The sequence below is a fragment of the Labeo rohita genome, unplaced genomic scaffold (genome assembly GCF_022985175.1).
Source record: "Labeo rohita strain BAU-BD-2019 unplaced genomic scaffold, IGBB_LRoh.1.0 scaffold_66, whole genome shotgun sequence".
Taxonomy (NCBI): domain Eukaryota; kingdom Metazoa; phylum Chordata; class Actinopteri; order Cypriniformes; family Cyprinidae; genus Labeo; species Labeo rohita.
This window is the reverse complement of record NW_026129590.1, coordinates 3,762-75,506: the sequence shown is the minus strand read 5'-3', so window position 1 is coordinate 75,506 and position 71,745 is coordinate 3,762. Positions and strand designations below refer to the sequence as shown.

The 71,745-nt window shown below is 39.5% G+C and overlaps 4 protein-coding genes and 1 non-coding gene across 7 annotated transcripts in view; 3 read left to right on the top strand and 2 right to left on the bottom strand.

Annotated features, from left to right (window-relative positions):
* kpnb1 (karyopherin (importin) beta 1) overlaps positions 1–12,888 on the top strand; it is a 21,137-nt gene extending 8,249 nt beyond the window's left edge. The window contains exons 13-22 of the mRNA XM_051104261.1: positions 642–789; positions 1,041–1,112; positions 1,243–1,387; positions 4,407–4,489; positions 4,920–5,027; positions 6,072–6,215; positions 8,930–9,035; positions 9,136–9,250; positions 10,111–10,272; positions 11,615–12,888. Coding sequence (XP_050960218.1) covers positions 642–789; positions 1,041–1,112; positions 1,243–1,387; positions 4,407–4,489; positions 4,920–5,027; positions 6,072–6,215; positions 8,930–9,035; positions 9,136–9,250; positions 10,111–10,272; position 11,615 — 1,084 coding nt within the window. The 3' untranslated portion in view covers positions 11,616–12,888. The remainder of the gene's footprint in view (positions 1–641; positions 790–1,040; positions 1,113–1,242; positions 1,388–4,406; positions 4,490–4,919; positions 5,028–6,071; positions 6,216–8,929; positions 9,036–9,135; positions 9,251–10,110; positions 10,273–11,614) is intronic.
* LOC127161519 (small nucleolar RNA SNORA79) lies at positions 4,519–4,660 on the top strand. Its single transcript, XR_007827069.1, has one exon. It is a non-coding gene; the product is annotated as a small nucleolar RNA SNORA79 (small nucleolar RNA).
* Positions 12,889–21,050: 8,162 nt separating the features above from the next.
* On the bottom strand, positions 21,051–23,992 carry csf3b (colony stimulating factor 3 (granulocyte) b). The gene is made up of 5 exons (XM_051104220.1): positions 23,137–23,992; positions 22,781–22,929; positions 22,500–22,598; positions 21,600–21,740; positions 21,051–21,477 (listed from the first exon to the last, which is right to left on the bottom strand). Exons 1-5 carry the CDS (start codon positions 23,150–23,152, stop codon positions 21,298–21,300), a joined length of 585 nt encoding a protein of 194 aa, XP_050960177.1. The 5' UTR covers positions 23,153–23,992; the 3' UTR covers positions 21,051–21,297.
* Positions 23,993–28,389: 4,397 nt separating this feature from the next.
* On the bottom strand, positions 28,390–39,892 carry psmd3 (proteasome 26S subunit, non-ATPase 3). The gene is made up of 12 exons (XM_051104244.1): positions 39,085–39,892; positions 37,423–37,613; positions 36,570–36,707; positions 35,994–36,130; positions 34,271–34,461; positions 32,794–32,897; positions 32,604–32,718; positions 31,377–31,496; positions 29,473–29,576; positions 29,225–29,380; positions 28,835–28,885; positions 28,390–28,750 (listed from the first exon to the last, which is right to left on the bottom strand). Exons 1-12 carry the CDS (start codon positions 39,218–39,220, stop codon positions 28,673–28,675), a joined length of 1,521 nt encoding a protein of 506 aa, XP_050960201.1. The 5' UTR covers positions 39,221–39,892; the 3' UTR covers positions 28,390–28,672.
* Positions 39,893–40,040: 148 nt separating this feature from the next.
* On the top strand, positions 40,041–67,775 carry ankle1 (ankyrin repeat and LEM domain containing 1). 3 transcript variants are annotated; one of them, XM_051104242.1, is made up of 9 exons: positions 40,041–40,108; positions 40,704–40,980; positions 46,541–46,693; positions 49,761–49,866; positions 50,005–50,125; positions 50,277–52,352; positions 53,834–54,002; positions 54,093–54,255; positions 66,026–67,775. In XM_051104242.1, exons 2-9 carry the CDS (start codon positions 40,919–40,921, stop codon positions 66,431–66,433), a joined length of 3,258 nt encoding a protein of 1,085 aa, XP_050960199.1. In that variant the 5' UTR covers positions 40,041–40,108; positions 40,704–40,918; the 3' UTR covers positions 66,434–67,775. The 3 variants fall into 3 exon arrangements, with proteins under 3 accessions (XP_050960199.1, XP_050960200.1, XP_050960198.1); XM_051104243.1 differs by lacking the exon at positions 40,041–40,108 and having other exon boundaries at positions 40,388–40,980; positions 66,026–66,158; positions 66,270–67,775; XM_051104241.1 differs by lacking the exon at positions 40,041–40,108 and having other exon boundaries at positions 40,388–40,980.
* Positions 67,776–71,745: the final 3,970 nt, after the last annotated feature.

The window sequence follows — 71,745 nt, the reverse complement described above, 5'->3', positions numbered from 1 at the left end:
AACGCACCAGCTCATTAATAAAGACTGAGACCTCAAATGCAAAGCCAGTAGAAGGCAATCTTGCAGCCTTTAGCCAAAAAAGCGTCACAGCTCTTTTTTTTTTTTTTTTTTTTTTTTTGCATGTCAATCGAGGAGAGTTTTCACTATGCTAAATAAGCAGCTTTTTAGAGGAAACGGCTTATTTAATACATCGACAGCCTATCGGCTAACCTTCAACATTTTTTTTTCACTGAACAATACTTTTGGATTTAACTATTTTTAGTTTGCCATGAAAAATGCCCTTTTTAACAGAAGTCAGACTTTTTGCAACAGGTGGGATTCATTTTGAAGCACTTCTCATTCCTTCCTATGGTATCTGTAAACCGTGATTGAGTGTTGCAGAATTCAGTAATGCGATTTGATTATTAAGGCACACATGATCCAAGTTGACTGTTACGCCTTCTCCAGTAGTAAGTAATGTAGACCCTTTCATCTCTCAATACTAAGACAGACTCTGTCAAATGTGTGTGCAGGAAGAGAGCGGCATCAGACGCACAGTACTGGTGTACTCACGTAGCGAGTGTGAGGATGTGAGCTGATTCTGATGCCCCTCCTGTAAATGAGCTCCAGTGCAGTGATTTCCATCTTTTATTTGCTCTTAGGCCAGACGGGCATCAGAATAACCTGCGGAGCGCGGCGTACGAGGCTCTGATGGAGATCGTGAAGAACAGTGCGAAGGACTGTTACCCAGCGGTGCAGAAGACCACGCTGGTCATCATGGAGCGACTGCAGCAGGTCCTGCAGATGGAGGTGAGACGACGACACGCGCCGCTTCACAATGGGATCGACGACACGTTTCAACAGCTGATTCGCCAGCGATCTGTTACCACATTGAAGAGCATCAAAGCCACATTTATTGTTACACATTTATTATTCATAACTGACAATGTCGAAAGCATCATTGATTCATATGAAAAGTATCAAAGCTTATTGCAATTATCTAATAACGTTCAGTGGAGTTATAACCCAGCCCCATGATGCTTGTTTTGTCTCTTTTCCAGTCTCACATCCAGAGCACGTCAGACAGGATCCAGTTCAATGACCTGCAGTCTCTGCTGTGCGCCACCCTGCAGGTCAGACCTCTCGCAGCTCTCCTGGCCTGAGTCTGCCGCTGCTGCTTGTGTGTGTGTGTGTGTTTGTGTGTGTGTGTGTGTGTGTGTGTGTTTGTGTGTTTGTTCTCATCTATGTCTTGTCCTTCACCAGAACGTGTTGAGGAAGGTGCAGCATCAGGACGCGCTGCAGATCTCAGATGTGGTGATGGCGTCTCTGCTGCGCATGTTTCAGAGCACCGCCGGCTCTGGAGGCGTTCAGGAGGACGCGCTCATGGCCGTCAGCACTTTGGTGGAAGGTGAGGGGCATTTCGTCCACAGTACTAGCATGGCGCCGTACTCTTGCTATGAATGTGCATTAATATTACATTATATACATATAGGGCTGGGTGATATAACGATAACCATCGCGATATAAATTTCCTTGATAAACGATAAAGGGTTCAATATGAAGCGCGTCACTTGGACCAAATCATAGTTAAAACCGTGGCGCAACGCAAACTTACTAGAGCAGACGTGTTTACTAGCTGATGAGCCTCGATCACTAAACGGTGCCAGTGTGAAGCGCTTGAATTCAGCGAAGAACACAAATGACTCTGTTTGAGGCCAGATGAAATGGCGTGACAAACATGAGAAACACTGCGCAACAGTACAGTCAGATGGCTTTTTAATCTACACATCACCATCATTTACCATAGATTTACTGTAGGAGCACTAACTGTGCAGTAGTATTGTCAGAAATGTTGGTATTTGTCTCAAAACTCAAACATGGAGTAATAATTACATTTCACCATATAAAAATGAGGTTGCTGCAATTATTACAGATATTACTGATTTTGATGATAAACATAAATCTACATTTGCATCATAACTCAAGCTACTATCAGATGTGTGCTTCTAAGAGACAAAGTGTTTTATGATTATTAGTGTAAGTAAGTGTAAGTATTATTATCAGCCAACAATATTAAAACAATATTACTCATTAACACATGCAAGATTTTTTTTTTTTATTCTATTAAGATTTATTTAATGAAAAAATGACTGGATAACGTGTAAAGAATTCAAAAAGTGTTTGTCATGTTCTGACCAGAAAGAATAGTTTAACGACACAATTCAAGTCAAGTCATCTTTATTTATACAGCAATACAGAATTGTGATAAAGCAGCTGTACAGTATTAAATGGGAAATAGTGCATCAATAATGCAAAAGGGCAACAGTAAACACTCAATTTTCAGTTAAAGGCAGTTCATCAATGGATTCAGTGGCGTCATCATCTAGCTCAGTTCAGTTCAAATAGTATACGATATCGTTTGAGAAATAAGTGTCCCCAGCTAAGCAAGCCAGAGGCGACAGCGGCAAGGAACCAAAACTCCCATCAGTGACAAATGGAGAAAAAAAAACCTTGGGAGAAACCAGGCTCAGTCGGGGGGGCAGTTCTCCTCTGGCCAGACACAGAGGACTCATCTGGTTCCCGTGGTCTTGTGCCGACGGCCGTCTAGCTGACGAGGTCTTCACTGGGGATCCGTCTCTGGGGCTCATCTAGTCGATGTGGTCTCCGCTGACATTCAGGGCTGTAGAGGTCGTCTCTAGGTGCTGATCCTCCGTCTGGGCTGGGTACGGACTGGATCTGGTGGTTAAGGTGACCTCGGAATAAGAAAGAAACAGACTAATATTAGCGTAGATGCCATTCTTCTGACGATGCACCGAGTACATCGGGTGTTATGGGAAGTGTTCCCGGTTCCGGTTGACCTAATTAGTGCAGCCTAACAATCCTTTAATGGATTTGAATTATAGGAATATGTTGATGTGTTATGTGTAAGCCAAGTTAAAGAGATGGGTCTTTAGATTTAAACTGACAGAGTGTGTGTGCGTCCCAAACAGTGTTAGGTAGATTGTTCCAGAGTTTGGGCGCTAAATAAGAAAATGATCTGCCGGCTGCGGTTGATTTTGATATTCTCGGTATTATCAAATTGCCAGAGTTTTGAGAACGCAGCGGACGTGAGGGACTATAATGCGATAAGAGCTCGCTCAGGTACTGAGGAGCTAAACCATTCAGGGCTTTATAAGTAATTAGCAAGATTTTAAAATCTATACGATGTTTAATAGGGAGCCAGTGCAGTGTAGACAGAACCGGGCTAATATGGTTATACTTTCTGGTTCTAGTAAGAACTCTAGCTGCTGCATTTTGGACCAGCTGGAGTTTGTTTATTAAGCGAGCAGAACAACCACCCAATAAAGCATTACATCAGCATTTGACATTGAGAGCATAGGTCGTAATTTAGATATTTTTGAGATGGAAAAATGCAGTTTTGCAAATGCTACAGATGTGGTTTTCGAAGGAAAGACTGTTATCAAACAGCACACCTAGGTTCCTAACTGATGACAAAGAATTGACAAAACAGACCCTTTCAAAGTTTACAAAGTATTAGACAGTGTTTTAGGTTATTACACGCTGAGGTTTTAGGTCCAATAATTAACACCTCTGTATTTTCAGAATTTAGCAGTAAGAAATTACTTGTCATCCAATTTTTTTTTTAAACTGAACTACACAATCCGTTAGTTTTTCAAATTGGTATGTTTCGCCGGGCCGCGAAGAAATATAGAGCTGAGTATCGTCAGCGTAACAGTGAAAGTTAACACCGTGTTTCCTGATGATATCACCCAAGGGTAACATGTAAAGCGTAAAAAGTAACGGCCCTAGTACTGAGCCTTGAGGTACTCCATACTGCACTTGTGTTCGATATGATACCTCTTCATTTACTGCCACGAATTGATAGCGGTCAGATAAGTACGATTTGAACCATGCCAATGCACTACCACTAATGCCAACATAATTTTCAAGTCTGTTCAAGAGAACGTTGTGGTCAACAGTATCAAACGCAGCACTAAGATCCAGTAGCAATTAACAGCCTGGTTTTACAACTTTCACATTGTAGCAAAAATCTGTCTTTAAACTTGAAAGAAATAACTGATATGAAAATAAAACAATTATCATGATAATTTTTTGGCCATATCACCCAGCCTTGTATACATATATTATTGTTTTATATTATGTTAGTAAACAGTTATCACAATGGTATTATCAAACAGGAATAGTTAGTATTTATATAGAGAGAGTGAGAAAAACACACTCCTGAAAGTGTTTGTAATGTGTAAAATCCAGCTGGAAATGTTTAATGTCAGACTGCTGACCTCTCACCTAACATGCTTGTGTTACAAGGAAGTGCATCCATACAATAGATTCCAGTATTGTATATCGTGAGTGAATAAAATCTGAACAAATAAAATCATCTTTTCCCCTCGTTCTTTCCTTTCCAGTTTTGGGCAGTGATTTCTTGAAATACATGGATGCCTTCAAGCCTTTCCTGGTTATCGGACTGAAGAATTACGCTGAATATCAGGTAATGCTGGGCTTGGAGCTGGCGTTTGTTGATGATTGTTCCTCCTGCTGCTCTGAGCTCAGGCAGCTCAGGATTTTACATCATCATAGAGAATCAGAGTCTGTTTCACCCGGGGTGTGCCGACCCATCGGTCGCCTGTGGCCACACCGGATATTGCGGGACTCGACAGCTCAAACTCGCCAGAAGAGCAGTGACGGCATGTTTTTTTTTTTTTTTAGATTAGTTGCACAACCATACTAAAATATATTTCCATGCTAAAATAATCTAATTGCTATAATGTAGTGTAACCTTGAACTTATTAAAACTGGAGAGTAATTACACAGTAGTGAATTACAGTACAGTAGGGTGTGTTCAAATTTCATGACCAGTTATAAGTTCTGCTTTCAGAACTTGAAATGAGTGTTGAGCGTGTGCCGTGTCGTCCGTGCAGGTGTGTCTGGCTGCGGTGGGGCTGGTGTGTGATCTGTGTCGAGCTCTGATGGCCAACATCCTGCCTTACTGTGACGAAATCATGCAGCTGCTGCTGGAAAACCTGGGTGTAAGTAACGGCATCATTAGTTCGTAACGATCAGCCTAATCGCTTGCGTGAGGTCAGAGCGAGACCAAAACAACAGAAATGAGTTCAATAAGAACGGCGTATTTACAATATTCACAATGAACTTAAACTAGCGGAGCGTAGGCTGTTAAGTCTGGAGTCACTTTGTACCGCACCCTGAAACCCGTCCCTAAGAATCCCGTGACTTGTCAGTCCACCGGTGCATATACAGTCCAGCTAAAGCGTTAGTCCGGTGCAGTGCGCCGTGGTTTTCTGGGGAGGCGAGTCTGCTAAGATGCTCAGCGGTCCATCGAGTGGGTGATCAGCACTTGGTGTACCCTGTTTGAATCACATTCTACCTCCTGATACTGGTAGCTTCCTGTTTTCTGTCATGTATTTGGTCACATGGCATATAGACCATGCATCGTCACCGTCCTATCAGTCATCTCTCTTTACTCTGTGTTAAGTGGAATTTGATGTACTGTAATGTAACAGGCTACTGCTAGCAAGCAGCTAATCGCGTCCCTTTAGTGGCTCCGTACCCCCCACTGATCTCATCATCCATCACGAGGTTTCACCGTAGACATCATCTGGTGTCAATCTGGTAGACGTCACCCAACCGTAAACAGGGTCAGATGGCACTGCGTGTTATCGGGGTTAAAAGAATGAGGCAATGCAACAAAGATTAATTTAGAGTAGTGTGTTTACAACAAACGCGTTGGACCTCGTTCGTGAAACCTCAGTAAATGTATGTAAATTCAGAGAAATTTCTGTGTAAAACAGACATTCCTGGAAACACTCTGGATTCACAAACATGTCGTAAACCTCACATTACATGCTGTAACCAGCAATATTCTCCATTTGTTGTTCAGTCAGACGGCAAACCAACTTTTAAAATATAATGATAGTGCATCAAATTCAGTGGCATCAGTTTGCTGAAAAGAACACAACGTTTAGATGTGGTAGGGAGCGGGTGTGTACACCTATACTGCAGACATATTCTGTATGATTTATTTTTTTTAAACTGTTTTGAATGTGTCTTTGCAGAACGAGAATGTGCACAGGTCTGTGAAACCCCAGATCCTGTCTGTGTTTGGTGATATTGCTCTTGCCATTGGCGGTGAATTCAAGAAGTACCTGGACATTGTGCTGGACACTCTGCAGCAGGCCTCGCAGGCACAGGTGGACAAGGTAAGAGGCGCATCCCTAGACAGCCCTCGTCCCTTTACACCACAAGTCATAAATTGTCAGCGCGCAGCAGATTGAGTCAGTTCAGTCTGTGGATGAATCTTTCTGACTGCACCTCCTTGAGTCCTGTAGAGACTCCTGTAGAGGGTGCCTCTCGTGTTCAGTGGGTGTAATAAAGCATTTGAGAATTTCGTTTGCGGTTAGGGTTATTGTAGGGGCCAATCTGTGTCACCGATTACATAATTGCATTCATTCTTGTAACGCTTAAAAAAAAAAAAAAAACCTCCCTCAATTAAGGTGACTGTGAATGTTTTCTGTCTGTTTCAGTTTCTGGTTTAGTAAATGTTCTTATGGTGTAAAAATCTGAAGTATGTCATTAACCAAGGGTTTTCAAACCTCATCTAATACTCCTGATTCAAATCATCATCTCACTAGGAGAGACTGCAAGACCTGAATTGGGTGTCTGATAAGAAAGACGTACAAAATGTGCGGGGCAGGGGTGACTCCAGGACAGGTTTGAAAACCCCTGTCATAAACTACTGGTGCGTGATGATCACATTTGAACTACAGTTACTATAGTGCGTCTCTAAAAATGCCTCCTTTTTTTTTTTTTTTTTCTTATTCATGATTATAACAGTCATATCTGTTAAGAAGACGTGGATTAAAGCACTCTGTGCGTATAGATTGACGAACAAACGGGGAATGTCTGTACAGGATTGCTCGGCCCACGATGATTCCGCTTTAAATTGCTCATTTTTGCGCATACAGTGATAATCGATGCACGCTTGGCTCTAAACATATGACTTAACAATACAGACTGTATAATGACAGCTGACGACAGACAATTGAGTTTATACCGATTCAGTCCGAGTCACTAAATAGCGAGTATATTCTGATACGGAGTCCTTATCAGTTTTTCTAGTAAAACAGTTCTGTCACGCTCTGCATGTCTTTCAATGTTTCTGCTCATGTTCAGATGAGCTCTTCACGTGAGCAGCGATCTCTTTACGGCTCCAGATCTGATTGTTGCAGTGTGTTGTCCTTTCACACAAACTGAGATTTGTCAAAAGAGGACCCTCTATTGAATGTGTACAACACAGGCTTCAGCGGACATCGTTTAATCCACTGGGCTCGTACGGATTACCGTCACAGCGGCCGGGGCTGCGCTCGAGCGTCGACATTTTGTAGTCTAGTGATGTTACTACGTTTCCATTAGGGGTATCTGTATTTGTATTTGTTGAGGGGGGGAAAAGTATTTGTATTTGTATTTGCATTCGAGTAAAATTCAAAATAGGCGTAAAAATCCTTTTTTTTTTTTTTTTTTTTTTTTGCGTTACACTTCTACACACTTTTTTTGGCTGGTGGAGGACCAAGAGATCTCAGCAGCAGCCACACTCTTTTCTATTTGGTTGCCCAAATCCATGTGAGGAGTTTCAACTAAGTTAATGGGTGACGGGAAGCTATGCTAAGGTGAACTGGGGAGTCGCTCTCTAAACGAGGGCTATTAAAATTGCTTTTGAATGCGCGCGCGCGTTTTACTTTCGGTTTCGTTTTAACGATGGCGCGAAACTCTCGGCGGTGCTGAGCGTGCATTCCACAATACAAGACATTAATTTAACAAAACTATTCAAAAGTGGTGGGACACAAACGGGATTTTGAAAAGTGTGTCCCCAGTGGAAATTACGCCCCTGCGTGAGTGGAGTTATCATTTGATGTGAGTGTATGCCAGAATGTGCGCTGTAGCACAAAATATAGTATATTTCTTCAAAAGCAGATTGTGGAGACATTTTTATTGTCCACAATCAAAAATCGTCATATCACACACCCCTAATTGCAATGTAGTTTGTGCAAATCCGGAACAGAGGTTGGTTAAGAGAGAGAGAAAAAACGGCCGGTTCCGAGTTTCAGCGGAGCAGTGTCAGTGACACGGGAGTGATTGACGACTAATATCTAAAATCTGTTAAGAATGTACAGATCGAGTTTCATTAGTTATGTAATGTTGGAGAAAACGGCGAAACTGTCACTGTATCAGCTCACAGCGGTCTGGGCAGTAGTTCGGCTAGCGAAAGTTTTGTAAAGAAATAAAAACAAGTCGCACCGCAACGATTTCTCGCACTCGCACAAATGCTTCCAAATATATTTTGAGGTCGCGCAGATTAAATTTTGGGAGCATATGCCCTGCCCCCAACCCCTCCGACTCCTGAATGTCACTCACTCACTCGCTCATGCGGGCGTGCACTGCGGTCTCATGAGGAAACGCAGCTTTTTGATATAAAGTTTTTCTTGTTCCCGAATACAAATATTTTTTTTTAAGTATTTGTTCGAAATAAGTATTTGTAAAAACACGCTATTTGTGCCTTTCCGAATACCGTATTCGGGTTCGGCTCCACCCCTAGTTTCCATTTTATGACGTTGAAATTGCAGTTATGAGAATTGAATCTCAGGTGCTCTGAAATCCTAGAATTAAGTTTGCCTGAACTACTTATTATTATTATTATTATTATTATTATTATTATTATTATTATTATTATTATCATTATTATTATTATTATTATTATTATTATTATTATTATCATTATCATTATTATCATTATCATTATCATTATCATTATCATTATTATCATTATCATTATCATTATCATTATTATTATCATTATCATTATTATTATTATTATTATTTTGTTTTATTTTATTTCTCTTAAACTGCTGTTTTACAGACGGACTACGATATGGTGGACTATCTGAACGAGCTGAGAGAGGGCTGTCTGGAGGCGTACACTGGGATCATCCAGGGCTTGAAAGGAGACCAGGAGAATGTGCACCGTAAGTTCACTTGACCTCCATCTCATAACTGTCACATGATGACGCTTAAATGGATTCGTGTTAAAACCGTGTGTTTCCCCCTTGTGCCCGATCTGTGCAGCCGATGTAATGCTGGTACAGCCTCGTGTTGAGTTTATCTTGTCTTTCATTCACCACATTGCTGAGGATGAAGACCGATCCGACGGAGTTGTTGCCAATGCCGTCGGCCTCATAGGGTAAGAACGTCTCGTTTGATGAATCGTTTCGACATTAATAAGCCTCAGGGCTCAACGATAAAGATGTTTTTCTGCTGGCGCAGTTGAGGAAGAAAATTGTCACTTGCCCTGCCAGAAACAACTTTGTTGTTTTTAACCAATGTAACCACCGTGTTTTATATGCCGACGCAGCTTCACGGTTCTCGATTCCAGTTTTGATACCACAGCAGAAACTACTAACCTAGCCAATATAAAGTTCACAGGTTAAAACCTTGTAAGATACAAGTGATTTATTTAAACAGTGTTTGAAGTTTTTCAGGCAGGGCTCATAGTACATTATTCCTGTAGGATTTCTTTCCTCAATACTGAAATAATTAGGTTAGTGACAGTCCAACCTGCCATGTGTGTATGTTTTTGTGACTCATCAGGACACAAATTCGTAAAATGACATGGGTATTACAAGGAGAGGGTGAAATATGAGGACATTCTGATTGTCCCTGTAATTCAAAAGGCTTATAAATCATACAGCATGAGTTTTTCTGAGAAAGTAAAAGCCCCGTGAGGGTTAGGTTTAGGTGTAGGGCGATAGAAAATATGGTTTATAAAAACAATAGAAGTCTGTGGAAAGTCCCCACAATTCACAAAAACAAACCTGTGTATTTGTGTCTCTACAAGCCTGGACCTGTTCTGATCGTTTGTTGCTAACCTTATTCTGGGTGTTATGTGCAGAACTGTTGGGTTAGACTTGTTACCCCTGATTAAACCAATGCATTTCAGCTTGTTCACTGGTCTCACATATGTCCTCTGTTGCTCTGGCACATAATTAAGTAGACCTTTTTGTTTTTTTTTTTGTGTGTTTCTGTTTTTTTTCCTGCTTACAGTGACCTGTGTACAACTTTTGGCAAAGATGTGATGAAGCTGGTGGAGGTTCGACCTCAGATCAACGATCTGCTGTCTGAAGGCCGGAGGTCTAAGACCAGCAAGACCAAGACTTTAGCTACATGGGCCACAAAGGAGCTCCGCAAGCTGAAGAGCCAAGCTTGGTATGTGACTGCACCTCACTGAAACCTCACCACACCTGTCCAGAGCACGCAGGCGCCACGTTTGACCAAAAAAAAAAAAAAAAAAAAACCATTACGGCCTGTTCACATCAGCACAAAAAGTCAGTCCAACTTCTGCCTGTCCCTCGTCTGTTCAGATGGCAGACGGGTTTAATGAAAATGCAGTTTGACTGTCTGACAGTAGGTGGAGCTCACGGAAAGGAGAAATACAGCAGTATAATATGCTATTGCTGGTATTTTCTCATTATTGCCTTTTATGCTCATTTTTGCTGTTGGCATGTAACCCAAAGCATGACTCTTATTTAGGGACGAACGATATCTGATATTTGGCATTTTTCAAAAATCTGCATCGGCCAATAAGTTGTTCTGTTCTGCTGATATGTTCGAGACGGCCTAATATGAATAGAAGTGTCTAATAATGAGATGGAACTGTTGAACGAAGCAATTAAATGCTTTCTCATTTACCGTCAGTGTTCAACAAATACGCATTTATATCATTTAAACAAATGTCTAAACATTTAATTCCACTGACCTTGCAAACGAGAGGTCATTGCACACTGAAATATTCAAATGTGTTTTTTGTATTTGTCATTCTTTCCTATCAAAATGCTTGCTACAGATTAAAAAAACGCAGATGATCGAACCTGATCCAAACTTTTTTGTGACGGACGAAAGCGTGTAAACCCGATTGACAAAATGTGAGGTCGTATTTATTTTTTAACTTGCTGAAATTTCGGTGTGTAATGATCTTTAGTCGAATCTAGTTATGAGACGTTGTGAAGTGTGCATTTGTATCCTGCGTGATCGCGTGCGCTCTGCGTAAACGTAGATCCGTGCGAATTGAATATTTATATATTTTTAAATATTTCTTGTAATAGGATTACAGAATCAGGAATTTGTCATGTAAAGTACAAGTATGTTTATAGTACACATTTATTTTTAATATAATTCATTTTCAAATTATTCCAAACTTCTCAAGCGGTGAAAACAGGGTTTTTTTTGTTTTGTTTTGTTTTATTTTAAATGGAGCAGTGTTGACACATTAGCTGCTGTTCATTCGCATGATCTAGCCATAAATGTTTTTCGCCATGAAAATGGCCACAGAGGTGGTGTGAAATGTAAACAAACAGAAACCGTTTGTTATCGTTCTGAACGTTAGTCCTGGTGTGAACAGGCCTTTATTGCTTCTAAAAGTAGTTAGTTTTCGTGACGTTCATCTAACATTTCACCCTAACTGAAGGCCCTCAAACGTCTGCCGGAAACTGCGGTTTTGCTCTGTGTTTTGAGCTGTGATCTCTATTGTTTCCTTCTGGTTTGTTTTCAGATTACCGGCTGTGGAAATTCCACCAAGAATAATGGAAATCAAACCCACTGAGGTTTCTTCTGTCTTTTACACATAGACGTCAAAGCAGAAGTGACGTGTGCGCTGAGATGAGTGTCTGAGAATGTGAGCGAGTGAGAAAGAGTGAGAGAGACATCACACCACCTTCAGAGTTCAATTCCAGCAGCTGCCAGCAGAAAAACTCAGCGGCCCACGACCTTCACCTTACCAAGCCCTCTTCTCCATGTGTCTCTGACCCCACTAATAAACCATTCGAGACGATCCACGTTCTCTACGCACCTGCGTTTGAAAAGCTAGCGCGTCGCGTTAGCGCGAGTTTGCCGACGCGCCTGCATTTAGCTAAAGGAAGGACCGTTGTGCGTCTGCAGCGAAGACATCTTTGGGCATCTTTGAAAGGTGTCACGACTGCAGGTGGTTCCCCGTTACGCAATCATTTGTCAGAAGATACAAAACGAGAAGGAAGCGGTGCTGCTGGAGATTCTAATGGCGTGACTGGAGTGTGAGTGTGTGAATGAACGGAGGGGGTCGCTGTTTCCACATCCCCTCTTACTATTTCAACCAATAATAAATAAACATGATAAATATCTTGTTTGCAAATTCAGTGAGATGCACTTATGTAAACATAGGAGAGCGGCAAGTAGTCAGGGATGGGCGGCACTCGGGTGAACTGGCGACGAGCGTTCATCCTGCTTTTCTCAAAGTCGATTGCTGCGGTATTTTTTTTTATTTTTATTTTTCCCCCCCCCTTTTTTTTTTTTTTTTTTTTTTAAAGAAAAAATCTGAAAATAAATGGTTCTGTTGTTAGTGTGTTAGTACGGATGGTGCAGATACGCAGAGCTTTCGCCTGCCCTAGGGAAGACTTTTGCTGGTGCAGGTTCTAGCAGAGCAATCCATGTTCAAGGGGTACAGGAATTAGACACTTCCACTTCCTCCTCTATTCTCCTTCATTTGTTTTGCAGGAAATTGAGTGCCAAATCCATGCGGATACCAATGGACTTGAGCTTAATACGTGTTAACATGTAGAAGATGCAAAATAAACATGTCAACAATGTCACAATCTGATTTGCATTGATGTGCTTTGGTTGTAATTTTTTTTTTTTTTTTTTCTTCTTCTTTTTTTTCCTTGCGGCACTTAATTGGAGTCATTCACCAAGCTTTTAAAAAAGAATGGACAGAATCAGACGTTTGTATGAGGTTATATTTTTCCATTGATATGAAAATAAAATAAAATTGAACCTTTCCGGTTGTACATCTGATACGTTTCCGTCGATTCTGTTCGGGCGGCCCGGTCGTAACGACCGCCTTTATTTCCCAACTTCAGCGGATCAAACGGCCCTCTGACGGCGTCGGGGGTTTCCTTGCTGGATGTCTCTTCCCCTGTTTCCACATGTATGTGGGTCATGTTGATGTTCAACATTGTTCTGAAATGATCTTCGTTGAGTTTAACAGACTTGGCTAATAAGGGCATAAGGGGACGCTTTCCAAAAGTAAGTCGATGCTGCAAGAGCTGTTTGCCTGCATCTGAAGAATCTGCCTTTACTGGAAACATTGTGATTTATAAAATCGGTGTGATGATTCGAAGGTGTTTTTACAGAGTAGTAAGACAAAGGCAAACGGTTTTCGCATGACTGGTATTAAATAAAAGAACCTGATGTGAAACGCTGGTGCCGTGTACTTGTTGATGGACGTCACCTTTGCAGTGTTCACACAATGCACATTGTGAACTCGCTAGCCACTTGATGCTTTAGAAGTCGTTTTAAAGTCAATAAATGAGCGACTTAAAAGTTTGGTGTTTCATGCTGATGTTTTTCTGCCTCCTTCATTGTCTGCTGGGTGTTTATATGAAATGTGGAACCGAGGTCTTGATGAGCACCTTAAACGGGGAAAAGATTTGTGGAACCTTGTTGTCATTTGTTTTAAAAAAAAAAAAAAAAAAACGTTAGAATTTATAGCTGTGTAACCGTATGTAGAAAGACACTGAGGATAATTCAGGCAAGTTGATGGAGCTATGGTGATAAACCCTGGAGTTGCTTAAACTATGAGGCTGTAAATGCGATCAAATTCAACTGTGGAAAGCTGTTCGCAACCTGATTTTACCAAGTACGACATGTTCCTGGATCAACATCTTTGCTGACCCTTGAACAACATTGTGATTGTGAAGTTTAGGCCAGTGTCATTCATCTATCGTTTGCTCTGATTTTAAGGATTACTCATGGGTAAGGTTAGGTTTAGGTGTAGGGATGTGGTCAAGATCAAATTTTTGGATTGAAATGTCACAAAATATGTTGACCCAGGAACACTTCTAACTTCTAGCAAAATCAGGAAGTGCGTCAGACTCCACTGCTGCACAGAAAGCTGCGCTCTGAGTTTTTAGGAAGTTGTGGTATGAACAAGAAAGGCTCTGAACTCACTTCATGCTGAAAAAAAGAACCAGGTTCTCTTTTAAGTCCACTATAGCGTGAACACCAAAAGGAATGGGGTCACTTTTACCTGAAGGACTCGACTGAATCAAACACTTCAGCTGGACGCTTCTGTTTAGCTGGATCTTGTATTTGATGTTGTAAATCATGTAATTGAGTACTTATGGGTTGGACGGCTCTGTGGGCTACTAATTCTTTTAACTCTCAAAAATAGAATGTTCACACAAACGTAACAAGGGTCAAAATCATACAATCAAGGCGGGTCCCTTTTTGGGCACCAATTGGGCGCAACTTGCACAAAGTTAAGGGTCCCAAAATCAGACCCGTACATCCTGACAAATGGAAACGGAACACATCCGAGTGCAGGTTTGCATTTTAGCAAAACCTAGTAAAATATTCCTGTCTGAAATGTAGGGTTAGGTTAACTAAAGCCAGTTACATGACGGCTTCCTGCGTGTAGGATCGCAACCTCCACTCCGTGCCCGCTGAGGTGTTCAGGTCGTGGAACAAGGCATCTTCAGCCCTAGCGTCTCCATCTACTCGAACATTATGGGGCTGAGTGAGCGGGTGGAACGGTCTCTTGCCAGTTATCTGTCCCCCGACTTGGCCTCGTACCTGAAGGCCCAGAGGCTTCCCACTAAGCCACGTAAAGCTACAACAGAACAGGTGTACCAGGCCGATCTGCTTAAGGACCTGGATGAAGGCAGGGAGGTCTGGCTACGGTCATTCTCACAAAGAGCTCCTCCGCTAAAAAGGCCTGATGCTGCGAGGACAGACCCCTCTGGGATGGAGAGGTACACACCACCTTACCGTACGGTGCCCGCTCTTCCTCTGTGTCTTCAGGGGCCAGTTTAAAAAGTTTCATCTTGATTTGGAAATACCATGTTTTACTATCAGGATCAAGTAAGCCATCTTACTTTTGTGCTGTTTTTATGAAGCATCACCCTGATCCAGATATTTCAGATTTCCTCATCTGGATTACTACTGCTCTAAATGGGATCACATATCACAATTTTGGCAACTAGCTATGTAAAAAAAACAACAGTATGGTCAGTGTGGGGTCACAGAAGTGTTTTAACTTGAAGAGACAATAAAACAATACAAACATCACCTGCCTTTTATATTTCATTTCAGCATTCAGACCACAACGACTAAATTCAAACAAATATACATTATACAAAAATACATTGTAACATGCATTTTAAAGTATAAAGAGGCTAAATGTCCAATAGTTAAGAGAATAAAGAATGTTCAGAGCTCTTCATTTGTAGAGAGGCCAACTTTTAGGGGTCGGATCTCAAGTCTGACTTTGGTTTGCTGTAGTTGAGTAAGTCTGATTTGTTTCTCTGCCAGATTAATCTGTACTCCTGGCTCTACCAGTGAGGATCCACTTGCTTCCTCACTAACAGGGCTGAGGTCCAGAATAAACGCTGCTTCTGCATTAGAAAAACGGCCACTTTCCTCTACAAACACGGACTCACCGTTCCCTACAACAGTGGTTCTCAACTCCAGTCCCCGGGGCCCACTGCTCTGCACATTTTGTATGTTTCTGAATCTGACACACTCAGTTCAGTTCATGGATCTTTTGCCGAACGAGCTGATGGTCTGAATCAGCTGCGTTAAATGAGGGAGACGTGCCACATGTGCAGAGCGGCGGCCCCGGGGACTGGAGTTGGGAACCACTGCCCTACAACGCTTTGAATCCCACGCAAAGATGGTGAATTTCTAGTACCTCGTCAAGAACCACATCTGTGTAATCATCTCTCCTAAAAGGCTTGTTGCCTGGTGGTCCTCTTTTGGCATTCACATTTTGGGAGATTTTATCCCAAATCTCTTTTTTCTTTTCCTGCTAATGAGGCATAATGATGGCTAACACCCTCCAGCAATGCATGAGTTTCTGCAACTGTGAAATGAGGTGCTTTTGAGTCTACCAAGTTGCTGGTAACAATATAGGAGTGGACAAATCAACTGTCGGTGATGTGGTGAAGTCTGTGCCAACTGCATTAGTCAGTCTGCTCAATCAGTTTGTATTTTTTTTCGAAACATGCCCAATGCTATTGGGTTTATCGACTCACGAGCACATACAAGCACCTCATGAGAGGGAGCGGGAGTATGTCAGTCGGAAGGGAAGGCACAGCATCAACATTCAACTTGTGGGGGCGACGCATCACAAACTGCGATGCGAGGTGGCCTGAGTCTGTCCGTGATGCACGTGTCCTGTGGGAAAAGGGCTCTATACAGAGAGCTCCAAACCAACAGACCAGATGGCATAATATTAGGAGACGGTGTCTATCCGCTCCTACCATGGCCGATGACCCCTGTCCTTGTAGCAAACACACCTGAGCAAGCATGCTCAAAACAAGATGTGCAATAGAGCGCCTAAATGCAGTTCTCAACCCTGGTGAAAAAAACAGCATATGCTGGTTAGGTAGGTTTTGATGCTGGTTTAAGCTGGTCCTTAGCTGGTCAAGGACCAGCATAAACCAGCATCAGAACATACCTAACCGGCATATGCAGTTTTTTTCAACAGGGAAGAGGCGCTTTGCAGGCCTTAACTACTTGTGAGTAGAACATAATACTTGCCTGTATTGTACTACACAACATTGCTACAAGTTAATGATAATAATCATCCTTAGCCTGCTGAATTGTTAAAAACTACTTTTGACTTGGTTGATCTCTGATCTGATGACTGTGTGACTGTAATTAATATTCAGTGACAAATGACACTTAAAATAAATATCGTGTTTGTTGTTGTTGTTTTGTTTTTTACTGTCGACAGCTGTTTGGAGGACTTTAATTGATTAAAAGGTGTACTTGGTAGCCCAATTTATACTTCAAATACTTTAAAATATTATTATAATGGTTAAAATAATCAAAATATATAAATATGTATATATATTACATGATAGGAATGATGTATTTTTGACTCATTTTAAAGTTTTATTACATTTTTGTTCCTGAAATCCACCCTGGGATCAGAATAATCCATTTTTTATTTTTTTTATCAAAAGTATCCCAATCTCACCAAAGAGTTTTGAACAACACAAACTGAGGATTTAATTCAGGCAAAAACTAAGATTGTATTTTGAGATCTAATCTGAATTCAGAAGCCTTCTTTTCTTTTGAACGACCCCTTTTCAAGATTTGATGCAATCCGATGTTAAATCCATGATCAGATTTCTTTTGAACAACTGGCCCCAGGGGGCCGCTCTGTTAACCCTGCTTTTGTTCTGACCAACGGAAAAAATAGCCTTGCCGTTTTTAATCAGAACCGATTCATTTTTAATCCCTTTCAGTCATACATGACATGAATATATAACTGCTTGACGAAACGTTTAAAAATAGCTCTAGAAATGTTATATTTAAGGCAATTAAACACGTGTATGCTCAAGAAATAATTCAGAAAAGAAAAAGAAACCTCAGACTTTATGCAACAAAAAGGAAACATTGCTGTGACATTTATTAGCAAAATCAACACAGCAGGAAAGCTAATGTTTTCTGTTCAATGAAGCACAAGCTAAGATAGGTAAAACAAACCTTTAACGCTTCAGTAATTAAATAAAAGCTGTCTTCAGTTTTGTCTTTGCTGGGACGGGAGTGGCTGCGGGAGCGCATGTGGAATCGGATACTGCTTTTTTTCTCTCGCTTTTTCTGCACAAATTGCACAGCAAATGAATGATGCCAGCTGTGTGTTGTCATACCTGTGAATACTTGTTATTCAACAACAACAAAAAAAAGAGAGATTATTTATTATGAAGTGACATCAGCTATACAAAATCTAATGCACATTAGTTCATCATATAGTGGCAATATACACTAATGCAAACAATGTCTGGGAAAGAGGTTTGGAAAGAGTGATATTTACATTCTGTGGCGATGTCTTCCACTTTTTGAGCTGGGCCAAGTTGCAGTGAAAAAAAAGGAGTTGGGTTCTGTTTAAACAACCTGGAACGCAAAGCACTAGTGACAATGAACTCCTGAGCACCGAGAAGGTCCTTAACGAGAAGTCCACTTCCAAAACAAAGATTCACAGATAATGTACTCACCCCCTTGTCATCCAAGATGTTCATGTCTTTCTTTCTTCAGTCGAAGAAGGGTCTTATCTAGCGAAACCATCGGTTATTTTCATACTTTAAAAAAAACCAAAAAAACAATTTAAATACTTTTTAATCTCAAACGCTCGTCTGGTCTTACTCTGCCTAATGGGAGTTTTTCGACATACACTAACTGTCATGAACCGGAGCAAAAACAGTTCAGGCAGAGCAAGACGAGACGAGCATTTGACATTAAAATGTATGTAAATTGTATTATTTTTATGAAAATAACCGATGGTTTTGATAGATAAGACCCTTCTTCGACTGAAGAAAGAAAGACATGAACATCTTGGATGACAAGGGGGTGACTACATTATCTGTGAATCTTTGTTTTGGAAGTGGACTTCTCCTTTAGTCTGGAGCACGCAGATGAAGGACAAGAAGTCTCGGCAGAAGATCCAGGCGACCTGAAACACGCTGAAGAAGAGGGATTTGCAAACTGGGCACCTTTCAGATCCAGCACTTTGATTGGCTGCAGCTGTCAGAGTTTGTCATTGTGTGGCTCCTTCTCTGGCATGAGGTTTAATTGCACAGCTTAAAGTCAACGCTTACAACGTCTTTAAGGCTTTTCCTTTGTTAAACGTACTTTCCAAACCAATTTCAGATCAATCTACACGATCTATAAAGTCTAAATATCATCGGGTAATGTTGAACTTCACCCGTGCATTCATTTACACCTTTCAAGGTAATAATGTTGTAGACCTTGCTGTGTCACAAACACTCATCAAGCATAGACAATTCTGTGACTGGTTGTGAAGAAGATTTATTCAATTTTGTGTGAATGCATTTAAATATCTCTTCTTCGTTTGTGGCTTTGGCCACATGGCAGAAATATTTCTCCTGTGAGATGAATTTACAGTCATTCACACTTTGATGAGAGCGAGGGAGAACAAAATAGTTCCAGCGCGGGGGTCACACGTCCTGGTTATTCTCCACTACAACGTGGCTTCAGTGACCAGGAACATGAACATAACCAGTGTCTGGTCTGAGGGAGTAGCTGGTCACTTACACTTAGGTTTCTGGACTGAGGGACCGTGATGAGCAAAAGGGCACATGACGACTTGTGTCGGGGCAGGTCGAGAGTACAGAGACGACCTCCGTGGCCGTATCAAAACAGAAAGTGGGTTCAGAGAGTTCAGGGATCACCTCTGTGATTGTTACATGCCTGACAGACATGGTTCAAAAAGAGCCTCCTCAGCTGGACAGGACAGACAGAGACTTTAGGGACGGCTTCCGTGGGCGTGTTAAACCAGACAGGAGCTCGGCAGGGAATTATGAAGCGGTCGCCACTGCATCGAGAAGAGGGGATGAGCAATGAGCGGCCCAAACACAAGATGGCGGCCATTACAGGAGCACTGCAGATGGTGCAGATTGGGACCACCAGACCTGGATGTGCTGGGACCGCGGGGACGCCGGTCGCTTGCACCAACATAAGCGGTGGGTCCCCCACAATGGCAGTCAGCCTCCCATTCTTTGGCTTCTGTGTAGACTCGAGTGTGGCGGTCTCTAGCGCGATGACAAACGAGGCACAGCAGAACGGACCTGAAAAAGGGAGGTAAACAGAAACAAGTTCGCCGGTCATGCCTTCACCTCTCCCCACAACATACTTTGTTGCGTTAATTACAAGAACTCTGTGTTAATTACAGGTGTGTGATTGTATTTTTTCTTTTTTTTTTGTAAGTGATTCCACACAGCCACCGCACACAACAGATCACACTCACACACACACACCCATTCGTTTTGTTCCTTTTGTTTGTTTTCTGTTTCTTTGTGTGTGATTTGGATTATTTTCTTAGCTGATCTTTATAGCTGTGGTTCTCGTGTACTGGTGTGTCCACACAGATTGATGTGCTTAACAATTTTGCTTTGCTTTCACAAGTGTCTGAAGACCCTCCTGGCCATCTCATTCTTTATTTTGTGTTTTATTTGCGTATTTGAATGCATTTTTGGGTATTGTTTCTTTTCTTGAGACCTTGTGTTAAATTAATTTAGCTTTTGTATCTTAATAAAGTGATTTTTGTCTTTATCTTTACGGTCCACGTCTCCATGCTCACCCTGACTTTGGCAGCGAACCTGGGTTCCTTTGGTCGGGCTGTTATTTCCCGGTGTTCTCCAGGCGGTGTAGTCGACAAATAATTGATTTGGAAAACTTCAGTGCCCTTTGGTTCTGTAATCGTTCCCTATTTGACCACTCTTGCCACATTTGCATGCCACCTTTTTTCCAGTCTTAAAATCCTCCGCTTGCTTGCAGTGATTCTTGGATTCTGTATGGGAGGGGGGGACTAAAATGTCTTCAAGCATAACAGAATGCGGACATTTACTGTTAAAGCTGCTGCTTCTGTTTCCTTTAAGTGTTCTGGTAAACACCATCAGACGTAGCTGTACTGGTGGAATATTAAATAACATTATGTTAATATTAATAACATTACACGTGCGCGTGCGCGCGCGCGCGCGTGTGTGTGTGTGTACTTGTTCTTGCTATATTGTGGGGACCAAATGTCCCCACAAGGATAGTAAAACCTGAAATTTTTGACATTGCGGGGACCGGCCTGCGGTTAAATATAGTAAATGATGTTTATCTGAAAACGTAACGATGCAAACATGTTTTCTGTGAGGGCTAGGTTTAGGGTTAGGGTTTGGTTAGGGGATACACAATATCGTTTGGTCAGTATAAAATCTATAGAAGTCTATGGAAAGTCCCCACATTCACAAAAACAAACGTGTGTGTGTGTGTGTATCAACACTGGATATTTTACAGAGACAAAATATTTTTAAAAAATGTAAGTGATAAACATTTTATGATTTTTTTTCCTGAAATATTTGAATAGTTCTTCACAAATGAAACAATATTTAATCAATAATAAATAGGGTTTAATAGATAACCTACACATCACCCACAGAATACAACTACTCAATATAACATCATTAAAATAATAGCAACAATAATAAATATTTAAAAGTCATATATTAAAATAAATATTAAATACATTAAATAAATTACAGTTAAAACATTCACTTAAAACAGCAGTTATTCCAAAGTTTAACTTAAACTTAGTAAGGATAACCCATTCAAACTCGTCACAAAAATACATTTCTACACAGAAAACACGAAATACAACCAGGACTGGTTTGTTGGGTTACTGCTGGTCATCTAGTTGGATGCGGAAATGTGGCGCAGACTGCGGAAAACATCCTGTGTAAAGCTGCGCAGCTGCTGAAGAGAAAGATGAGCGGCCACTTGGATCAGATAATCACTGCTGAGTCGTGGAGACAGCGCTGCGAACGCTGCATTCTGGGATACTGTGCTGGGAATCTGGGCCAGCTCTTGCATCTGAACAAGTACAGAGTACAGGATTCGGTTATTAGCAGGTTTTTACTCGTAGTCATCAGGTTACGGTTCTGTTGCAGGTAAATGTACTTCTGTAAGCAATGTTAAAGAACCTAAAATAATACCTTGTGGACCTGAGCAGACAGGTCTCTAATATCCGCAAGCAGGAGGTTCAGTTCCTCTGAGGAGGTCAAGAGCTCTTTGATTTCCTGCAGAAGTTGGTGGTGTAGGTCCAAACCGCTCACAATACGCTTTAAACTCACATCCTGGTCAAAACAGAAACAGTCAGAAATGGTTAAACACCTCTTCGTAAGAAGTGCTGTAAAAGCAGAGCGCGATATAGTATTTCAGTACACGTTCAAATAACATATTATTAAAGAAACTGAAGAAACGAGAACATATTACACCGGTTTGAATGGAATTACACTGGGTACCAGTTCATCAAAAGACTCATGATTTTAAGATTCTTATATTAGTCTATAAAGCATTGCAAAATCTGACACCTTCTTACATTTCTGACTGTTTGTCAGGATGTTTTCCTAATCGAATGCTACGATCCTCTAGTGCTGGACATGTTACACAGTCAGTCTGGCGGAACCTCTTGTTTATTTTTACAAAGCGTGTCAGAACGCGTCTCTTTAAAAGCTGCTTATGAGCATAACAGTGTGTGAAGCGTGTGTAATTTTGCATGTTTTTTTTTTTATTCTTTTGAATACACTTGTTTATATTTGCTTATACTTGCTTGTTGTGAGTACTCTTTTAATTTCTTTCAGAGTTGTTCATTTCTACTTGTTGAATCATTTCAAGTTTTGATTATCTAATACTGATATTATTGTATTCTTAATATGTTTTGTGCTTGTGAAGCGCTTTGAGTTACATTGCTATACATAAATTCAACACAGTAGTTCTAAACATACAACCTAGCGTGCTTCATTTAAATTCATTTTGAATGTCTTTATCAACATCTTCGTCTTTCAATGATACGTTTAACGCGCTCGCACTTTAGCAAACGAGAGAGCATTTACCATGGTGAGATCCTCAGACTTGAGCACCGGCGGCGCAGGGATGCCAATGTCGCTTAATAAATACTCCAAGTGCTGTGCTTCACCGGAAAGGGTCAGACCCTGCAAACAACACCGTTTCCATTATCACACTGCGAGCAGATGCAAGATCAAAAGATCAGTTTGATAAGAGTGCATTAGTTGTTAGTCCGTGACATTATAACGTTTGCTATTGCTACTGTTAACATGTGACCCGGTTTAATTGGTTATTCGCGTAGTAAGGACACAAGCACACGCACGCTCACCGTAGTTTTGACGCACGCCTCGTGCACTGCGGGAATGTCGCTCAGGATCTTCTTGGCCAAACTCATGCCGCTCTCAACGGCGCGCGTCAGCTCGAGCTTCCGGAGCGGCGTGGAACCCACCAGCGTCAGACAGCAGTGCACTGCAAGAACTGTGTCGCGGGAAATAACGTTTTATTACAAAGCATTGTTCTGTATTATAAACAGTGCTACGAACGAACGCTGCAAATACACAAGCTACAAACAAATATTACAATATTACAAAGTAAAGTAATATTGTTTGTTTTTTAATTACCTTTTAAAAATCACAATTCATATGTTCTAAAGTATATTTTCTAAATGATCAAATCTGTACTTACTGAGGTAAAACTTCATTGTGGTTCAAAGTGTTTGGAATATTTTAGCGCATGGTCAGTGGATTTCTACTAGGGTATTTAAACCCATTGAGATTGTTCAACTAGGGAAACTTTCATGAGCTGTTTAGTCTTTACGTACACTGCATTGCGAAAACCAATAAGGAAAGAAAAAAGAAAAAGGCACTCCTGTGTTTCCGGTTCTTTGGATATGGGAAAAAAGTGAAGACGTCCCCCAAACTGGAAATAATTTGACGTTTCTTGAACTCCTGCTATTTCTTGCGTGAATGTCTAGTGTTTCTTGGCAAGCGCTCACGAGCAAAATGCCCTTTATTTATTAAGGCGAATTTAATGATCACAGATGTAGTGTTTAAACATTTGATATCACACAAATACGGATCTGACGGATATCAGAACGAGCAGCCCCCGGGAATTCTGCGGTTTCATCACTGCAGGAACAACAACAAAAACTCCAGACCGCAACAATGAACCGCTCCTCTGCTGCGTCACTCCGGGTGAAAGCCTTACCCAACTTACTGTTTCCTCTTTTGGGGTTTCCTTCGCCCCTTTAACAAAATATTTAGGCTACATATACTGTTTGTCCAAATAAAAGCTGTCAAAATATACCATGTCTTCAGCAGTGCCATGGGTGACCAAAAAACCTTTTTATTTATTTTTATTTACCTTCCTAAATATGCCCGCAGTGCCTGCAGCATGCTGCCTGTTCAACAGGAAATGGCATGAAATAATCAGAATATTTGCTGAGGAAATCACGTGCTGAATATGAGTGAATGAATGGGAAAAAACTTCAGCAGTTACACAACAGAGGGATTCTATCAGCGCGCTTTAATTGATATGAGTCACTGCATTATTAACCCTCTGGGGTTCTTCGTTTTCCAGTCACACTCAGGACCTTCACGGTCAAAAGTGACCGGACCCCTGAAATCATTATTTTTTTTTTTTCAGTAAAATCAATCAAATGTATTTTTGTTCAATAATATTTTTTCTTTTTTTCTGTGGTGTTTTGAGAGAATTTTATGATAATAATTAATATTTATGCAATAATTATGATCTATTTTTTCCCTTTGAATATAATAGAAAATTTTTATATATATATAATTTTTATTATTTTTTAATTAATGCTGTATTTCAGTTTAAAGTAGAGACCTGGCCTATAGAAAACAATTTTTTGAAGTCAGAATGGTGCCATCTGGTGGTGTAGTGAGCATAATTATCAAGCAATATCATATTTTAACCACTAGATGAATGTACTGCTCTCTGTAGAAGGGCTTGTGAATTCTAGTTGTTTTTGCACATATTTGTCTATGCCTTTTCAGGTTGTGGATTTTAATATATCAAATGAGATTATCAAAGACTTTTTTTTTATTATTTGCCAAGTTTTTTGTTTGTTTGATTGGTTTAACTGGTAATTTGAAGCGCCAGTTTTACTTTATAATACGGTCAAACCTGAACATTGCATTAGAAAGAGAACCAATGGGAAGCATTTTGTTACCCATTGTTTTAATTCTAACTTAATAAAAATGCAATTCTTTCAGTCATAACAATTTTTTTATTTTGAACATTTCATTAAAATTAATTTTTTGTAAAATTCACAATAACATGAACAATAACTCTTATTTAGCACAGCAATTATGAACAGCAACAGCACTGGCAACAAAATAACAGCAAAAGTATAATTCTCAAAAAGTAAATGGAAACTAGAGAAATAAAAAAAGTATTTTAAATATCATCCTAACCCTATTTACATATTATGTGCATATTTTTTTTACATATTCAATGAACAGTAACTCTTATTCAAAAGGCAACAGCAATTATGAACATAAAACTAAAATAACAGCAAAACAGTCTCATATTTCCCTGTGTGTGTGTGTGTGTGTGTGTGTTCAAGAGAGAGACATGGTGTGTGACTTTTGCATTTTGGATCCAATGTCTCCCTTTTATTTGATTCATTGATTTTGTTTCACATATTCTCACATTTCTCTGTTACAGTCTCACCAGTCTCATATTTCCCTATGTGTGTGTGTGTGTGTGTGTGTGTGTGTGTGTGTGTGTGTGTGTGTGTGTGTATTTTGCAACCTTGATGGCTTACAGTCTCATGCTTTCATTGCTGTGCACTTTATTTCTTACATTGATTGCTTCTATTTCACACATTTCCCAAAATTAGCTTTTGAAATGACACACGTTCATTTGTGTGTGTATGTGTGTGTGTGTGTGTTTTTGTGTGTATAAGTGTGTGTGTGTGTGAGTGTATTGTAGTGTTTTGCACTACTGATGTTTTAGAGAGTCACCCCTTCACTGTCGTGTGCTTTTTTTCTGGATTGTGGCTGATTTGTAGATTGTATGCACAAAAAAACTCTGTATTTTCATATTTTTGCCAATTTCCCATTCATTTCCTATGGCCGGTCATTTTGACCCGAAGGCCCTGAGTGTGACTATTTTTTTTACGACCACTTAGACTTTTCAAATCCTGTCCCCAATTTTTTTGTGTGTTAAGTTCCCCGTCCTGTTTGTGCCCCCGGTTTAAAGGACAGGCAGGTCATTATTGCATTGTCCAGCTCAGTTCAGCTCAAATAGTATCCGACAAAATTGCCAAAAATGAAGCGTCCCCAACTAAGCAAGCCAGGGGCGACGGCGGCAAGGAACCAAAACTCCATCGGTGGCAGAAAAAAACCTCGGCGACCAGTCCTCCTCTGACCAGACGAACCAGCAGTTTAATTCCATATTGCAGAAAAGTCAGATTGAGCAGAGGACTGGTCTGGGTCGGGTGGTCTTGTGTCTTGGTGACCAGGTCGTCTCTGGTGCTCTTCTAGTTGACATCACTACAGTAGTTCTTATTTTCTGTGCTATACAGCAGCGGCTGTCAGTGTTTACTTGGATTAACTGTTTTTTTTTTTTTTAAAGGAACAATATTTCCAGTGATTGTACATGGATTATTCTTTTAATATTTATTGTTATTAATTCATCTCAATAATCATAGTGGTTATTAAGTTTGTATGCAACCCTCTGACTATGCTGGCCCAATGGAAAAAAAAACCTTTGAACCGGTGTTCATAGTTATATAGTCAAATAAATTTTGGCAACAAGACTATTTGAAAGATTCTCAATATTAAAGAGCTGTAATTAAATGATTCAACCGAATCTAATTAAATAGTTGAACAATTTCAAGGTTTATGGCTGTAGATGAGGTCTGATCCACAGCTTGCAGTGCTGTGACTGATAACAGAGATCTCTGAAGAAAATATGGCATTTACCTTGATAAAGGCTACTAAATAGTTATTAGTTGTGGCTAATAATTATTATGAACTTCAACAAAATTAAATCTCATTTAAAGGAAGAGATTTTTTTTTTCTTTTTTAAATGGAGCAGATTAATTCCATTAGTCCAGTATAGTTTCATCTGAACTATTATTATGCCTTTTCATTCCATGTTATGTAGAGACATGTCTCCTGAATTAGGTTGAAATTAAACACCTCACAGGTTTTCTTTCATTCAGAGATTTTTTCCCCCATAACTGTAGAGCAGATTACTGGCTAGAAGTTTACAACTGAATAATGAATGAAGCTGAGATAAAACACCTACTGATTTAGCACTGATTCAGTGTTGAATTTAGTCAGAACCCAAAGTGTTTCAGGATGTCAAATCAATAATAGATTCTTAGAGCTCGCTGTACTCACAGTGAAGCAGTGTTTGTTTGATCTAGACCATTGGTATTCAAACCGGTCCTGCGAGCACCCCCAACACCCTCATCTATCACACCTGATTCAACTCATCAGCTCGTTGAAATGGGTGTGTCAGATACGAGAGACCTACAAAGTGTGCAGTGTGGGGGGTGCTCGCAGGACCGGTTTAAAAAAATAATCTGTCCACTTGGTCTCACAGAGATCACTAAACATTCATGTTCTGCTGAGGTGAACTCTGAATCTTCATGACCTTATAAAGGTGGCTGAACAAATCCAAAGCATAGTAAAACAAATAAAATGTCATTAAACACATTACAGTAAGGTTGTTTTTGTTGACATTATATTTAACACAAAAATCACAATTAACAGCTCAAAGGGATAATTCAGCCAAAAATGAAATTTGGCCCATTATTTACTCAACCTCCAGTCATGCTAGGTGTATATGACTTCCTTCTTTTAGACGAATGATCCTGGCACTCCTAAGCTTTAGAGCGGCATAGACGGGTGTTTCCCTTCATCAGTCCAAAACAAGTCCAATAAAGTTTTTCCACTGTCACATAATTCCCTTTAAAACAGACACGCAATGCCTGTAACAAACCATTCCATAAACAAACACGCATATCCCCGCCACCTTGTGCGTTGTTACCGTTTTGTATATTGTCTTGTGTACTGTATACTGCTTTATGCATGCTCTTGATTGAATTATTAGCTCACCTAACACTGTTGGTGTCAAGTTTCAAATGGTCCTTCTTTAATTTCTCAAACGATGGTCTATACCACATCTTTATATCGCCAGCGGGACTCTTGACACTCAATCAGAGAATAAAGGGACACCAACTGTCAGCCCACCCTGATCACGCACATGAGTCCGCTTTCAAACAAAGAGACATCTTCCCTTCAAAATTACACTCTTTTCATCAGTCAAGCAAACTCAGGAGGATGTGAAAGGGACTCGCGTCAGTCTTGGTCCATTCATCTGATTGTTGTTCATGTGCAGAAGACCAGAGAATCCTCGGGACCTCAAAGTTTAACAAGCCTTGCTGCAACACTCCACCTGGGATCCACCCCGTGTATGTGTGTGTGTGTTGCTTGTATAAAAGCATTCTTTTTTTTTTATTATTATTTTTTCAGAAAAGTTACTTATTGCAAACTTTTGACTGGTAGTGTATGATAGTGTACTGTTTCCAACAGTGATAATAATAATAGTGTAAATGTTTGTTGAGCAGCAAATCAGTATATTAGAATGATTTCTGAAAGATCATGTGACACTGAAGACTGGAGTAATGATGCTGAAAATTCAGCTGCGCATCACAGCAATCAAGAAAACTGTGATATCTCATAATATTACGGTTTCTTTTTTTTTTTAAACCAAATAACAGATACTAAATAGACAGCAAGGGTCAAAAAAATCATTAAAATGGTTCATGTGACATCAGTGGTTAACAACCTGCAGGTTTATATTCAGCCAATCAATTCCACTCATTTCCAAATTATTCTCACTTTACATTTTGAATTTTGCTCATTTGGTAAAGCAAGACAATGCTTTTCAATTCAACACTTAGAAGACACTATTATATTTATTTGAGTTTTTTTGCAGCAAACCACATTTCTATGAGTGTATAAAACTGATGCATGCATTGGTGAAAAAAAGCAAAAACAACAAAAGTGGTGACCTTCTGATGTTTATAATGTTAGATCACACAGCATGTTTATGGATTATAATAAGAGCAAAGATGAAGCACCTGTGAAGAACAGATGGCAATTTCCAAAGAATACAGACCGAAACAAACATTCAAGAAAAACATACAAGGAGAAAGAAAAAAAAAAAAAAGATGGGAGACTCATGGGAAACTATCATCATCATCTTCCGCCATCTCTTTAGCAAACTCCAGATCCTGCTGCTCTCGCTCTCTTCTCTCCTGCAAACACACAGAGACAGTCGTTCAACTTCCCGTCTTTCGGCAGACGTCTGTCCCGCGTCAGACGGTACGTGTCGGTCTTACCTCAGCAGACTCGAGATCCTTGTTGTACGCCTTTGGTGGAAATCTCATCGCCTGCACAGAAACAGCTGAATTCAGTTCACAGCGCTTAAATCGCTCCCTACGCCCTATATAGTGCACTGCATCAGATGTGTCACATTGTAGAGGTTTTTAAATTCATTCCCAACATCCATTCACTCTCACTCATTTAATCTGATATGCATTTATTTCTCATAATCCAACAGGGAAAAATAAAATATATTATATATCATTATTATATAGAGAGAGAGAGAGAGAGAGAGAGATTTTAAAATGAACTATGTTTACTACTTAAAGGAGTCCAGTCTCGAGTAACATGAACAAACTGCAGTTAATCAATGTAATTATTTGTTATTCTGATGCCACTTCTCCTACCTTGACAGACATGTTGTGGATATCCAGACAGAAGGAGATGCGCTGGTGGAAGGCGAGCTGAGGCTCTCGAGTGCTGTAAATGTCCATGGTCTCTTTAGACTGAACGTAACCTTTCTCGTGGTTTATACTGGCCTCGATCACGCCGTCACGGATCGCCTGTACAGACAGACAAAGTCACGTGCATCACCTCAGTTACTGGCCGAATATCATCAGATGAATGTGTGATTGCTCAGACAGACGAGTCTGACCTTGGCCACGATGAACTCTGCATCTTCAGGACTGTCCAACTGCAGCTTCTGCGCGATGTCAGCCAGAGAGATGCGCGAGTACGACAGGCTGATCATCCTCACCCCTGCACGGGAAACACATCACAAACATCCGCGGCGTCAAGCATCCGGCCGCATAAATGCAACATTCGTACAGCCAAACCTGCTAATGATCTCAGCTAGCCTCAAACACATTCCCATGTCAGCAGTTTGCCGTAGAAGGAAGCGTGACGAGACGCGCGTAAACGTTCATCTTCACAGCTGTGCAGACGGACTGCTGGCTGCACACTAACGTTAACCGGAACAGAGCGACGGAAGCGGCTGAACGGCGAGAGGAACGACCAGTACGGCCGTCGACATCCTACGGACACCGAATCCCCACAGGAAATCACCACAGATCTTCCGAACCGTACTGTATCTGAACCACAAAACAGGCCATGGATTGGTTTTCTCCTCTCAGCGGCTCATCGCAGAAATATTCCTTTGCTCATTCCCACACCTTAAGCACCAGTTGGCCTGCTTTAGACCACAGCATTCGCTTTGCCCAGAGGAGATGCTGCGGCCTCCCACATACACTCGCAAGATCGCTTCTGCCCTAACGGTGGAAACACAGCTATGGATATAAAGCCTGCGGTCAAATGCGTTCATATGCACTGAAAAGCAGGTGAGTGAAATTAAGCCATTCACAGCCTAAACTGATTCCCAATCACATTTATGATTCAGTTTTGATCTCCATTTAATTTGTTCTTTATTACTACTAAAATTCCTCTTGACATGAGGGATCCAGACTGACATGAGACCGATTTCTATGTATGGTGGCGCCAGCACGTGATTCCGCAGGACCAGTGATGATGGGGAGAGGGGGAAAAAAGAAAGAAAAACACAAGAGCAGAAACTAATAACAATGCTTAATTTGGCCTGATAACACTGATGTAGATTTACTAAGTAACATCTGCTAAGTTCACACCTACCTTTCATAGAGATAAACTAAAATATTCTGAAATGTTCAGTGTGACTGGATTGAGACTCAACAGACTCCCTTCATCAGATTCGTGATTTTACGAGGGCAAACCAAGACAGTGACGGTATTACAACAGACTGATCAGCAAGACAAATACTATTTAATATTTATGTTTCGAATAAGTTCGAATAAGTCGTTATCCTACAGTACAAATTTGAAGACGACTATATGCACTCGCTCAATAATAAAACTGTTTGTGAAAAAATGGTCTTCCATTGTGCTGTTTCAAAGAACATTTTGCAATCTTCATCAGCATCAATGAAATCATCATCTGTTCCACCTCAAATGGCACAATCCAGAATTACTGCTGCTTCTGTTCCTTGAAAGAGTCTTAAATCACTGATTATTGGGCCATTTCTCAGACATGCTAAATATGAGACTCAGGGCTGCACAAAGATTAAAACGACTGATTATCAAATTTAACATAAGACTAACCATCATTTATCCAAAAGGTAGAAAGATGCAACTTATTCTGTGTTTTTGAAACGCTGCAAACTCGCAGCTGTAAGTCTTCTTTTAATTTAGCTAGGAGGACAAACTTGAGCTTCTATCGGTCATACGTTTTTACGAGACAAAAATACCAAACTTGAGCTGTAGAATGCAGCAAAACGGAAAACTTCTTCGCATGAGCTTGTGTTTCCGGGCTTTCACATGCACATGAATGGAAGTCAGTGAGGGGGGACGTAATGTGCCGCATCTTTACTCTCACTCGCACAAACGCATCACTTCTACACATTAGAATTCTACAGATGAACAAGTGAGCGTCTGAGCCGAGTCTGCACTACTGCAGAAAGATTCAATTAACTTCTTGTTAGTAAAATGCCATTAGAAAGGTATAGAAGATACTCTGAGCTGCACGACTCACCGGTTTTGATGACGTTGTGTCGCAGACGGATGATCAGCGTGTAGGTGCCGTCTGTCTGAAACTTCTCACCAAACTGATCCAATGCCTGGTTAAATTTGGCAAGATTTCCAGTTCTCACCGCTAGACAGGGCAGAAACAGCACACTGTTATTATGAAACACTGTTCTTAGGAAGGAGTTAAGAGCGTAACGTTATACTGCTCTCGTGATCTGCAATGATACACTATACTGAATTCAGTAGAAACAACATTAACGGGAAGTTCAAAATGTTCTAATGTAATTACCATTAAAACAAACGTAAAATAGGCAGCGATACTGTCGTTTTCTACTGGATCGGGTATCAGTCAGACGAGACCGATTCAAGTCTGGAATAGTGCGTATTCTATTCTGCGTTATTGTTGAGCTTCACAAAAGACACAAAAACATTATAAAGCACAATCAAGTTTTCGTTCTCTACATTGTAAGGGTACTGAAGCCGCTCCATAGTTTAATGAGAGGAACGGATGGATATTCAAGAAGTCGTTAGACTCCACTGCGGCTGTCTGTCATCCTCCATTCCGGATTCAGTCTTACACTGATTCACTTCTATTTGGTCCCCACTGAACAACTGAATTTTTTTTTTTTCCCCTCACTGTTTAGATTTTATAAAATTACTGTGCACTCGTGATTTTTCTTAAGGAATGTTTGCTGCTGAATTATCCACTAACCCAAATCATACTATTTTGTCATGCACTATAATTCCATATTTTTAAAATTTCTCTTTATAATGAAGTTGTCTGTATTTAGTAGATTGTGTTTAACAGACAAAAGAGTCATCATCAGTTCCACACACAGAAATTCTACACTAAATAAATAAAAACCGATTGTATCGGCTGACACTCAATTTTTGGTATTGGATCGGTTCTGAAAACGTGGCATCGTTGCATCCCTAATGGAAAACTTTTACCTTTCCTTTGACATGTACAAATCAGCTCCAACACAGCCCGTTCACAATGAGCGCACTGTATTCAGCTGAACTGCTTCACAGCAGAATTTGATTTTCCAATACGTTTTATCGCAATCCATTTTTCGTATCTACGATACAAATCCTCACACTACTGAATCACGACGTGCTGTTACACCTCCAGCAGGATCACTGAAACGCATTTTTGCAACACAGACGACGACACATTTTTGTGTGTGTTTGCTTGTTGACGGTGAGTGACAGGACAGCTGATCAGAAGAGTTACCCTGGGTCAGCAGGAAGTAGGGCATGAGAGACCTCTTGAGAGACGGCTGACGGAACTGCAGACGGTCTGGAATCTCACCCAGCAGCAGCTCCACCACGATCAGCAGCTTATGGACCTGACGGAAACACACACACAGTCAACACTCACAGCACGAACAAGACAACGAGGGCAGAGACAGAGCCACACTCACAGTCTGTTTGAAGCCCACGGCCGTGTGCTGAGGCGCTTTACGCAGGGCGTTCGTGAGAGTCCTCCTCGCTTCTGAATACTCCAGCTGGATGGCCTTGATCCGTCCTGAAAATGTGCATTTTACAAGTAATATTACATATTCTGTCGCACGGAAATGCACATTTGATAGCAAAGCACTGAGTATAGGTTGAGATACAGATTGTTAGTGTTAAATGTACAATTATTCAGAAAACTGTAGCATTAGCACATGTAGTCTAAACACAAATGGGCAAAAAAAAAAAAAAAAAAAAAAAAAAAAAAAAAGAATCCATAGCGTCATAACAACAGTTACTTATTATATTCCATTACTCCTGCAGTGTGTCTGTCCACACCACGTGACACAGATACGGTACAACACAAAATCAATCACAATTCACAGCCAATCAGACGAGCGTGTGGGCGGGATCACTCCGCTCAAATGAAACCGTTTGAATATTATACAAAACACATTCAGAATGAGAGCGACGTCACCGAAATAGAAGCCGTTTCAAAAACAGAATAGTGTCATGCTGACGCAGCTGATCAAGAGGCATTAACGTTGTCCTTCATTTTGACGGACCGGGTCGTAAAAGTTATGTCATGACCCATTACCCGTCATTATAATTTTCATATTTAAGTTCAAATAAAACATTTGTGTTACTTTTGATATAAAACAAAGTCTCAGATTTCAAATTCTATCCATTTCATTAGGAAATTCAAGCAATAAATACTGTTTTGGTGCTCTTTAATGTGGCGTGACAGATCATTGTAGCTTCTATGTATTCGCTCATGCATATTCAAACACACAGGAAAACACTGGTGACAGTTCCGTTTTTGTTCTGGATCCAGCGCTCTGCTGCTACATTGGAGCGCACTCGCCACCACCTGGACAGGGGTGGGAATTACAGCTACAATTTTACAATACATCACCCTCAGTGTAATCTGTCAAAATGACGGACGGCCTTCAGATATTTCCATCACCGATAAAAAAAAAATTCCGTCAATGATGGACAATTTTCAGTCAAATAATATATATATATTATTTGACTCTCCTGTTGAATTCAAGCATTTTCTCGCTGGATCTCACAGCACAATTTAATAATGGCAGCATGTGCCTCACTATAACCCACTATAATTGTTCAAGAAAGTGAGGGATAAATGGATACTTTTTTGTAATTAACATAAAACTCTGCTGATTGAGCCAAATTTGTACTGAATTCAGAGTAACAATTACTTTTGATAAAGCACAAAACTCTCTGTTCTGAATGTGTACTACATACAGACAATCACTCAAGCTTCACTACAACACAAACCACATGTCAGTTCATCTGAAGCACTGACTTATGACAAACAGTTCAGTAACATTAAGTACTACACCGACTGATTTGGCAACTCGGCCTTTCCCTCTCATCCCTTCCACTATATAACAGAGGAGAAAACAGCCGGTGCTCTTCACTCACCTGTGTAGTACAGATAGCGAGCCCACTCATTGTTATTGGCCAGCTCGGGGAACACGGATTTGGACACCAGTTTCTCAGCCTGGTCGTATAAATTGTACTGCAAATAGTTCCGCAGCAGCAGGTTGAGCAGCGTGGCCTGGCCGTCAGCATCATGGCGTAACGTGGCCGTCCTCAAGCGCGTGTGCAGGAAACTGGTGTCGTGAAAGAGGACAGGGTATATACAGAACTTCTTAAGTTGAATTTAATACCTTTTAGTACCTTTTTTAATACCTCCAAAAAAAATTGTAATACCAGCGCGACTTAGAGCTGCAACTGTAGTGGCGTAAATGAAATATCTTTCCAAATGGAATAACATACTGCATCACAATGTAACAAGGTCATTATAACTTAACATCAACACTGGACTCAAAAACTGCCCAAAGACAGAAGAGGAAGGAGACATCTTCTTCATAGATCATTAGTCAGTAAGTCTGATGTGTGAGCAATCTAAAAATGAGGTGGCTGTGCAGTAAGCACAGGTGTTATTAAAATAAATTAAGCTGATACATTTAAGTAAACCAGAGGGATTAATCAAGATGTCACAATGGGCCACCATCAGTGAGCGCAGGACCGCGCTGAAACTACAGTGGATTCAATCATTTTCCTCCACAAAAATATATAGCCTAATCTTGATGAGTAAAGGTTTTTCAATTATAACAAAATATTAATTGAGTCTTAAATGCATAATGTAGAGAGAGTATATAGGCTAATGTTGGCATTATTCTCTTATTACATTTCAGATGCTATTCACCGTCGCGTTGAGGCCAGATTATGGAGAGAAGTAGCGAAGCAAATCCCGCGGAGCCTTTATCTTAATTTCGTTATTGCCAAAACCCCATCTTAATTTAGAACTTATCTTAATTTAATATAAGAAAGAGTCTTTTTTTATTGGCGCGTTGGCTAAGTGTACGCCTATTTAGAGTGCTGAGATGTTACGATGTTACATTGGACTTATTTTATTTCTTTGGTCCAACTTCCAAGTGGCCTACAGCCTACGTTAGTCATTAATAAATTATATTAAAACATGTATAAATGACTCATTCTTGACAAAAGGCAAAAGAGCTGTGTGCTTGCGCACATTTGAATAATGTCGGGCGGTAAACGGGCTCGGGCATTTAAAAAGCTGTCAATCAAAATATGCTTGTCGGGCCTAACTTTTAAGGCCCGATTACAGCTCTAGTTGCTAGGTCTAAACACCACAGCACCTCAGCTCGCAATGTAGCGGTGGTGATGGGGCATAGCGTCTGCTACGCACCTGTTGACGATGCTGCTAGGACTACTGCTGGCAGTGGTTTGCATCGGGAGAGCAGTCGATGTTGAGGACAAAGCAGTGGAGGTTGAGTTCGTTGATGCAGCCGTAGCGCAGAACATTGATATGGGAAGCTGCTCGCTACGTCCGTGCATCCTAGCTTGGTGGCTATTTGATTCCATATGCGATTTGACGCCATTCACCCCCACTCAGGTTACATTAATCGTCTTCTTGCAAACGTGGCAATAAGCCTCGCAACTACTGGCCTAAGCCAGTCTTTAAATCTTGAGTCCTCCAGCCAGAGGTCCAAAAACTTGCATTTCTCCATGTTTTAATTTAATTACCGAACGGAAGCGAGCTCGCCTACAGCACCACCAAAATCTGCTTCGCTGAACCTGGTCATACCGTGAAACGTCACGTGGGGAAAAGGCTTACCTGCGGACCACGTCCAGCTGGTTTAGGAACTCGTAGACGCGGGAATGGTAGTAATAACACTTGGCGGCCACTAAGTCCAAAGCACGACGGTTCTGAGAGCCAATCTTCTGTAGCAGATCATCAGAGACTTTCTGGGCCTGTGCAGGACAGAGGTTTTATGGATGAAAACAGTGCATTTGTGGGCTGCAACATGATTATCTGGATAATCAATTCATCAGCAAGCATTTCTTTGATTAATCAGATAAAAAAACAAAAAAAGCACCAAATGTTATTATCTGTATATAGCTGAAGAGACTGTGACCAGACTGTGCCTTAATGTGCTGGACGACAATACAATTTAAAGCCTAAAGTATAATTCGGTTTTTACGCGGGGTCTGTACAGTGTGCGTGACACAAATTTTGCCACCAGAACATAGAGCGCATCGACCATCTGTTCAGTAATCCTTCCTATTCCTGTTTTATGTACACATGCATAGTTAAGAATAATGAAAGATAAAGGGACACCTTTGAATTTCCATTCACATATTCAACAGATGAATTACAGCTTGAGTTTTACAGTTGCAGGCCTGTGCTCACCTCAGTGTAGCGTTTGTTGTTGGTGAGGTAGACCACCATCAGCAGCTGAAGATAGGCCTCCACCTCCGGGATGAGCGGCGTCGCGGCAGCTTTTCCGGTGCGAGGCCTGAACTGCACGTCGCCTTCATTCTCCGCTGGCTGAAGCAAAAAAAAAAAAAAAAAAATGTAATGAACACAGCCGATTGTTCTTCATTTTAGGGCTGCAAAATGCAACCGTTTAGCCGCAGTCTAGAGAACCGGATAGCGGCCTGTGCTCGCTTTAATAGTAACAGCGTTGACAGAAGTTTCTGGCTTTCCGTGTTTTCACTGGTGTACGGTATGAGGCGCTTTAACAGATCTTCTGAAAGACTATTGAACATCTGGATCAAAACAGTGAAGAAGTAAACAAACGTTCATGTATGTAAGCAGATGCATATTTAAGATCAAACATTATCGAATGAAATGACGATCCAGGAAGTGCTACAGGACCGTGCAAGCTTTGTACGTGCTGATAGAAGTGATCTTTTCCATTGAATCTGATCCAGACAAGAACACCATGTTCTCAGCTTTTTGTTCGAAATGTTGCTTTCCTAATTAAACTTACCAGCATTCAACAGTTGATTAAAAGAAAAAACACTGCATCAAGCTAAAATAAAACTCTGGCTCTGTTCTTTGTTTTTACATGTTGCGTGTTCAGATATTCATACAACAAAATATTTTGGGTGCCATTAAACCTTTTGTGAAAATAATCAAAAATGCTGAAAGTGGCTAGCATCTTATTTAAAAAACAAAAACAAAAAAATGCTGGTGTGAAAAGAGCGTACAGCGCAACTATAAATGTATATGCTGAGGAACAGAAAGATGTTTTGGGTACCTCCTCCAGGAAGCTGAGCAGGAACTCTTTGCTGGCAGCGTTGGACGTGAAGAATCCAGACACGGCCTTGTGCAAGACATTGGGATTGAGGCGGCGGCTGGTGGAGGGCAACGCTCGCAGGGCGCGCAGAACGAAACGCGGCTCCTTCCCCTGCACGGCTTTCTCGATCTGCTTCACGTGCTCCTTGATATCTGCGTCGGTCAAACACATTTAATGTCATCCACAGAGCTTTCCACACGGCTCCAAGTTCATCAAATTCACAACGCTGTGCTAGGCGGTTCAACCAAAAACCTGTATCATGTTTTATTTTAAGGATTCTCGCGGTTTCACTGACTGCGCCTTCTTATGATTCAGAACGTATGAAACAGTTGCAGAACCACTGCGTTTTAATCACAATCCAAACAAACATGTTACATGCAGCACGAGCAGTTTTTGATGCAAATTAGATTGTATACGTTCGAAATTAAGCAAAAACAATGGTGTGACCACAGTTTTGTAAAATTACGCTACATAAAACATAACTGCACGTAACAGCAGACAGAAAGACAGAAGCTCTTGACTGAATCACTTCTGTAGCTTTAATCAGAGTCATATTTCATTCATACAGTGAAGATTCGCTGTTGTGACCGGCCAAGCCACTGATTTACAGCCAAAGGCTTCCAGTGATGCCACAGAGGAAATAAAACACAACAAATCATCCATCAGCAATTATCAGCACTGTTTTAACCTGACAGTTCTAAAAAAGCAAATACAAGTGCTGATTAATCTCAAAAACTGTAATTCACTTGTAAACATTCAGACTAAAGTCAAGACACACACACGAGCAATATCACACATGCATCGCTCTATATCAGCGTGGCTAACCTGAAAGAAATGCTGAAATGTATTAAAACAAAAAAAAAAAAAAAAAAAAAAAGACTCATGTCAGTTTTATCACATGCTAAGCTCATAAGAGGGTACGTGTATGTATAATACAACAGTCAATGCCATGTGAAAAATAAGTGAAAAATAAAAACCATCGCTGTGTGTTAAAACATAGCTACGATTTTTCTAAAACTACAAAATATTTTAATTAAAATCACTTCAAAGCTTGCGTCTATATTATTTATTTGAAAAATTATCAGCCGACTTTCCAAAACAGTTATCAGTATCTGCAAAATCCACTGTCAGCAGACCTCAACTAGCAGGTTAGTAACCGGTGAACAGCGTGACACAGCTGCTCGAGTCACGGACACCTGATATCAACCTCGCGACGCATTAGCATCATCTGTCTATAACGCGTCTGGAGCTCGTATGTCGTGTAAGTGAACGTCATTTTAATCGCATTCGTCAGAAAAACGCTGAGCTGCGGTCCGATGCCAGGCTTTGTTTTCGAAACGTGTAATAACGGTCCTGCAGTTTGCTACACTGGTGATTTTTTGTATCGTTATTAAATGAAAGAGCCGTTTAACACCGAATCTGGTCAGTTCATCGTGTGTCTCATCAGAAAAGACACAGTCGCGTGCGGCGGCAGATGACACAGCGCCGGTCACTGTCAACATCACGACGGTGTGGTCCGACCGGCCCGTCAGCCGCCATCACCGCATCCGCTCGTTATTTCTGCTCGTGTCGTTACTGATGTGTAAAGTGTAAAGCGACGGGTGTGAGGTGCGATGTTCAGACCGTCTAGCGTGAGCTGGTCTTGTTCTCTGGGCGCTCGCTGCTCGTCCTCGTTCATCTCCACATCCTGCGGCTCCGCGCCGCTCTTCTCTTTCTCCGCGCGGGGTTTCTCGCGTCTCTTTGCCGTCACTTCTTTCATGTTGCCGCTCAGATGCTAGAGCTCGATCTCCTAACGCCAAAATCACGCATGTAAATAAGAAGTTGATGGACCACCCGAATTCACGCCGACCAAAACGTACGCTGAAGATGACTGGCAATTCTCACGGGCTGCAATGGATTATGGGACGCTTGTGTTCTCTCTCGTGCGCAGTTCCGCGTGGAGCTGAGGGCGCGGGAAGAGAGTGCTGCCATCTAGCGCACATCATTACAACAGCGCCACACAGATCGCTTCGATGCGTAACCCATAATTCAGCGGAACTCGTTCACGTGTCCCCAATAACGACATAATGATAGACAACAGCTTGAACAGAAACAGTATATCATAGTAAATAATGTCGACTTTGTAATTGTCTTCTCTCTGCCACACTCTATCGGAGCACGTGTATGTCTTCAACCATTTATCGGATGGGGACGTTTTCATTTAAAGCTCTGGTTCCCAACCTTTCTGACGTCAGCGCGTACATGTCTGCGACCTTTTCAGTTTATTGACATAATAATCCATCCAAACTGACATGTAAAAAGATGTCAGAATCAGGCCAACACATCCAAAGCTGAATCCCAGCAACACGAGAAACAAGCGCCCTCATAAGAAGACCGCCATGGGTATCCAGTTCCTGCAGGGTCACTGTCCTGTCCTGAGTTTACCCTAATGAGACACACCTGATCAGGGTCACTGGTTGGTTCAGACGTGGCCCTCCAGGAGCGGGAGTTCAAACGAGGCGATGGCGCCCACTTTTGGTGAGACACAATTCAAAACGTTTCCTTGAAATATTGAATTTGACGCAGTAAGTTTACAGTGTTTATCATCGCACACGCTGGTCATCAGACATCATTTCGTCTTTCGTGTCACTGCGCTTCTGCGTAACCGGTCAGTGTGAATGAGTGAGAGTCACAATAATTTGATGAACATTTTTAAGATCAAGGTTTTAAGATTTTTAAGTTGCATCAAACAGTTCACGCTTCATGTTGGTATTTTAGCTATTGTAATTTATGTGAGTGTGTTTTTAATGGGTACATCCAAAACACTTTACACTAATATCTAATAAAAAATTAGATAATGTTTAACCCTACATAATAATAAAATAATAATAAAATTGCCCTGAGATTCTCCTGACTAATGCAGGGTCTAATTGTTATTTTCCTAAAGACTTTTCTTCCACGGTGTGAAAGTTATTCCTGCGGGAGCTGCTGTGCTTCTTCAAGAGGCTTTTAAATCACTTTGGAAAATGGACGGATAAACTATGCCAATGCATCATATTTAGTCCTTTTATTCCTGGTTTGCTTACAAACAAATAAGAAAGTGCTTGCACAACTCGCTGACAGCGTTTATTGACAGTGAGCCTCCATTAGAATACTTTTAATACGGCGGTTATGAGAAATGCACGCAAGGAGCCTTTGTTTGTTTGTTTGTGCGCATTTACTGGCCGATAATATCACTGACTCCTGCGCCTCCGTCACAGCAGATGGCGCTGCCGCGTTTGGCAGGAGCGGAAAACGGCGAATGGAGGGAAATTCTATTGTGGATGACAACAGTGTTTCGGGATAACAGTGTTGTTCAGGATGAACTTCAGCAAAACATAGCCATAAACCACTTTCCAGATCACTGAACGTCTTTCTGCTGGACGATAACACTGGAGAAATATGGGCGCTCACTGAGACTCATTCAGCAGAAATAATAATGTCCAGTGTCGCGGACTTAGAGACTTTACTGATCGACGCGCTCAGTGACGCAGATGCCAGGTAACGCCGACTCTACAAGCCTGTTCACAGGTTATTTGGCCGGTACATACAGGAGATGTTGCTGCTGTGTGTGTCAAGGGTGTATCGCTGTAAACTCTGGACCCGAAGTCCAGACGGATCAGTATTTCAGTTCAAACTTTATTGCTGTTATAGACGGAAATAGCACTAATGTTGATACAGATACTTTAGTTAAAGTGTCATGTTTGTGTATTATAGGTAAGTTCAAAGCAATCGCTTTAGCAGTATTTTACTATATATTATGTCTGTTTTAATTAATAAATGTAAACATTAGGGTTTATATGTTGTTGACCTTCTGAATCGAAGCATGTCATGCCAAATGGACAAAGTCAGAAAGTTAGTTATTGTTATTGTCATGTCAGTTATTGTGTTTTATGCCCAATACCTTTACACACTTGCCCACCTCAGTTATTGAAAATTGCATGTTAGTTTAATTTCCTGACAAACATTTGTCACGATATATTTGGTCATTTTAAGACAAAACTCAATCTTTGACATTAAAAAGTAAATGTTAGATCAGCTTTGCACTGCGTCTGCCTTCATCAGTCAGCGGTCAGCCAAATTTGTGTGCTTTGAGAAACGAGGATGTTTAGGAAAGGGTTGCAGTGAGTTTTGTGTTGTCTGTTGGTGATGAGGAATATAAAATCATGTGCACCTTTAGCCCTGTGGAAGGCGTTTTTTTTGTTTTTGTTTTTTTCTTTGCAGCAGGTGCGGTGGTAGGGGTGGGCTAAGGGGACTGAAGCCCCAAATGTTTTTATTGCCACATCATCATTGAGTTAGAACTGCAGATTTGCACTCCTAACAGTGTTAACTTGTCAATGTGACCCGCCCACTGATGCTCGGCGAGCAAAATGACCAACCGTCGATAAGGACACGCATGCGTTTAGAGTGGTTAGAAGAGAACGGTTCGGTCAGCACGGTCTGTGTCAGGGCAACAATTCAATAAGAAGTTAATATTAAGTCAAATAAATTGTAGAGACCGTATTGTCTTTTTTTCATGTTGTGCATCTCTGCAGCAAGTAACACACAGTGTGGTTTAGTTACTGAACGAAGTTGAGTTTTTGGTGAGTCAATGATTCACTGACCCGTTCAGTAAAACGCTTTGTTTCTGAATGAATCAGCAGTGCCTTGCTGCCACCTACTCGTAATTCTAGTTTTATATTTAAAAGCATTGTTTTGCTTTTTTCTACGATTTCATATTTCTATACTCCAAATTGTATATTTAAAACATTAAGCTCATAACATCATTTATGCAATTTGTGAGTGCGGTGTAATGCATGTCATGAGCTTCTTTACAAGGTAAGTGTATAGAGCCCTGCGTGTTGAATTATTCATGGGTTTCAGTCACATGACTTTTTTTTTTTTTTTTTTTTTTTTTTTTTTTGTCGCGGCCACCATCTTTAGGACCTTGCGTAGCCTCTCCTTGGCGATCAGAAACCAAAATAACACTTCACCAACAACAACAAAAAAAAAAACAATGTTTTTTTTTTAGGATTATATCCTAATTTACTGTCAAGCAAACTGCTGACTCCACTAAAGTTTAGTGAAAACATATCATTTTGACCTCATACACAATCCCTCTCCATACACTCGGGCCAGTTTCTGGTAATTTCTCACCTGCCAGAGACTTGCCCATCTGCCGCACCCGGCCTGGATGTCTGTGTGCTCAGTGTCAGATTCTGGACCCGATCAATCGTGACTTACAGGCACTGCCGCATCCATCCAAACCGAGGGAATCGGCTCGTCGTGCAGCACGCCAGACTTAGCCTGTGCATTAATAACTTGTACTGTTCATTAATATTTATTTAAAATTGATAACGTTACCTAGCCGAAATGTTTACTTTCATTTTAATTATATAGATTAGAATATATAAATAACATGACTTAACAAGTCTATAAATATTTCATTATGAAAGCAGTTTTAAAGTCCATTAAAGAACTCAAGTTGATCAAGATGGCATGAGTAAAATTTATTTACACAACATCCACAAAACCACGTAATTACAGCAAAAAGCAGCAGTTTTAAGTGTAGATAAAATATTTAACACAATTTGCAAAATTACCCATGCTTTTACTTGAATGAATGAGGCATTTATTCACTTGGACTGTAACATTTAATAAATAAAGGTTAAAATATAAAAAAAAAATTAAAAAGTATTTTGAAAAACACACTGGTAAATGGCAAAGTTTTGGAATTAAACACTTTATACTTCTGACATGTTGCCGGTGCTCAGTCACAGCGTCAGTGTCTGGGTGATTAGAAATGACACTATCTAAATCACACTGTCAGAAGGGTTAGGGTTATTCATGTGAATGAATGCAAGCGGAGTCGGTCTGCCTCAGGTATCTACCTCGGTTGTCACCCGATCTCATGAAAGTGCCTATTTGGTGTAGACTACTACTTATTTATATGCAGAAACTGACTTCAAATGATTAGGCGTATGATACGCAATGGGCAGGATTAGGGGTGTGGGGTAGATGCGTATAATATGCACACGAAAACTGCGTATTATGCAAGGCAAAAACATGCATATGCCCGCCAAAGTCAGTTTCAGCGTATGGGTACGCATTTTCACGAGACCGGGCTCTCGAATTAATACATTATAGGCTAATGAAAACAATACCTTCAAAATGAAAAGAAGCAGGGTGTTGTGATCACATCATTTTAAACTGCTAAACCCCTGGAAATTTTAAGGATCCAGTAAGCGAAAGCATTCAAACAGTAAGTTGAAAACAGGGCTAAAGCAGAGAATATTGTCTTGTCACAAATCAAAAAACATCTGGTTGATTTATAAGCTTTAGGTGGAGCATAACGAAAGTCTTCTGGCAAATCAGCCGTCTCGCAAATGATATTAACATTTTGCAAGTTCCTTTGTGAACTCGCTAAAGTAAAATACTAAAATGTAAAAACGCATCTATGCTTACGAGAAATATTTAATCAAAATGAACCCATGCATCCACATCTCTTGGTAAATAATCCATTTTTATTTGCTGTTATCACAGCTCACAGCAGATCGACGGAATTGCAATCCGGTCCTACAAATGGTGGCCGCACCACTGTGTTTTAAGGTCACATGAAATCCATGAATACTTGAAAAAACAAAAAGCCACTTATCAATGTAACTTTTATACATGTATATTTTTTTTAAAGTGTGTCCCGTGCGCTCTGGCACATACAGTATAATATCGAACCGTTCGGTACGACATCCACGGTTCAATACGCGCTTGTGAATTGCGGTTTTTCGGTTTTGCATTTAAATAACTTCCTTGTTTTATTTCTCTCGAAATTTGCTGTGTGTGCCCATGATTTCACGTGCTGAAATGAGGAAACGCTTCCCCGCTTATATTTGAAAAAGCAACACACGCAGAGCATCTTCCATTCTAATGACATGCAATGATAACCCTTTCTAAACCTGTTGTCCAACAAAAGAGAACATTATAACTTATTTTTACTTCACAGCATCAGTCGAGTGTTTGAAATAACTTCCTTTTGTGATCTGATGTGGCTTCTTATCATAGAATGGGGCAGACGATATATTCTACACTGTATGTCGTTTATGGCTTACAAATATCATTATGAAAATCATTATGAAAATACCCGAGATGTCTTGAAGAACACAAATAAACCATATATTTTTGCAGACGAGTGTTTATTGTCCTTACATTTCATCATTCAAAACGTTTAACGTTATGCCTTTATCCATATTAGAGAAGCTGGAACGGAACGTAATCAGCGCTGCTACTTCGAAGCATATGTGAATTTTCTGCTCAAGGGCGCCCTCTGGCGTCCAGTATGAATGAAACCCATCCTATTTTGCGTAAAAATCAGAAGAATAATACCCTTCTCAAAAGAATATTAAGCTGACATTTAATAATCCACGCTTTTTCCAGTGTACAGAGGTTTACAGAAATATTTTGTTGTAAATTAAATGCAAAAAAACACTGATGTGGCAAGCTATCAAAACCGAACCGAAAACCGTTGTTAAAAAACCGAGGTACGTATTGAACCGTGAACTAACTGTATTGTTGCATCCCTAGTTTTCAGTATATCTTCTTAAGAAACAATACTATAGAGATGAAACTTGGATATATTTTAGAGTAGTCAATGTGTAGCTTGTATAGCAGTGTATATTTACTGTCCCCTGAAAATAACTCGACATACAGCCATTATTGTCAAAACAGCTGGCAACAAAAGTGAGTACACCCTAAGTGATAACAGTACTATGTCGTTTAACCATGCAAAGCCACATGTCCTATTCATCATGTTCATGTTTTTGTCTGCTTGACAGGACCATACAAAGTTGTGTATTTTGTATTAGAGCAGTTAAAATTTGGTGCTTTGACTACAGTTCTCTCATACTGACCACTGGATGTTCAACAAGGCACCTCATGGCAAAGAACTCGCTGAAGATTTGAGAATTACAATTGTTGCTCTCCACAAAGGTGGCCTAGACTATAACTGAAACTGAGTTACAACCTGAAACTGAGTTACGGTACTGTGGCCAGGGTCATAAAGAGGTTTTCCAAGACGGGTTCTAATCGGAATAGGCCTCGCAAGGGTTGATCAACGAAGTCGAGTGCTCGTTCTGTGCGTCAGGTGCAGAACCTGACGCTTCAAAAAACAGATGCATGAGTGCTGTCAGCATTGCTTTAGAGGTTGCAGAAGTAGAAGGTCCGCTTGTCAGTGCTCAGACCATACGCTGCACATTGCGACAAGTTGGTTTGCGTTGGCGTCATCCGTGAAGGAAGCGTCTTCTGAAGCTGGCTTAAAGAAAGCCCGCAAACAGTTTGCTGAAGACAACCTGTCCAAGAGCATGAATTACTGGTCTAATGAGACTAAGAAAAACTGGCTCAGATGGTGTTTTCCATCATGATAATAACCACAACACACCACCAAGATGACAAATGCCTTGCTGAGGAAGGTGCAGGTGAAGGTGATCTGACTTGAACCCTATTGAGCACCTATGGGGCATCCTCAAGCAGAAGGTGGAGAAGCACCATGTGTGTAACATCCAGCAGCTCCATGATGTCATTATAGAGGATTTGAAGAGGATCCCAGCAACAACCTGTGCAGCTCTGGTGAATTCCATGCCCAGAATGATTAAGGCAGTGCTAGATAACAATGCTTAAACACAAAATATTGACACTTTGGACACTTGTTTTGACAAGTTCACTTAGGGTGTACTGCCAGCTGTTTTGACAATAATGGCTGTAGAGTTATTTTCAGGGGACAGTAAATATACACTGCTATACAAGCTGCACATTGACTACTCTAAAATATATCCAAGTTTCATTTCTATAGTATTGTCCCTTGAGAAGATATACTAAAATGATTGCTAAATGTGAGGGGTGTACTCACTTTTGTGAGATACTGTACGTGGATGTCTGTGGGCTAAGCCCCGGATATCCACTCATCTTAGAACCTCATCTGCTTCACGTCATATTTCACATTTCACACAGTAAGTGTCAGTTCACAGCAGTTGTATGTACTGCAGGTGGTCACATGTGCAGAGATGAGTATAATCTTGTAATTGTTATGCAGGTGTGTAGAGTCTCTGCTGAGTCGGGGTGCGAACCCGAACAGGATCGTCCGGGACGGTGTGGCGGCGGTTCATTTAGCTGCAGGTAAAGAGTCTGAGAAAGGACTGCGTTGCCTCAAACTCATTCTACAGCACGGAGCTGATCCAAACCTCAGGTCAGTTACGCCCTTAGTTCACAGCTATAATCATACCACTCCATTCGGCTGTCGAATATTTCATAAGAATGCTTGTATAACTGAACACTCATCTGGGACAGTGTTTCCTACACAGCAGTGTTGTGCTCAAGTTAAATGTCTTTCAGACCCCAACAAAACAAGCCACAAGCTGGATTTGGGTTAGGGTTTAATGAGACCTAAAAGTTTGATTACCTGGACTTTAGGAGCGTCCTAATAATAATAATAATAATAATAATAATAGTCACAGAATTAACATAATAACAGTTTACATTTAAAATGCACGCTTTAAAGTCAATTCATCGGTGACACGCTTTCATAAGGTGCATGTCTGCATGTCAGCAGCTGTCAGTCATATTCAGGCAAACAAGGATTCAAGTGGCCTTTAGAGCTTGTGATGTGTTTATTTTATAACAGCCACCCACATTACTACAGAATAACTATGATAAAAGTTTACAATGCAAATACAGTACTGTTCAGAAGTTTGGAAACTTGACTGTTTTTCATCTTTCTGAAAGACGTCTCTTATGCTCACCAAGGCTGCCTTTATTTGCTAAAATATAAAAAAAAACAGGTATTTTAAAATATGATTACAATTTAAAAGAACTGTGTTCAATTTTAATATATTTTTTTAGGAGTACATTTAATATATAAATGTATTCCTGTTATGCGTTTTTTCCAGGACTCTTTAAATACAAAGTTCAAAAACTTTTTGTAACATTTTAGGTGTCTTTTTCACATTTGATCAATTTAACGCAACCTTGTGAATACCTGAATACCTCCTTTTTGTTAATCAAATAAATTCAGCCTTGGTGAGCGCCAGATGTCATAAACTTTCCAAACTTTTGAACAGTACTATACACACACTAATGTCAGCATACGAATGAAAAACAGTCATCATGTCCAGCGTCTCTGAAGGGATTCTCAGGCCAGTACATGAACATAACTCACTCATGAACTGAAATCAGCGAATGGCATCCTGACGTACGTGTTGCTACTGTCCAGGCGAGTCAGGGCAGAGTGGAGAGCTGAGGCGATGGCATCCTCAGTTGACCTGTTGGCAAACTGACACGGGTCCAGTGTAGGGGGCAAGCTTGTTTTTAGGTGGGAGAGGACCAGCCTCTAAAAGCAGTTAATCAGTTTTGGCAGTAAGCTAGAATCTTACGAATCTTATGTCTATCAAAGCAAGTGTCTAAAGTCTCTTCCTGTATAACTCATGGTTTTGACAAACTTTCTTTCTGAGTCACTCAAAGTCTGTTACCCTTCTGAGATGAGTACACACATGAAGATGATGACTGTTGTTCTCTGAGACCTTTTCCAGTTGTTTTTGCTGTAGATGTCTTTAGAAGCTTTAGGATTATGTGAAAAATTGAGTGAAACCTGTTTCAAAAAGAAAAAAGAAGCTGATTTAAAAAAAAAAAAAAAAAGTTAGAACACCACTTACACAATATACAATGCAATAGACATTTGCTGCACTACTAATGTCTGACATGGAGTTAACATATGATACACACTGAATTTAAGTTAGTTTGGTACCTTTTTCACACACAAAATGACTTTAAAGTCAAAGTTGTTTAAAAGCATCTTTAAGGTGCATGTTACCTTTAAATAAAAGTATGCAAACATGCCTGCTCCCTGTACCCCAGACTGAGGTTTTTATTAAGACTGCAAATCCAGCCACAAAGTTGAAGAAAGTGTTCACAACCACCTGACCCTCGCATAGTTGATATCCACTGGCTTCACCTAAAATAAATAAATGCAATAAAAATATGTTTAAGCAATAGTTTATAGATCATGGTGCAAAATCCCATAGTGCCACTCTATACTAAGTTATTGTACAAATGCATGAGCTACAGTAACTACACCTTACTGCTGACATGGAAATATACTGTTAGCAACTGTAAAACGTTGTTTGGCTCATAATGAATTAGAGATGCACCGATCCGATATTCACATCAGGTATTGGCTCTGATACTGACGTTTTTGTCGGATCGAGTATCGGTCATAGAGGGCCGATCCAATTCCAATATTGTGTGTATTATTCTGTGTTACCGTAAAGCCGTGTAAAAGCATTATAAAGCACAAAAATGTTTTCGTGCACTATATTCCAAGTCTTCTGAAGCCATACGATAGCTTAATGTGAGGTACATATGAATATTTCAGTCCTTACATTAAAGTTCATCTTCTCTCCGCTGTGGCGGTCAGTCATTCGTTCAGCCTTCAAACCCTTCAAACAATTTAATGTTGTTTCTAAATCATGTTACTTGCTACCGGGTGTCTGTGAGAACAAAACACTAGAGTAGAAAAGACTATAGATAGTTTTTAACACGCACAGTTATTAAAATTTAAAACTGTTAAAAGAAAGACTTAATAAACTGTTGCACAGATATAATAAACTACGCATCAATTTCTCTTTGCTCTCTGTTTTTTTTAACTTTTAATGCAAAGCGCTGCGTGCTGTGACTCCGTGTTGCTTCAATTGCATCATTATATTTTTTTCATATTTATAATTTGATTTTTCTTTGTAATGAAATAGTCTGTGTTTAGTAGATTGTGAAAGAATGATTATCAGTTCTACACACAGAGATATGTAAGTTCTATATTTATTTAAATTAAAAAAAAAAAAAAACCTTCACTGGTATCGGATCGGTATCGGCCAATATCGAACCCTAGGTATCGGAATCGGTAAAAAGGCGGATCGGAGCATCCCTATATTGAATTGCGAACTTTGTGGTTTGTTGCATCTTTCTCTGAGGTTGTAAAAAAATTTTTCAGCTGTTCCTGTTTTACTGTTTGCAAGTTTGTGCTTTATGACTGTTTCTAACTTATACATTTGAAATAAATAAAGTCTTTAAATTGGCCCACTATAATAGGAGCCACCTTGTCTTTTAAAAATGTGTGTTACTGGGTGTAATGGATAATATCAGTGTCATTTCTTAAAGTTGTGTCCACAAAGCTTTTGATATTTCTAACGAATTATGATATTGCTTGTAATGCCTTTTACTGTGACATTTTGTTTTTTTGGTTGCTGTTTTTGGATTTGTTTTAGGACTACTGAAGATCTGACTCCTTTACATATTGCCGCATCTTGGGGGTGTTTTCAGAATCTCAGAATACTCTTAAGGAACGGTGGAAACCCAAACCTCACAGATCAAGTAAAACATTCTGTGCATTACCATCTCCAGTACTGACCTGTATAGATGTAGGCCTGCTGTAATGATCTATATTTTAGTCTGTGTTTATATCAGGATGGGAACCTCAAACAATTAAAGTGTTCACTGCTTTATTTCCAGGATGGGAATAAACCGTCGGATCTGGCAGAGCAGGAGGAGAACAGTAAATGTGCTAGTCTTCTTCAAGAGTATGAATCCCATACATCCAAAGAGGATCAAGACGCACCCAAATTCCAGTATTGTAAGAATTTTTGTTGTTATTCTTTAGGTTAATTATCAGGTCTTGTTCTCTAACAGAAGTGTCAAAGATAATACAGGGGTTTTTTTTCTATCGTTTGTGGAAGTAGATCTGATTGTACTACCATAATGTTTTGTCTTTTTTTTTTTTCTAGCAATCCTTTCTGGACAGTCCATGAGTGACAGTTCGTTCAGTCCCGAAACGTCAATGCTTATTCCCCCTGGAGCAGAACCACTGAGCAGCACACGTCTGTCCTCTATTTCCAGCACTTGTAGAGTCAGTGGAAAACCTTTGAACAGAGAAAGTCAGGCCTTCTGGCTGTCAGATGTGTCGGATCTCGAGTCACACGATTCTCCTGTTTGCAGTAACGGTGAAATGTGTAAGGAATTACCGATACTGTCTAGTACTTGTCTGTCTGCTCTGGACAATAAGAACAATCCAGAGCTGGTGTCCACATATCAGCGTCAAGCCGCAGATAGTGACTGTGATGTTTTGCAGACTCAGAATATCCCTGTTTTGTCTCAATGGGAAAACCGGAGGAGTGTCACCTTCAGAGCAAGTATTGATTATTTACCTGTTAGCAGCCCAGACGATCATCAGCAGTTCCTTCTCAATCAGTCTAGTGATCTTACATTGGATCTTTCTCAATACCCTGATTTCCTAGATACTAAGCGAACGGCAACTGTGTTACAGAATCAGGGAATCGATGTCACGTGTCCTGACGACGTATTCATTTTTTCCAAAGAAGTGGACACAGTGGAAGATGAATTTGATAAGACTGTTGTGGGGCCTGTACAGCTTGATGATGATGATGATGATGATGATGAAAATGATGATGAATTTAAGAGCATCATTCAGCCCCACATCAGTAGTGGATCCAGCGAGTACAACAGCTGTGACAGTGACCCGTACCACAGTCCCAGCACTGAAAACAAGAGTCCACCTTCGACCAAAACCTGTGCCCAAAAATCAGATTTGACTGCAGAGCAATGTGGCTTCCGTGCTAGAAATAAAAGCCTTACTTTTGTTATTGATGGAAACAGACAGCAAAAAGAAGCAGTCAGGAGTCATATTGAACAATCGAGTTTATCAGCAAGTGGCCGAGATGCTGGTAAGGTTGAGGTGACCAGTGCTGAAACTGATTGTATTCCAAGTCCTTTTGTCACTGGGAGAACAAGATCCAGATTGAGTCGTCATTCGGAGAGAATGAGCCAAAAACTGGCTTCTTTTCAAACCAGCTCTTGCCTCTTTGACCAGACGCTGCCCACCGCTACCCGTTTGCGCCGCAACACAGTTAAGTCACCTTATGGTACATCAAAGCACGGTCTTGATGAAGACAAAGTGGAGGATATTGACTCTCAGTTGAGTTCTCTCAAGTTGTCCGTAAGCTCAGATGGTCAAAGCCAAGCTGACACGCTGATTTTATCCGACAGCATGGCTGACACAGTCTTAATTTCAGAAAGGATTGTTGAGTCACAGTTGGAAACTGGTGTCAGTGAGGCTGGTAATAAGGGAACCGCTCCTGAACGTTTGACTGATATGCAAGAAGCGAAGAGAAACGCAACCGGAGCGCCACAGATCAGCCCTGCTGCTGTAGGAGACAAAGAGGCCAGTGATACGTGTGGGCTTGCCTCTCAATGGTCTTTGCCGTTTCGGGTAGACAGCTCAGAATCTGCCTCCAGTTTGATATATGAATCCCCAAAAACACAGAAGAATCCAGGTGCCAATCCAGGGCGCTCTGGATGCACTCCTCGGTATAGCATGAGCCGACTGTCAGGTCGCTCGCGACAGGCGCCGGCAAACCTTTCTTGCACGCATGGTGGACAGCCCTTAACTACTGATATGGACGGTGAACCTGTGGAATACCTTTATACTGACACTGAAGAGGGCCATAAGCTCATCGAGACCCATGTTCCCCCAACGGCCAATACCTCCTTCAGCTCTAGCATGAGCACCAATAACTCTGAAGACACACTTCTTTATGATTGGCGCTCCCTTCAGCTTGGCTCTACAAGTCCAGACCGTAGCACAGAAAACTACCGTCACAAACAGGAGAGGGATGTTGGAGTAAGTGGCCTAACTGACCGGGAACTCAGAAGCAAGTTAATTGAAATGGGGGAAGATCCAGGGCCCATAAACAGTCAAACCCGCCCCCTGTACGTACAGAAGTTGAAGAGATCCCTTCAGAATACGCCACACAGCCAGAAACCAGTCGCAGTGAGCCCCAGTGGTATGTGTACCAAAATAAACAGCATTAGTGAATTACATAAAGCCAAGGTACTCAACAGGAGGCCACGTGGTCCATTCGATTTTATGTGGCAGCCCCCAGCATGCCTAGTTACAAATGTGTAGTTAATGTAATTGGCTCTTTGCGTCTCATACAATGGCTAGCTGCCGTTCCAATTTACAACATGAACCTTAACTGTTTATCATGAAAGTCAGTGTCGATCTGGCCTGATATTTTGTATCGTATTTAATGATGACAACTAACTGAAAAATGATTTTGGCCTCCCAAGATGATAGATAGATATACTCTATAATAGAAGAGTAGCAGTGTTAATTTTGACAACGAAAATTACTCGTTAACAAACGTTTTTTCTGTGACAAAGACGAGACTTTGACGAGCTAAAAATAATATCTGATGATAAAAACTATGACACAATTTATGCCGTGTCTTCGTTAACATGACGAGACGGGACTAGAGTGTTATTACCGAACATTCAAAACACATCCTATAGGCTATGCTAGGTTAAAGTCTTGTCTTTCAAACTGTGTGTCCTTGTCATTGGATTATAAGGGACGTATCTAGTCTCAGTATGACAGCCGCAAACAGCCGGCTACCAAAACACGAACTTGTGATCTGAAACAATGGCCTTAACAACCCAAGGGTTAGCGATAGGGTGACCAGACATTTTTTCCCGGGAGTCACAATTCGTTGTCTGTTAATTTAAAGTTAGAATAGAAGCGCTCTCTCTGGCGCACACTCCATTTCTTCAGTTTTCATACTGCATGATCGGTTCTCAGTTCTCAAATGCACACAAAGTAGTCCAAATGTCCACCGTGTTGAGTATCTCACGTAAATACAGTCAGTAATGGCTTAAGTGAACGTAAACAGGTGGGTGAAAACTGAATGTGTCAGTATTACATGCATGCCTTCCGTCTTAAAGGGACAGTATTCCTAATAAAATACCTATCTGTGTCATTAATTATAACCAAAAAAAGATGTTAAATCGGAAAATGAATTTAATTTGTATCTCTACCCAGAAATGAAAATTGTCATAATTTATTCCAGTTTTTCCAAATTCAATCCTTGACTATTTTTGTTTGAAGACTATAAAATAGCTACCAAAACACATGTTGGTAACTACATTTTGGCTAAAAGTAATGACTAAAAGTACACAAAAATGTATTGACTTGTCGTCGACTAAAACTAGACTCTCTCTCTCTCTCCTTCGGCTTGCTCCCTTTATCAGGGGTCGCCACAGCGCAGTGATCCGCACAGCCGATTTGGCACGTTTTACGTCAGATCGACTAAAACTATGAAAAAATGACTAAAATGTGACTGAGACTATTAAGCATTTTCATCTTGATATAAAGACTGAGACTAAATCAAAAATGCCTGTCAAAATTAACACTGAAGAGGAGAAGATCAGTGATTGCATGTACACGTCATGCTTCTTTGTGTTTAAAGATCGTTTCTTTCTTTCTCAGCTGCAGGTTACAGCCCAGAACTCGAAAATGTGCTTCACAGATTCATACTGCCTAATTGTCAAGCAGACGAGCTGGCTCTGTGTGAGCAGTTTGATAAGCCGGATCAGAATAAGAGATGGCGTGAGGGTTTCATTAAATCCAGCTTTAACTACCTGCTGCTTGACCCACGGTATGTCGTTTCTCTCACTTTGTGTTGCCTTTGTTTGGACAATGACTGTTTATTGTTTAATAACATTTTTTCCCTACTGCTGCTTTATAGAGTGACGAAGAATCTACCCTATCGAAGTCAGTCTATGATTCCTAAGGAATGTTTTCAGACGTTCATCAGTGCTGTTTTCTATGTTGGAAAAGGCAAGCGTTCGAGACCTTACAGTCACCTCTATGAAGCTCTGGAATATTTCAAAGGAGATAAGACCTCGAAGGTTAGATCTGTTTTTATTAAATTGATCTTTCTGATATTTGAGAGATTTGCACCTTTTTTAAAGGTCTACACTCAAAAAAATGATTTGTTGGACTTACTTAAAAAAAAAAAAAAAAAAAACTGTCAAGTGGTTCCGCACAACTATATTGAGTAATTTGTACAAGTAACAATTTAGTTGTTTGAACAAAAAAAATTCAAGTAAAGCTGACAAAATTTCTTCAAGTAAATCCAAATCATGATGATGCAAATTCCTATGACTGTATTAATCAGGTCTCTTTCAGCATTCACAAAGTCCTAAAAGGCATGAAAACAGTAAAGCTGTTCAATAATTTTCATTACACCAACACATGCAGGTTGCAAATTTGACAGAGGTTTAGATGTTTTATTAAAAAAAAAATTCATTTGACCTTACCATCATGGCGATCAGGGTTTACTTTAGTTGGGCTCTTGACCCTTGATTGTTTTTTTCCGTTGCTGTAATTGTGTTTGTAGAGCACGTTTGTTATAGCAAAAAATAAAAATAAAATAAATATCCAGTGGCCTGGTTCACTGATCTTTTTCAGTGATTTGTCTATTAGTTTCAAGATATTTACAGTAGCTGTATGAACTATTAGTATTACTACCTTATAATCTCCGACATTACTTAGACACACACAGACATCAAGAATCAGCATATGAATCTCAACAATGGTGACATTCAACAGCTGCATGCTGGGAGTCATGGGTGAGATTTGTACTCTGCTGCTACCCAGCATTCAGCTGTTGAATGTCACCATTGTTGAGATTCATATGCTGATTCTTGATGTCTGTGTGTGTCAAAGTGATGCCGTATATTTTAAGGTTTAGTGCATAAGATGAACAATCATACAGCTATTAGAAATATCATGAAACTAATAGGTTAACCACTGGGTGAGATCAGTGAATCAGGCTACTAGATGATGATTACACCACCAGTAATAATTAACAAGGAACACTTTTCAGATTTCTTTTCTTGGCTTTTTTGCTATAACAAATGTGTTTCACACACACAGTTACAACAGCCAAAAAAAAAAAAAAAGTCAAAGGTCAAGAGTCCAACTAAAGTAAACCCTGATCGCCATGATGGTAAGGTCAAATGAACCTTTTTTTTTTTTTTTTTTTTTTTTTTTTTAAATAAAACATCTAAACCTCTGTTTAGATGTTCAAAAAAAAAATTTTGGTCCAGACTTTGCCCCTTTTTAGCTTTTAATAATAGAAAATTAAGAATATAATGCAAATAAATATATTGTACAAGAAGTGAGATTTCATAGCAGCTGTTTAGCTTCTCACAAAATTCTTAGTACAGTACCAGTTTATTTTATAACCCTTTGAAACTTGCCACCAACCCATTTTGTGTCATGGTCTCTATGCCGCCAAACAGGATGTGTTATACTGGGCATTAAGTCTTGATATTAGAGGTACTACCATAAAAAAAGCCAAATTTTGAGCAAGCAGATCTCTGTTAATTCATGTTCATCCATGCTCTTATTTTATTCATAGTAAGACGGCAGTGATGCACAAAGGAAATAGGTTATATAAAAAAAATTGTGATGTGTAAGTGTGCAAAAATTCCCATGTGCATATGAGTTTCTCAGAGGCACAAAAGTTTTTGTTTTTTTTAAATTATTTTTTATTTTAGGAGCACTGTATGTTGTCACTTTGAGAAAATCAATTTAAAAAGCCCAGAGAAAATATAAATATGTACAAATGACTGTACTCTATACCAAATATAAAGCTGAAAATAACGGACTATTTATGTTAAAATTGGTCTGAAATTTTATGGAGGGGTTTGGAAACTTATGAACTAAGTATGGAATTTTGAAATGTAAAATGGCCTACACAAATAATGCAAGTCAGATATTGTATTTGAGCTAAAATTGAAATGAAATTGAAAAAATAAAGCTGACAAAAAAAGTAATTTTATTTTGTTTGTTTTTAAGGCAGTTAAACGTACAGCTTCACTATTATTCAATTCAATTCAATTCAAATTTATTTGTAAAGCGCTTTTCACGATACATATCGTTGCAAAGCAGCTTTACACCAAATTGACATTTTTACAATATATGTAGTAGTAGCTTGATGTACATATGGCAGAGATGTGTGGTAAAGATCAATTAATGACGTAATCAAACAGACAAAGAACACTATAAATTAGTAGCAGAATTCGGTAGTGCTGTATGTTTTCAGGGTTGGCATCATCTGAAGTCCTCTGAGGGGTTGGCATCATCTCTTCTTAAGTGTTCTGGATCCACACTGGAGCTTGTGAATTCCTAGTTACCACAGGATGTCAATCCCATGGCAAAAACAGAGAACGAATAGGAACATAATTAGCGTAGCTGCTGTTCAAACTAAGAAAAGGAAGGTTTGTTAAACCAGAGCTAAAAGATTAATAATGAACATCTGATCAGATATAGCTGCAGGAAAAGTTTATGAGATGCATTATTTGAATGCTTGGCTAAAAAGATGTGTCTTTAATCTAGATTTAAACAGAGAGAGTGTGACTATTAGTAGAGACTAGGGATGTAACAATTACCAGTTTGACGATAAATCATGATAAAATTCCCCATGGTTAGGGTTACCGTTTAGGTAATATCATTATCATTAAACCTTATTTGATTATAGCGATGTGAACAACTGATGATAGATAAATAAATACTGTACAGCATAAAGCACATTTTTAAGTAACAGTTTCATTTGTGCACGGCACGCAGAGTAGTTTGGTTTTGTGTGAAAAGACGGTGGATGATTTAAAAGAGTGCTAAGGGCATAGGCGCCAAACATGAGATAGTCTCCGTTCATTTTAAGCAATATGAAATGCATTGCAGCTTTTACGTTATGTTATTCTCGTTTTCATAGTTCACTTGAAGCCGTTTTGGTGTTATTTTAATATTAAATGTCAAGAGTGCGTTATGAGAGGGCGCCAGCACGAATCCTCTCAGCTTGCAGCGGCTTCCTCACCCACGTATATAGTGATCATGGCTCTGCGCTCCCTCAGATATTACGTGTGCGCCCTCAAACATTGTCCTGTATACGCACAAATAAGTACTTATTGTAAATAGGTATTTATTAAATAATTTGATTTAGTGAAGCGTGACCCTTATAGAAAGAACGTGTGTATTATTTGGTAACTAATGTATTTGCAGTCCGTACGTTTGACTTTGCAATTCAAACGGACCGAATTTGCATGCCCTGCTGTAGCCAAAATTTTGACCGGTTGATGAAAAACAAGCTTAAGTGGATTCTACACATTTAAACAATTCAGACCAGTTATCTAGATTATTTATGGAAGAGATAAAATGCATATAATAATTTATTAAATCTGTTATCATTTTACTTAACCCTTTTCTTTATTTAAAGGCTGAAATGTGAGGTTTATCTTTTTCACAGCTTTATTTGAAAATTTACATTAGATATCTAATAGGGATGTGACGAGATCTCATAGGTAAAATCCTTAAAATATGAGATCTCGATTCAAACACCCACGCGACCCACATGTCTATTAGGACTGTTTCACATCGCGAGTGTCAGTGGAGCGTGAGAAGGACGTTTTGTTGCTGCCCATGTTAATGAATCAGAGGGTCGGGGTAAATGTGAAGGCAGAAAGAGCAACACAAACAGTCTTTTCAACCACATTATAATCATTATTTCTGTGTTACAGACATTTAAATAACAGAAGTACTGGGATAAAAGTTTATAGTTTGGGTATAAACACATTGTCTACAGTAGCGATAAAAACGAAACTATCTTGTATGTATTGTAACGCTTAACCTCTTCCGCCAGGTGGCGGCGACAACTGCCCGTTTTAAAAAAGTAGGTAATTGAATCATTCATTCAGATTTCAATAGTCAAACAAGTCTTAATGAAGTGAGACACTGACTCCTTCATTGAATGTTTTCTTTTTTTTTTTTTTAATTTTGTTTAAATGAATATATGAACAGTTTGTCAGAACCACTAGTAAATTACGTTAATTTGTATAGTTTTCTAATCTTTTTTTCTCCAGAATTGTGATCTCCAATTTATTAAAAACAACTGGGATTCTCAATTTATCCAGAATCGTGAAGCTCTTGTTTAAATGTTGTTTATTACTGCCTATAATTCATTAAAATAGAAATGTAATTTCATAAAGTTCAAAATGCACCTACATTTTTTTTGCATTTTGTCTTTTTCAGTTGAATAAAATACTATTTTCCCTATATATTTAATCATTGAGGATTTCTTAAGAAAAGTTTAAAAATCTTGTGTCGTCTCGTTCTCGTGAACCCAGTCTCATGTTTCGTCTCGTCTCGTGGGATAAGTGTCTCGTCACACCCCTAATATCGAAACATGCTATTAGTTAATCTGTCGTCGGTCATGTTGTCATTTAAAATCCGGACATCATTGGTAGGCTACTGTTGTTGTTTTAGTGATTATGCAAACAAAAAGTCCTTTTATTTGTTGTTTGTTGACTTTAAATATAAAACTTGGTGAAGTGATTTGTGTCAGTACTTTTTGAACATTTCCAGTATCTTTTAACAATACCGTAATAAATTTTATCAAAAAATATTTCTTACTGAAGCTAGTTTTTGTAATGTCTGTTTGATGCTTTACACACCATAGTGACTTTAAATGATCTTTTGAGATTCATTTCTCAGCCAAATTTGATGTGATTAATTTGTGATTAATTAGATTAATTAATCACCACATCATTTAATTAATTACATTAAAAACCTTAATCGCTTATCAGCCCTACTTAAGAGTTGTTCAGAAATTCAAAGGTCATTTTATAACCATGTTCATACATTTAAAATCACAGGTGTACTCTGTTTCATTTTAATGGTCATTGGGTTTCTAATTTGCTGCCTGTATTTGAGAATTAAAAAAAAAAAAAAAAGCATATCGAGGAACCTTGAATACCTGTGGCTCCTGATGATATATTGAGGTATTATGAAGTGAAATTATTAGTCTGCAGGAAACTGAACATTATTTACATCATTATCTGTCTGCAGTGATGTCCTGTTCACATACGAATCATTATTTTCAAATTGATCTTTAAAGTGAACTAGTTGAACCTGTTCATGATATCATACTAAACCATCTAGAACATTTGCAGCTCGAGCAGCACAGATATACAAATTACTGCGACCGGAAATTAACCGAAATAACCAGCGTGTCTGATCCTGGACCGAAGATCGATGAGCTGCTGATACGAGCATGCTTGAACCGAACACTCGAATGTAAGGGGCCAAATGAAAGTGGTTGTTTTTGATATTTAAACGTGTATGTTAATGAATTCCAATCACTGGTAAATAGGGCGCTCGTGCACGCTCATTGGCAATAATCCCAATAAGCATAATCCCTGCCTTTTAATTACAGCTACACAAAATCCGTGTGCAGGTACACAGTGGAATATTCTGGTCTACTTTCTCAGGTTAGGCTCCAGTATATTGCATGAATGCAAAAAAGACTAATAGGCAATATACCTAACAATAAATATTTAATAACGTGTGCCCACCAAAGATTTTTTAGCCAGATGAAAAAATGTCAGGCGCTCTTCTGAAAATGACCAGCTGGTGGCGCTTGGTGGCACGCTTTAGTTGCTATGATTTGGAAGATCCACGGTGGTTACGTATTACTAGGATCTCATTTTTAAGAATTCTACCAAATATAAAATAGCAGTAACCAGTAATACTGACTTCTGCATTGTTGTAGGCGGTTGGTAGTCGGTATTTGTCCCGCCCCTCCTCTATTTACGGTGGGGAAAAAGTGACAGTGATGAGTGCTGCATTGTACGGTTATCAAAAATCTAGTTATAAAAAAAAAATCTAAAAGAGGTCAAGAACAAATTAACTTGTAAATATTATGGCAGAGTATCAAAATTCAGTGTCATCAGGTTGCCAAAAAGAGCACAGAACGTTTTAAAGCAATGTGGTAGGGAGCTGTACATTTCTTTCATACCAATTAACATTTTGAAAATCCGAACATTTTCATTCATTCGCAATTTTATGTTAGAATGGCTTTACAAACGATTTACACACAAATTCATTCTGCTCATGTTTTATGAATGAGGCCCATTCACTTGATATGCTTTATATATAAACATCCACGTTTCACATCATTATTGGGTGCTTTTATGTATAATTGCGTATACGTAATGTCATTGCGTGATTATGTAAACAAACTTATTGAACTGAAACAGTTCATCTGAAAGAACCATTTTGCAGAAAAGAATCATATTTCCATGTTGCCTGAGGCTTGGATTACAAGGAATAATGATTGTAATCAATGTTTAGTTTATTGCATAGATGATCATTGTGCTTCATAAGACCTCAATATATTGTCAGCAGGTATTTAATGTTGTGTTCCTTGGTATGCTTTTTTTATGTAGACTTAGGTTGTAAGCCTGGAAAATGAAAATTCTGCAAAAAGCTTATTAACCAGTTTTCGCCAACAGTTAAAATGAATAAATGCCAACATTGCCTGTAATGATGTGCAACACAAACACTTCCACGAAAATCTCTGAAAAAAAGGGGTTTGATACTTGAATTTATATAATACTTGAATTTGTCAAGATTTAACATTCCATTACTCATTATTCCATTGGAGCGTTTCTAATGCTAAAATATAATTGTTGGGATTTAATGGATTCAAAGGTAGATCGCACAAAAGTTTAGGTTAGTCTGCTTTAGTCTTTGGGAACAGCTAGAAAATATTTGGAAGTCAGTAACAACAGAGACTGTGGAAAAGTACATACAGTGTCTATAGAAAGTCATCATACCCTGTGAAAACCTTTACCTTTTGTAACCCTTGAAAATAAAATAAATTAAGTCGAACTTTTTTGATGTACACATTATAACCTTCATCATTAAAGTAAAAATTCTGGAAGATTATTAAAAATGAATCTGTGAAATGCCTGGTTTGGTAAAGTGATCAGCCCCTTAGAGTATACCATTATAAACTTGCTCAGGTGCAAGCAATCAACTTCCAGATTAAACACCAGGTTATTTGGCCCACCTGACATCAATATTAGTGGTGTTGATTACTTCAGAATGAAACCAGCCGTTTCTTGAAGATTCCTCTCTTAGTAGTGCATGGTACGGCAAACAATTCACCGTGGTTGGGAAAGTGCTTTTAAAAGACCTCCGGGATAAAGTAGTTGAAAGGCTACTTTATCTAACCCTAACCCTAACCTTTCAAAGGCTTGAGCTGTCCCTTAGAGTACCGTTCAGAGCATCACTGGGAAGTGAAAAGTGTATGGCACCACCAGCACATTGCCTAGATCAAATGGTGGATGACAGAGCCAGGAGGACATTGATAAGAGAAGCTGCAAGGCTTTATGGTTGGGTCTGGTCAGTCTGTGCATGTGACAACTACCTCACCGTCTCTTCTGATAAATTTTTAGTCAAAACGTTCTCATAGTGCAGTAGAGGAAAATCTGAGAATCTGTCATGTGCCACTGAAGATCGGAGCCAGTTTCTTATTCTACTCATAACTTATTTCTACCAGATATTGTCCAAACGATATCGATATTATATCGCGACATGAAAAAAAATGAAATCACATTTTAGTAGACCTTAGTTAAATTACAGGCAAAATATGTATTTTAACCAACTAGAAAAACATGAGAAATTTTAAGGCAAAATCTAAGGCAAAAATAGAATGGTCTGACTTTAGATGAGTGAAATTATGCTACATAAGACACCTGCGCAAAAGAAAAACTGCAAATGGACTGAAAGAACATGCAAATTCGATTATTCAGCTCAGTTCAGTTCAAATAGTATACAATATTGCTGAAGAAAAAGTGTCCCCAACTAGGCAAGCCAGAGGCGACAGCGGCAAGAAACCAAAACTCCATCGGTGACAGAATGGCCGTCTAGCTGACGAGGTCTTCACTGGGGATCCGTCTCTGGGGCTCATCTAGTTGATGTGGTCTCCGCTGACATTCAGGGCTGTAGAGGTCGTCTCTAGGTGCTGATCCTCCGTCTGGGCTGGGTACGGACTGGATCTGGTGGTTAAGGTGACCTCGGAATAAGAAAGAAACAGACTAATATTAGCGTAGATGCCATTCTTCTGACGATGCAGTGAGTACATCGGGTGTTATGGGAAGTGTTCCCGGTTCCGGTTGACCTAATTAATGCAGCCTAACAATTCTTTAACAGATTTGAATTATAGAAATGAGTTCTGTGTAAGCCAAGTTAAAGAGATGGGTCTTTAGATTTAAACTGACAGAGTGTGTGTGCGTCCCGAACAGTGTTGGGTAGATTGTTCCAGAGTTTGGGCGCTAGATAAGAAAATGATCTGCCGCCCGCGGTTGATTTTGATATTCTAGGTATTATCAAATTGCCAGAGTTTTGAGAACGCAGCGGACGCGAGGGATGATAATGCGATAAGAGCTCGCTCAGGTACTGAGGAGCTAAACCATTTAGGGCTTTATAAGTAATAAGCAAGATTTTAAAATGTATATGATGTTTAATAGGGAGCCAGTGCAGTGTTGACAGAACCGGGCTAATATGGTTATACTTTCTGGTTCTAGTAAGAACTCTAGCTGCTGCATTTTGGACCAGCTGGAGTTTGTTTATTAAGCGAGCAGAACAACTACCCAATAAAGCATTACAATCTAATAATAATCTAACCTTGACGTCATAAACGCATGAATTAACGTTTCAGCAGCCAATGCGCGACTGCAAAACAGCTGCTGTACGGTCTGTTGGATAGTGGAGATGGAGGAAACTGCTGCTTATGTTTTTGTAGTAACACTGTCTGTATAATGTTGAAAACATACCACAACCACATGGAGCAAGAAAAGCTCTGGAGTGAAATCGTCTCAGTTTTCAACATATCGGGTGAGTGCATAAAGCTGCCCCCAATTCAATATTTATATTTTTCTTCCTATATTTCGAGCATTGTGAACATTGATCTTGCGCTGTCTGCTGCAGAATTTTTTCTTTGTACGTGTTCTACATCTCTGTCCTATGTTAACGGCCATTTACAGACTTAGTGAAATTTCCACACAAGTTAGACTTTGGGAAATTATTATAATAAAGTTTGTGTCCAGTTCTGGAATAGAGATCAGTTTAAAAGCTGTTTGTGTGTTTGGAGCAAAAATCATCAGGTTCCAATTTATGGACGCTCAAGCAGTGCATCTCTATCTCTATCTCTATCTCTATCTCTCTCTCTCTCTCTCTCTCTCTCTCTCTCTCTCTCTCTCTCTCTCTCTCTCACTCACTCACTCACTCACTCACTCACTCACTCACTCACTCACTCACTCACTCACTCACTCACTCACTCACTCACTCACTCACTCACTCACTCACTCACTCACTCACTCACTCACTCACTCACTCTCAGGAAAAAAATCTTTGTCTTTCCATCCATTGAAATCCGTAATTATGTAATGGTATCCACGGTATAGCAAAATCTATATCATGGCACAACATAATACTGGTATAGCGCCCACCCCCAGTATTTGTCCTTCAGTACTTCATCTTTAAGTTTACCAAGAGTGATCGGCAATGCGACCGCACATTTCACAAGATCCGTTTCGACTGTCACAAGCTGAGGGTGAATCTTAAGGCTTGCGTACATGCTTTGTAGAGGACTAATGCTGTTTTAGTCACAACTGAATATAGCACACGCCATTCTCTTGGCCATCACTTCAGGTAAAAATCGCCTCATATACAAAACGATGTCTGATGGTTCTGTCGACAAAAAAGCTGTCTGCGTTTATTGTCGATGTGAATTAAGTTATCACCACAGCACAAAATATCACTTGATGGTGAAACATACATCTGATGCAGAGAGCATTTCAGGATTTTTGTTCATAGTCATGGTAACCAAAACTGCTTTGTTACCTACAGTCTTCAAATACCTTCTTTCATGTTCCACAAAAGAAAGGTTTGAAATAACATGAGGGTGAAGTAATGATGAAAGAATTATTATTAATGGATAGTTTTGGTGAACTTATCCATTTAATGTTTTATTTTGTTCTTATTATTTTTTGTTTCTTTTTATTCATGTATTAATTTTTTTTAATGAAATGATACTCTAAATAAGAAACTAAATCTGCCAGCAGGTGGCAGTAAATGTCTTTGATTCGTTCATACGGCTGATTCATTCAGGAATTAAGTAAATGGCTCTCTTTATGACTGGGCCTTTGAATCACTGGTTCACAAGTTTGTTCAAAACAAATTCATTCGAAATGCTGCTGTGTTGCTTGGGACAATTCTTGCTGTGGCTTCAAAGGTAATATGTTCTCTGCAAAATTGAGCAAAAGCACATAATATTGTGTTTAAAATATAACACAGTATCAACTTCATATTTACAGAACTGTTGTGTAAAATCACATTTAAGCATGTGATCGATCGGGACTAAATCAGCATTGCTCTTGCTGCCTGTGTGATATCCTGTGGTACAGGGGCATTTTTTGCACCAGTATCTTGAATTTTAGGGCATAACAGCATTTGTAGAGTTGTTGCCCTGCATCATATTTGTCAACAGTACGTTAACTGTTAAAATATTTTAATCGCGTTATTTTTTTCCTAACTAATTAAGGCGTTAAACTGACAGCCCTAGTAATAAGTGTCCCACACCCAGTCCCATTCTACAATTGGTCCCCATTTGCTCAGGAAATGGGCTTTCTTCAGCCTGTTCAGAAAGTAGATATGGGTTTTCCTCGCTGTGGAGTGGTTATTGAGGTGACAAGGTGAGGTTGTCTTCGCAATCTCCATGAAAGAGCCATCGATGCTCAGCAGAGAATGGTTGTTACGTGCTCTCCTGAATCCAGGAGGGGTTCAGGCCAAGCAGGGTCAGCTGTATAATCGGGTGGCGTCGTCTTTCGAGTGTTTGGGGCGGTATGTGAGCTGCAGAAGCTCCAGTGTAGAGGGCAGCAGGGTCTTGATGTGCCCCGTGACAGTCCTCTGGAAGCGCTTCAGAAGACACAGCAAGACCCTGCCACCCTCTGCACTGGACCCTATACAGTATGCCTATTCACAACAGCAGATTATTATTTGATGACATTAAGTTTTAATGATGTTACTTTTTTTTTTATTGACTGTACTAATTACTGCAGCATTAATGAATAAAAAGTACTTGAGGACTACATGGCATTTTGGTTTCATAAATCATTAACACATTCAAGTTCCATGTCTATGACTAATGTCTCTAAAAAAAGGCCAAAATAGTGTAAAAATATAAGTATAAAATAAATAAAATATTTTACTCGCGTTTGATGTGCTCTAATAAACTGCTTGGTACCCATGGATTATTTTTCCAATATTTTTATGAATTTTTATGAACATTTTGGTAGAATGAACTTTCAATGAAGGGACAGAAGTTTTCGTTGAATTTTTTTTCCATTTGTGTTGTGAATATGAACAAAGTCTTTCTTACAGGCTTGAGAAAAAGATGACAGAATTCTCATTTTTGGTGTCCTCCGCACACTTCAGATCTGAAGATTATATTACTTCTTGAGATGGATGTAACTCATTGAGGTGTCAACCTGAGACCTGATTAGTTAACTAGTTAACTTGAGAACTGTTGAAAATAAGTTGACAAGAAGTTTTTGAACTGTTCTTTGAGAAAAATCCATTCATTTGATGGATGCTGCGAGCAGATCTGTCTTTACTTCAAAATAACAAGAAACTGCATATTTGTGTGAAATGTAGTGGAGTAAAGATTAAAAACCCTGCGTCTCACTGTCAGTTTTAGTACCGCTCTCCGTTCTTAATATCATGTTGTAAATACATGCAATCGTGGTATTTTTCTCTTTATGTCTCCAGAAACTCTGCTCAAAAGTGCAGCACATCCTGCAGGTCTGGAATGCTGGGCACGGAGTGATATCCCTGCACTGTTTCCAAAACGTCATTGCTGTGGAAGCCTACACACGTGAGGCCTGTATGGTGGATGCCATCGGTAAAGAGACGCTCAGCTGGGCTGGTTGGACGGTTCTAAGTGTTCTTTGCAGCACATATGTCTGTCTTAATGTCTGCACTGTCAGCTGTTCACATGTTGATCTTTTAATAGGGCTGAAGATGCTCACAAACCAGAAAAGAGGAGACTACTATGGTGTGGTGTCAACTTGGCCTGTGCGGAGAAAGCGGGAGTTAGGAGCTCACCTGTTGTACAGGGCGATGCAGATCTTTTTGGCTGAAGGAGAACGACAGCTCCGACCTGCCGACATCAGATGAACCATAGACGCTGTTGCGTTACAGAAACCATGCAGAAATGACACTTGCGTATTTTTTATTCCAAAAGCATTAACATGTTGATTCAGTAATATCAGTGAGTTATAATCAGGAACTGTGCAACTGCAGTGAAAAAGTAATACTTTAATAGTAAAAAGGAATAATAAAACAAAAAAATACAACACAGAACATGAGCTGTTCATTTTCTAAATTTATGTTATTATTTTTTTAAAAGTTCTTATTGCTTATTGCAGTGGTTTTCAAACCGGTCCTGCGAGCACCCCCCGACGCTGCACATTTTGTAGGTCTCTCATATCTGACACACCCATTTCAGATCTTACTGTCTCTACTAACGAGCTGATGAGCTGAATCAGGTGTGATAGATGAGGGTGTTGGGGGTGCTCGCAGGACCGGTTTGAAAACCAATGGCTCATTGTATCGATGCCCTGTTTTAATGCAAATAATGAGCTACATGCCATGTACACATCTTAGACGTATTGGTAGATATTTGTTTTTAATGCATATGTAGTTACATTACATAAATCATTGTGACACTTTTTATGGAAACTTTATCCATTTTATGAAATTAAGTAGATATAAAGTGATCTTTACAGTTTGTTTACTGACATTTCTTTAGCTTCATACGAGATGTACGATAGAACTGATTATTATATGATTAAGCTAGTTATTTTTATACTCAGAAAGCAATCATTGCATAAATAAAAAGGTAGAGAAAATCTTTGAGTTTGATTATTTCGATGGAAGACAAAATAAAGGTTAAAAGTAAAAAAATTATTTGAGGTATGTTATGTCCTACTCTGTTTTTATAATTAGTTTTCTTACCCTCTCCACATTTTTTTTCTGTAATCTCTCTCTTCTGTCGGTGCGCATTAGGGCTGTGTATTGCCAAGAATCTGGATCACGATACAGGGGTTGCGATACAATACGTTGCGATACATTGCGATACTGTAAACCAAGTGATATATTGGGATACTTCTTATTTTATGAATAGGACATAATTTTAGGAAAGCTGTAATTAAGAACACACCACCATATCAAACTATTCAATGTTATTGAATCACTTCTTGTGCAGTACCAGTAAAGGGGAAAAATAAAGTGCTTGCAAGATTCTTTAGATTTTAAATGTATAAAATGTAAGCTTTTATGAACAGACCGTATATATTTTTAGTCTCTGCTTCACAATTTAAGTTTACAATTGTAACCATGTCAGATCATTTTGATCTGAACTTAAGAATTACATCTGCTTCATATCAATAAAAAATAAAGTGCTTGCAGGATTCCTAAAGAAAACAAAAGAATTGTAAAACAATAAAATAAAAACAGATATTGGACATTCTGAAAACCTTTTTGTTCTGAGAAATTTTTTAGTTTGTAATTATGCTCCCCGTGCAATCGCCGTGACGCGAGCACCGCCTCAACTGCACAAAACAGCCCCACAGCCCCACCACGAGAGAAAGTGGCTGGTAGCCGCGCAGTTACCCCACCTTTCGTGGGACGCGGCCAGCAGCGGAACCGCAGTGCAGGAGCCGCCTCGGCTGCACGGGGCGCTTCTGCTGCACAGACGGGTGGCGGCCGTGCGGAGGTTCTGCTGCTTGCCGCGTCCTGGAGCGAATGTTACCTCAAAAGCCGAAATGATGCCACACTTTACACCGAAGCGGGAGCAGGAACTATTCCTTCATCCTCCATTAACGCTAACATTAGCGCCGTGCTCTTATGCTAGTATTTCCTGTCACTGTTTGAGTTCAGAGATAAAAAGACTGCAATCTAGCGGTCAGGATATACGTTCAAAACTGTCATGAGTCTTGTATGATTTTTGTTTTTTTTAAATATCCATATTCCATTTTTGAGAATCGATACAGTATCACCAAACAAAATATCGCAATATACACGTGTATTAATATTTTCTTACACCCCTACTGCACACTGCGTTCTGCTGTGCCTAACTGTAAGCGTGGAATTGGTGGATGTTCTGGTATGCAGCTTTAAACAGTACACTGTAAAAAACAATTTGTTGAGTCAACTTAAAATAATTTGTAACCTGGCTGCCTTAAAATTTTAAGTTCAGTCAACTCAAAAAAAGTTTATTCAACTTGAAATGTTAAATTATACTAAGTGACAACTTAGATATTTGAGTTGAATCAACTTAAAATTTTAAGGCAGCTGGGTTACTTACCCATCTGTTGTTTAGCAAACACAAATATCTAAGTTGTTACTTAGTACAACTTAATATTTCAAGTTGAATAAACTTATTGTAGTTGACTGAACTTAAAATTTTAAGGCAGCAGGGTAACAAATTATTTTAAGCTGACTCAACAAATTGTGTTTTACAGTGTAGAGGGAGGGCTCATTTTATCGTCCGACGTGTGTCAGTTGGCTCAATGGCTTCTCCCTTTAGTCAACGGACCAAAGCTATTGTTTAACACTTTAGTGTGCTTGTCTAGTTTGATCATTGCAGTGTGTGAGAGAAATGGAGCATAGTGGTGGAATCGTTTTTCATTTTTTTCGTTCAGCGGTAGAAAAAGAAATGCAGTATTAGATTTCTACACGTGGGCAGGAATTAATTAATAAAGTAATTGCAACTACATTTCATATTTTGTCTCATCAAACAACCAGAGTAATGATTTGCTCGACACAACAAAGAAGCTGGGAAACAATATTCTGTTACGAGGGGGGAAGAAAAGGAGATGGAGAGAAAAAGAGAAGATTCGATGACTTTGTCCTACAACACCAAAGTTTTTGAAAGTATACATTTACAGTCGGGGTGCACACAATTGGTACACATGCGCATGAACGACCAAAATAAAAAATGTGCTCTGTTAATAAGTTAGGAACACTCGTTTGTGCACCGACGTAGTTGACAGCTGTTAATGTACAATTACCATTTTAGATTAACAAACTGTAATACAGTATAAGATCAGAGCTGAAAGTGTAAATCTAGGCTCTCTGCTGTTGTTTTCAAAGCACAATGCAAAACTGTGACATTTTATTCATTGATGTGCTAAACCTGGCAGCGCATATACGTATATATGAACATATTATATATACTATTAATATTAGCATTTTATTTTTAAGTCAATTATGAAATAATTGATTCACTCAACTCACAATGCGACATGATTTCACAATGCTGTTTTACAATATGATATTAACACATTTTTTTAATCAAAATGAGATTAAAGATTAGAATTGAAAAAGTCTTTCTTAAATCCAGACAAAATGCTGCACGTTTGTCTGTGAAATTGAAATGTCTTTCATGTAACTTTTTTGTATCTTTTAAAAAGCAAAAATAAATTAATATTTTTAAATAAATCACAAATCAAATAAATAAATAATGAATAATAAATAAAATAAATATCTTCATAATATAGTCATTCTATAATTAGGGGTACATGTCATGTCCATGTCCATATTATCAATTTTATTAATTTTTCACTTCAAGCAATGATCACTTTTATATCAGGGGACATTTCTAATTAATTTAATACAAAAATCAGACATATACCCATCTTTTATCTTGCAAAAACGGCATACTCTATAATGGAATTTGCTGTTTTTGTGCTGATTTGGTAAATGTAAGATTTTGTTCTTCAGATTAGCTGTTAAATACATGTTATACATGTTTCTGTATATATTTCTCATACATATTTGTCCAAATAAACATTAAATCATAAGATAGGTTTTTTTTTTAAATATTTTGCTCATGCATCTACATTAAATCATCCATTCTGTGTATGTCCGAGAAATCAGTGTAACCCTAACTGTTACTTCCTATAAAACCCCCTATAAATCAACGGTTTGTTCCAAAGTCACATGTCCAACATCACCTGATGTAATTTCCTTTTTTGGAGGGAAATTTGAAGACAGTAGTTGCATCCCAATCAAAAAAAAGACTGCAGCCTTCGCAGTACGGATCCTTCCAAGGATGCAGTCGACTTGGCCTACGAAGGACGTTCCCAGTCTAGCCTTCGCAGGATTTCCTAATTGCGCCACCTGGTGTTCCCAATTTCTGCTCCTGTCACTCAGCAATGGTGTGAGAAGAGAGCTGCAATAGATGATATTCGTTTATGACAATGAAAATAACTGGTGCCTGATTTGCTAGTTTTTGACTTTTAATGACCGAATTGTACTTTAGAAGTATTAGGATTAGACTTACTTGAATATTGTAATAACATGAAAAATACAAAATATAAAGTGGTTAAATGTTGATTTATATGTTACTAACATGTAATTTTATGTTGTTTATTGTATTGTTGATTACTATGGACCATGGTGAACAGACAGATTTTCAATATATTCAACAACCCAATTACCCCAGTTTTAAAGTCTCTGCACTGGCTACCTATTAGGTTCCGCATCAGCTACAAAATAGTACTTCTTACCTATAAGGCACTTAACGGTTTAGCTCCTGCGTACCTAACTATTCTTCCACCACACTACAATCCATCACACTCCATAAGGTCGCAAAACTCTGGACTGTTGGTAGATCCTAGGATAGCAAAGTCCACTAAAGGAGGTAGAGCTTTTTCGCATTTGGCTCCCAAACTCTGGAACAGCCTTCCTGATAACGTTCGGCGTTCAGACACACTCTCTCTGTTTAAATCTAGATTAAAGACTCATCTTTTTAGCCAAGCATTCAAATAATGCATCTCATAAACTTTTCCTGCAGTTATATCTGATGAAATGTTCATTATTAATCTTTTAGCTCTGGCTGAACAAATCTTTCTTTTCTTAGTTTGAACAGCAGCTACGCTAATTATGTTCCTATATGTTTTCTGTTTCTGCCATGGGATTGACATCCCGTGGTAACTAGGAATTCACAAGCTTCAGTCTTGATCCAGAACACTTAAGAAGAGATGATGCCAACCCCACAGAGGACTTCAGATAATGCCAACTCTGAAACAACATACAGCACTACCGAATTGCGCTACTAATTTATAGTGTTCTTTGTCTGTTTGATTTATGTCATTAATTGATCTTTACCATACATCTCTGCCACATGTACATCAACTTGACATAGTCAACATTAATAAGCTTCTACTAAATATACTGTAGAAAGTTTAATTTGCTGTAAAGTTGCTTTGCAACAATATGTATCGTGAAAAGCGCTATGCAAATAAATTTAAATTGAATTGGATTGAATTGAATCATCATACAGTTTACATGCACATCGTACCCAAGTTTATAAGACCCGTGTCACACAGTGTGATCAGCAATAATCTTATAAGATTGCTAAAATTGTGCAGTGTGTAGAAGGCTTAAGGGGGTCACATACTACAGAACCAATGCTGGGTAGA

Coding starts and splice junctions, on each gene's coding strand:
- csf3b (XM_051104220.1), bottom strand. Junction 21,741..22,499: donor AGTCTGAGGATCTCACCATG/GTAAATGCTCTC, acceptor TGTTTTGACCAG/GATGTGAGTTTAAAGCGTAT. Junction 21,478..21,599: donor TGTCTGCTCAGGTCCACAAG/GTATTATTTTAG, acceptor GTACTTGTTCAG/ATGCAAGAGCTGGCCCAGAT.
- psmd3 (XM_051104244.1), bottom strand. CDS start 39,220: ATGAAAGAAGTGACGGCAAAGAGACGCGAGAAACCCCGCGCGGAGAAA. Junction 32,898..34,270: donor TCGCTATCTGTACTACACAG/GTGAGTGAAGAG, acceptor GCACATTTTCAG/GACGGATCAAGGCCATCCAG. Junction 29,381..29,472: donor CAGAGTTCATCGTGGCCAAG/GTCAGACTCGTC, acceptor CTGTCTGTACAG/GCGATCCGTGACGGCGTGAT.
- ankle1 (XM_051104242.1), top strand. CDS start 40,919: ATGTCCAGTGTCGCGGACTTAGAGACTTTACTGATCGACGCGCTCAGT. Junction 40,981..46,540: donor CTCAGTGACGCAGATGCCAG/GTAACGCCGACT, acceptor ATTGTTATGCAG/GTGTGTAGAGTCTCTGCTGA. Junction 54,003..54,092: donor TACCTGCTGCTTGACCCACG/GTATGTCGTTTC, acceptor GCTGCTTTATAG/AGTGACGAAGAATCTACCCT.